We start from the raw sequence: 71,916 nt of genomic DNA, 5'->3' as shown, positions 1-71,916 counted from the left end.
TATATAAAGCCTCCTATTTTGGAGATCTAGCCAGAACATTTTTAAGGTAGCTTCCAGATTTAAACTCTGTGACTTGATTCATACTCGGAAGGAGGAAGAAATCATCAGCCAAATAGTAGAGTGGCTAAATGTTGCCTCTAATACCCTTTCACTTCCCTTTTTTACTCCTTTTTTCTGTCTCCAGGCACCTCCATCCCATCCCCAGGAACCTGCCGCTCTCATCACACCTCCTGGATTCCCAGGCAGGTCTGCCTTCTAGACAAAATGTCCCTGCTGCAAAATGAGGCCTCTTCTTTCACAGCAAAATATCCGGGATCTGACAAACAGCCTACTCTTGACAAACAATGCAGATGTAAACTAGCATGAACGTCAGAATTTGAGAAACTGAGCCCTGTTGGAGGAACTACAAATTTAATTGTAACCAGTCTGTATCATACATTCTGAATCATTTTTCATTTATTAGCTTCTGTGTTCTCTCTTAAATATGTTTTGGTTAATCTTGTCTCCTTTAATCAGATTGCTAGAATCTGCAGGCAGGAGTTTTGTGATATAATCTTCTGAACCCTGGACAAAACTTCATATTTCAGTAATAGGAGGTTTGTGGAGTAAAATCAAGGTGAGTAAACTCTAATCATGAACCAGTTTTTTCACTTGCTCACAACGCCTACCGTCCACACCCCAGGCACTGAGATAGCTGAGGGCGTCTTAAGGTGAGTGGGGTTCGCCCCCTGCAAAGTGCCTACTAAGCGCTGGGCGCTGTGCTAGACACACTGCATCCTTGTCGCATTTGACTCGTAGACAACCCCATCATGCAGGGATGGCTATTTTCCTTTTACATGTAAGAAAACAGGCCCAGAAAGGACTGTCCAGAAAATGAGAGCCAAAACTTAAACCCAAGTCACTCTGGCTCAATGTTGTCCATAAACAAATAAACAAAATATGATTACTAAACAAATCGGTTTTCAATTTTCATTTTTCTCTCTGGAGCCCCAGGAACAAAAAGACCATTTTTTAATCTATGATGGGATCCACAGAATAGAGCAAAAACTGCCTAGGTTAGTCCTGGGGGATACTAAAGTGACATTCAGCGATGCAGGGAGGGACAGGAGTGGCTGCGTCTTACCTGGTGGATCTCCGTGAGCGACCGTTTGCAGCCCAGCGATCACTCAACTCCTCAGAGGAGCCTCAGACCAACCCGCTTCTGGCCCCTCTTCCTGAGCGGCGGCGGTGAGCCACAGCTCGGGCGCCATCTAGTGGTGAGTCGGAAGCCTCACTCTAAGACTCCGAAAAGGCTCGGGACCAGCAGAGCTTCAGGATCCCTGTAGAGCTCAGATTCAGAGTTCGCTGTAACAGGTGGGTCCAGAACCACCGTAGCATCCCCAAAGAAATTCATTTGCTGCCCGCTTGCCATCAGATGCATACCCCTGAACTCAGAGCCCTCTCTCAGCTCACACCTTCACCTTCCAGGCTTTCTGGAAGGAATTGGAATGCCCTTCTACACCCCCCCTTGTATTTCCATTCATGTTAGTGACAAATGGAGAAAATAAAGAAGCTCAGCTAAGTGAAAGAGCGGCATGGACATATATACACTACCAAACGTAAGGTAGATAGCTAGTGGGAAGCAGCCGCATAGCACAGGGAGATCAGCTTGGTGCTTTGTGACCGCCTGGAGGGGTGGGATAGGGAGGGTGGGAGGGAGACGCAAAAGGGAGGGAATATGGGAACATATGTATATGTATAACTGATTAAATTTGTTATAAAGCAAAAAAAAAAAAGAAGCTCAGCTAATGTAGTCTTTCAGCTACACACACACACACACACACACACACACACACACACACCCCACCTGTTGGCAGGGTCATTCATCAGAGAGCCTCTCCAGGGGAACTTTTCCTAAACACAAGATCCAGGTGGGGAGAATGCAGCAGCTTGGGAAGGCAAAAGGATGAGGACCACCAAGGAAGAAAATGCTGTTTTTGCGAAAGGAATCCCCATAAACAGAGCTTTGAAAACAGGGGCATCCTCAGCAGGCTCTCAAGGCACTGGGCCACCTTCAGGGTCTCCCTGATGCTCCCCTGCCCTTTCATTTTGACTGGTATCCCACCCCTCAGCCCCAGCACCGCCCGCCCCAACAGGGCAGGCAGTTGTGCAGAGCCTGGATCTGGACAGGAAGGGAGACGGGCAGTTTCAGTGGTCCAGAGATGCAGGCTTAACCTTGGTGTCAGAGGTGAGGGAGAGGCATCCCAGAGGATTTTCTCTGAGTACCACTGGGTGATGAAGAGTTCTCCGAGCTCATACTTTTGTACTTGATTCACCCAATTTAATCATTCATTATACAAGTGAATGAATAATGTATATGAGCATATGTAATGTGTATGTATTCTGAATTCATATTCAGAATAACGAATATGTTCTGTGAATGCATTTTTAAAATTATTTATTTATTTCTTTATTTATGGCTGCGTTGGGTCTTTGTTCCTGTGCGCGGGTTCTCATTGCCGTGGCTTCTGTTGTTGCGGAGCACTGGCTCTAGGCGCGCGGGCTTCAGTAGCTGTGGCTTGAAGGCTCTAGGGCACAGGCTCAGTAGTCGTGGCGCACGGGCTTAGTTGCTCTACGGCATGTGGGATCTTCCCGGACAAGGGCTCGAACCCGTGTCTCCTGCATTGGCAGGTGGATTCTTAACCACTGCGTCACCAGGGAAGCCCCAATGCATATATTTTTAATTTAAAAATATATGTCCATTTTAGATCTCGTGGTCAGCAGAATCATCCCTCCCTCCCAAAATGTCCACCTCTTAATCCCCAAAACCTGTGAATACATTACCTTTCATCCTTGCATGGCCAAAGAGACTTTACAGATGTGTTGAAGGTTAAGGACCTTGGGATGGGGAGATTCTCCTGGATTATCCAGTCAGGCCCAATCTAATCACATTAGCTCTTTAAAAGCAGATGGATAACCTGGAAATAATTTTGCCGGTGACATAAGTGTCACAATGGGGATAAGAGTCAAATTTACAGAAAGTGGCTTGTAGCAGAATAAAATCACTATCAACTCTTAAAAGAAAAATAAAAAGCAGAGAACCTTTCCAGCCTACGGTCAGAGAGAGAGAGAGATGAAAATGGGAGAAGGACCTGAGAGAGATGTGATGTTGCTGGCTTTGGAGATGGAGAAAGGATGCCATGCCCGAACCAAGGAATGTGGGCAACCTGTAGAAGATGACAAAGGTGAGGAAAAGGATTTTCCTGTAGAGTCTCCAGACAAGAAGGCAGCCCTATGGATTTTAGCCCAGCAAGGACCATGTCAGACTTCTGCTGAGCTGTAAGATAATTTGCAATGTTTTAAGCCACTAAATTTATGGGGACTTGTTAGAGGAGAAAGAAAAGCTCACACAGGCCTTTTTTGGGTTTTGAGATCTCAATGTCTCACTCCGCGTCAAAGCAAGGGCCACCCGGAGCTCTGTTGCCTTTAGAGACTTTGCTCTGATCAGAGCCATATTTTTTGGATTTTTGTTTCAGGACCTGTGGGAAAAGCACCATGCCTATTAATAATCTATTTTATTACTCAGAAACCGAAAGATCTACTCTATCCCACCACGTGAGCCTCCAATGAATGTCTTCAGACTCCTCAGCAGAGTTCTGAATTCAGGGGCTCTTGGGGGTGGCTTCTGTGCCTCTCATCACTGACTAGGACACACTCTGGAAATGGATACATGAGTACATACTGTTGAGAGGGCACAAATGGATTGTCTCTACCAGGAAGCATGGTCCCCTTAAGAAATTACTCATTGAATCATGAAGTTATCCAGACCTCCGTAATGCAATCATATTCTTCTTGGGAATTTTTTATTTGAAACTAATTCCAAAGAAGTTAAATAAAATACGCATGAAATGTTTTACAATACAATTATAACAGTAAAAACAACAACAATGACAAAGCAAAGAGTCAAAATTCCAATGGAAGGAAGCCTTGAATACATTACTATTCCATGCCATTAGGCAACCATTAAAAATTACAATGATTCATACTATGGAAAATAGGGAAATATTCTTATTATGCTAACTGGAAGCAGCATATTATAGAATGGTGTTCATTCAATAATCCTTTATTGACCTCATGCTATGTGTACCAAGCACCAAGTAATTAATGGGAGTCACAGTAGATGTACACTCATTGCTCTTATGGACCGAGGTGTGCCATGACTGCAAAAATGTAAAATGATCTATGCACGTGGAAGGAGATGTACCCAAAAATGAAGGAATGGTAGGGTGTGGTAAATATTCTCCTTAACCTTCTTAAATTATGCCCTCAATTATAATCATTATATTAAAGGATAGGCCAGGAAGAAACATAAACCTCTAGACCTAAGTCCCAAAGCAGAGTAAGAATTGCAGCAGGCTCCTGGTTGAGGAAGCAGGGTTGGAATATACTGTTTAGAAACATAACAAGCAACAGCCTGGCAGGTCAGGAGGCCAGGCTCTTCCCCAGCAGGGGAGCAGGAATCCAGCTGTACACACAGGTCCTTTCCAGTGAGGTTGGTTCCCGGGGGGCCACATTTGAGCCTGACCTGACACCCTCTGTGTATCTGGGAAATTTTCCCTGCACTAGGCTGGGCCCTGAGGGTTGGCGACACCTGTCTCTACCTGTCTCCCCAGTCTCTGAGAGGTTAACTGGGGAAGCAGATGCCGCATTACTCATCATTTTTATGCCACCATCTGTGCCGGGCAAGCCACATCCCCTGGGCCTGCCTCGGTTTCCCTGTGTGAATGAGGAATATCAGGGCTTGTTAATTTCTAAAGCGCCTCCTAAAGGCTGCAGCCGTGGGAGCTGTGCTGGGCTCTAGGCCGAGCGAGCTAAGTCCTAAGAAGGCACAGCCCCGACCACTAGTTTCCTATCCAAAGACACTTTGATGATGGTACCGATATGAAGAAAATTATGACGACTGAACAACTACTGAGTGCATGACAAAAGTGAAGGTGAGACTAATTATCAATGAACATTAATTGTCCAACATGTATGTGTAGGATAGGGTGTGGTTAGGAAAGGCACTTATAGAGATCTTACTTCTCTCTCGATTTACCTTCTCCTACCAAACAAGAAGTTACTTTATAAAGCATTAACAGCTTACTTTTTATCAACTCTTATTACATGCCAGGCCCATGCTTAGCCCTTCATCTGGATTATTTCATTTAATCCTCACAACGACCCAAATTAAGTGGGAATATGATCTCCATTTTGCCTTTGAGAAAAGAGGAGCTTAAGCAAGTGAATGACTTGTCCAAGGTCTCATAACCTGTAAGTGGTCCAGGACTTGGAAATCCTGGGTGAGCCTTCTCACCTGTGGATTATCACTGCCGTTGGAATCTTGTGTCTGACTAATTCTACTCATTCTTCCAAATCCAGCCAATAAAACAGCCTTTTCTGGTCTCCCCACTCTGCCACCTCCAACCAATCTCCCAACCTCCTGGGCTCTGTGGCTCTACGGGCTGTAGTTGCTGCCCACCTGATGTCCCTGACTTCTGTTTCCTCCCCTCAAGCCCTCAGTTTGAATGCACTTCTGTTCTACTCCTTCTCTTCTTCACTTTACCCTGTCTGACCCTCTACTAGGATATTATACCACAGCCTTGGGATGGAGACAGAAAGTGGGCTGGGGGATGTCCCCTGGGTCCTCAGTTCCTTCCTGTCCACTCCCTGCCCCAGCCCAGAGGTAGTAGCTGCTTTTCTGCACCTGCTTCTTCTGCATCCCTTCATGAAACCTCTTTTTACATCTTTTAGTGATTAACCACCTTCTACTAGTTAACAGCTTTTTATGTTAAATTTTTCCTTTAAATAGCTTATATTCTTTCTACCTCTTGACTGATATAGGGAGACAAAGAGTAAACTAACAAAATAAGAAAATCTGTAGTACGTCAGATAGATAGGAGCTACAGAGAAAAAGTAAAGCAGGGGCTGTGTGTAGAGGGTGTGGGGTCCAAGGGGGACAGTTTGCCATTGTAAATGGGGGTCAGAGGAGGCATCCCAGAGAAGGATGCCAGGCTGAAAATACACATCTGACTCCTCATCCCCAATTCCAACTAAAATGATGAGAAACTGTAAAACTAGGGCTCAACCTGCATCATACAAGTGGAAAAGTCACCATCCAAGTCCAGAAATTCTCCAGAATTTCCTGCTAGGCACACAAGGCAAGTAGGATCAGAATATTGTAAGGAAAGATAAAGCTCGTCTCTGGATCACCCCCTGCTTTTTCTCCCCTTTCTGTCCCCTCTCTTCAGTGAATTTGAAAGGTGGTGAGCAGAGAAGAGACCTCTTTTGCCAGGCTCTAACTTCATCAATGTCTCCCTTTGATCAAGAAGGAAAGTAATATCATTCATTCATTCACTAATTACTTAGCAGACATGTTTTGAGCACCTCCTAAGTGCCTCTCTCTGTACTAAGACAGGCCCTGTCTTCAAAGAGATCACAGTTTAATGGGAGAGGATATGGGAGACAGGATGTGTCTAGGCAAATAAGTATTATTCAATGCTAAGAAGGACAAGGACTTCCCTGGAGGTCCAGTGGTTAGGACTCCGCACTTCCACTGCAGGGGGCCTGGGTTTGATCCCTGGTTGAGCCCAAAAGCTGTGCAGCATGGCCAAATAAATAAGTAAATTAATTAATTAAAATAAAATTTAAAAAGACATTCCTTAGGGAGGTGTCGGGAATGAACGGAAAAAAAAAAGCTAAGAAGTACAATGAGTGGGTTGGATAACAATATAGGAATTCCAAAGTTTCTGGCAGATGAAGCTTAGCCTGACTTGAACAAGATGAAATCTTCAATTCAGTTCCAGTAGACATTACTGAGCACCTCCCCTAAAAAAATACAGCATGGATTTCAAACAGGGATGAACTTGGAGCTGGGACAAAAGTCCATTGCAGTAGGAGGGGGGTGAAATCTATTTCTTTCTACCGAAGGCAAGGTAGCTAGAACCTTCTCAGTTCTGCAGGGAACGGGAGAGACACATGTGGGCACACAGCATGTGTTTTTGAATGGAATTCATGTTTGCTCCAGGCTAGGAATGCCCAGAGGAATAAGATGGCAGCAAAGACCAACAACAGTTACACCAAACAACGGTGCTGAGCGATAAAGGAGAAAGACTTTCTTGCCTGGGGAGGTCACATGACAACACACAACTTCAAGGGGCAAATTGAAGGATGAGAAGGAGGGTTTTTTTCCAGGCGGTCAAGGAAGAGGAAAGCATTCCAGCCGTAGGAAATGTGTGTAAAGACCCAGAGGCATGAAAATAGGGAACAATTTAGGAGCAAGCAAGTAGTTAAGCATGTTAGAACACAGGGCATATATGACATGAGGCTTAAAAAGCTGACAGCCTTGGGGTGTCATGCTAAGGGGATGGGTATTAGACCAACCTGTCAATAAAAATCGAATCACCCCACTGATTCCCAGAGTTGATTTGCTAGGAATTTCAACTGTAACCTAGAGGGGATGAGGAATTAACAAAGGATGCTGGGAAGGAGAATGATATGTTAGCTGGGGTGAGGAAGGAACACAGAAATGTTGAGATTCAAGGGAGCCAATAAATAACCTGCTGCTTCCTGACCAAGTCTGAAATATTTGAGAAATGAAACAAAAACTGTACAAAAATCAAACTATCATCTTTTTTGCAGATGAAGCTGATATTGAAGAACGTAGCTTATATCTGATCAGAACAGCGTGACTCATGTGCCAATCACAGGGTCAGGGAATGAAATTGCTCTGCTTAACCAGGCCAGGGTGATATGTCCTGACCCAAATGGACTGAGTGCGAGACAGGCATACTGCTTCAGAGATTCAAGGTACTGTTACCAAAAAGAGAAGGATGGTTGTAGGCAGCAAAAGCAACCATGTCCACTCCCTATTTTGTGTGTGTGTATGTTTATGTGTGTGTAATGATCCACATCCCACTAGACCCCTTTATGGTCCAGTTGGTCACATGCTGTGATGAGAAAAGTTTGAAGGAAACCCTGTGAATTTTGATGCTGCTTTGACCAAGTCCCTTCCTCTTTCTGAATCTCAAGTGCTTTCACTCCATGACAAAACACCATAAAATAAGAATTCTCCTGGCCCATTCCCTGCCTTAGGAATGCTGGGCTCATAAATGAGGTCATGTCTGTAAAGTGTTATGATCTTCTTGAAGACAAATGCTGTATAAATATATAGGATTATTAGCCAAGTCGCTCAAAAACCAGTCTGTGCATGCGTGCATTGGAAGGCAAACAGGAACGGAGGAGGGCAATAGGACTCATTGTTTCCAAGGGTCACTTGATTCCTTTGTTTCCATGACATCCAGTGCCTCACAGTCACCTCCTCCCAACACTTACAGACTGCCAGGAGGGCCCGTTTGCCAATTTAGTCTCCCTGGAATGATGGGTAAAAACATTTGGAGAGCAAAGCCAACAGAATGCCAAGCTATGGCCATGTTGGAGGTTTTTCCAGAAAGATAACTAAAGGAAATGCTGTTTGGGTTCTAAATATTGATGGTTTTCACTGGCCCTAATCCATTCATTAAGATTCCCACATGCACAGTTTTAAAAGTATCTGGAGTTCAATTTAAAAAGGAAAGAGTTCTTCTATCTTATGTTAGATTTTATAATGAGGAAGCAGAGGTGGAGAAGGAGGGAGAGAGGGGAAGGAGGAAGGGAGGACCTTGTTTCTGGTCTCTTTTGCCTCTTAGAAATCGTGGATTTCAGACCTTAGAGGTCAACCTAGCCACCTCTCCACTCCCTTTTTAAAGTTACATATGGATGGTGAGAACCAGTGAGGCAAACTAAATTTTTCTAAGCTTATGCAGTCAATGAATAGCATAGCAGGGACTGGGATCCAGGTTTCCACCTTCCAGTTTAGTTAGCTTCACATTCAATCATCCTGCATCCCTTCCTGTTTTAGGAACTTGAACAAGTCATGTTGCCTCTGAGACCTAATGGCAAGTAATGGAATATCCAGCCAGAAGTAATTTAAACAAACAAAGGCTTTATTCTCCTCTCATAACAAGGAGTAAGATGTACATCAGTGGCTAGTATTATTTTAGTGATTTAGTGATGCCATGATGGACCTAGGCAACTCTCTCTTTCTGTTTCAACATATTTAGTATTGGCTTCTTATCTGCATCACTGTTGCCTCATGGTTACAGGATGGCTTCTGCAGTCCAGACATCACATCCCTTTTTGAAACTCTGATTTAATACTTTCTTTTTTTTTTAACATCTTTATTGGAGTATAATTGCTTTACAATGGTGTGTTCGTTTCTGTAGTTTCTGCTTTATAACAAAGTGAATCAGCTATACATATACATATATCCCCATATCTCCTCCCTCTTGCATCTCCCTCCCACCCTCCCTATCCCACCCCTCTAGGTGGTCACAAAGCCCCGAGCTGATCTCCCTGTGCTATGCGGCTGCTTCCCACTAGCTATCTATTTTACATTTGGTAGTGTTTATATGTCCATGCCACTCTATCACTTCGTCCCAGCTTACCCTTCCCCCTCTCTGTGCCCTCAAGTCCTTTCTCTACATCTGCGTCTTTATTCCTGTCCTGTTCCTAGGTTCTTCATAAACTTTTTTTCCCTTTAGATTCCATATATATGTGTTAGCATACGGTATCTGTTTTTCTCTTTCTGACTTACTTCACTGTATAACAGACTCTAGGTCCATCCACCTCACTACAAATAACTCAGTTTTGTTTCTTTTTCTGGCTAAGTAATATTCCATTGTATATATGTGACACATCTTCTTTATCCATTCATCTGTTGATGGACACCTAGGTTGCTTCAATGTCCTGGCTATTGTGAATAGAGTTGCAATGAACTTTGTGGTACATGACTCTTTTTGAATTATGGTTTCCTCAGGGTATATGCCCAGTAGTGGGATTGCTGGGTCGTATGGTAGTTCTATTTTTAGTTTTCTAAGGAACCTCCATACTGTTCTCCATAGTAGCTGTATCGATTTACATTCCCACCAACAGTGCAAGAGGGTTCTCTTTTCTCCACACCCTCTCCAGCATTTGTTGTTTGTAGATTTTTTGATGATGGCCATTCTGACTGGTGTGAGGTGATATCTCATTGTAGTTTTGATCTGCATTTCTCTAATGATTTAATACTTTCAAAACACAGACTTGCAATAACGTACTTTGAACTTGCAACCATGTTAGATGTAGTTCTTTTGTAAATATGCTAACAAACTAAGGAAGATGATTCCCTTTATAGTTGATGAAAGCTTTTTGGTTTAAATCATGAATGAGTGTTGAACTTTGTCAAATGCTTTTTCTACACTGATTGAGATCATATGAATTGTCTCCTTTATTCTGTTTATGTAATGAATAATACGGATTATTTTTAAATGTTGAACCAACCTTGCATTTCTTGAAAAAAATCTCATTTGGTTAAGCTATCTTACTCCCTTTAGATAGATATTGCTGGATTTGAATTGACAATGTTTTGTTAGAATTTTTGTGTTTATGTTCATAAATGATATTGATGTGTATGTAATTTTCCTTCTTTTTTATCTCTTGGAATCAGGATTATTCTGACCTCGTGAGTTAGGAAATATTCCCCCCTTCTCTATTTCTTTGAAAGAGTTTATATAAGATTGGTATGATTTCTTTCTTAAACAGTTGATAAAATTTACTGGTGAAACCATCTGGGCCTGGAATTTTCTTCTGGGGACCATAAAAGATATAGGGCCATTCAGATGATTTTTTCTTCTGTCAATTTTGGGAAATTGTATTTTTCCAAGAATTTTTCCATTTCATCCAAATTGTTGAAACCAGCATATAGTTGTTCATTACGTTTTCTTATTATTTTTTTTAAATTTTTGTAGGATCTGTAAGGATGTTCTTCCTTTAGTCTTGATTTTGATTATTTGTGTTTTCTTTCTTTTTTCCTGATCAATCTCACTACGAATTGATCAATTTTATTAATATTTTCAAAGAACCAACTTGTGGTTTTGTTAATTTTGTCCTACTTATTTTTAAAAATTACCACCTTCCTTCTATTTGCTTTGGTTTTAATTTTCTTTTCTTATCCTAACTTCTTTTTTTTTTTTTTTTTTTTTTTTTTTGCGGTATGCGGGCCTCTCACTGTTGTGGCCTCCCCCGTTGCGGAGCACAGGCTCCGGACGCGCAGGCTCCGGACGCGCAGGCTCAGCGGCCATGGCTCACGGGCCCAGCCGCTCCGCGGCATATGGGATCCTCCCAGACCGGGGCACGAACCCGTATCCCCTGCATCGGCAGGCGGACTCTCAACCACTTGCGCCACCAGGGAGGCCCAGATTTCAAACTTTTTTTTTCTTTACAAAAATAAGCTTTTAAAGCTATAAATTTCTCAGTAATTATCGCTTTGGCTGCATTCCATGAATTTTGACGTATTTTCATTACCATTCTATTGGAAATGTTTTCTAATGCTCTTAGAACTGTGCCTGGCATAAAGTACGCAGTAACTGTTGTCTCATATTAGCTTAGTTTTTAAATTTCTCCTGTTAATAAGGGAGAATAAGTTGATGGCTCACTCTGACAGTTGTGTTTCTACCCACTTCAGAGCCTCTTTGCTGTTTCCACTGCCTGAAGCGCTACTTCATATAGGCCCAGACTTCATCCATCTTCTGGTTAATTCCTATTCATCTTGCCGGTGTGACCTCAAACATCACTTCTTCAGAGAAGCCTTCCCTGATGACCAAAACCGGGCTGGTCCTCTCATGTACTGGGTTGAATAGAGTCCCCCCAAAATTCATGTCCACCCAGAACCTGTGAATGTGACCTTATTAGGAAACAGGATCTTTACAGATATAATCATGTTAAGAAGAAATCGTATTGTATTGGTTGGGAGGGGAGAGGGTGTGGCTAAATCCAATATGCTGCTGTCTTTTTTTTTTTTTTTTTTTTATGCTGCTGTCCTTTTAAGAAGAGGTGAATTTGTACACAGAGACACACAGGAGAACATCATGTGACAGAAAAGGCAGAGATTGGAGTGATGCATCTACAAACCAAGAAATGCCAAAGATTGCCGGCAACAACCAGAAACTGACAGGCAAGGAAGGATCATCTCCTAGACTCTTCGGAGAGAGCATGGCCCTGCCAACACCTTGATTTCAGACTTCGAGCCTCCCATACTATGAAAGAATAAATTTCCGTTGTTTTAAGCTACCCAGTTTGGGGTAATTTGTTATGGCAGTTCTAGGAAACTAATGCAGCATATTCCATGTTTTCATATTTTATACTTTTTTCCTAGCTCTTATCAGAAAATTGTTGTATATGAATTATCAGGAAATACTGATGGTGTGATAATTCTAGTCTGGCATTTTGGTAGAGGCCTCCTCGAGAGAGAGACTACCATAATATGAACCAGTAACACAGATGGTAAGGACTTTGAAACAGACGTAATTTTGAGGGGTCCTGGCCCTAAAATCATAGGTGGCCAACTACTTCAGCTTCTCAAAGCTAACCTTAGGTATAAGTCACAGAGCTTTCTAATGTGTAAGCTATCCAAATGGGTCATTTTTTAAAAATAGCAACAGATTGCCATAAAAGGGCACTCAAGTAGGAGTCAGAGCCAGAGGTTCTGCTTCCCCTCCTGCCTCTAGGGCAGAACCTCTAGGGCAAGACATTCAGTCTCTCTGGGTTCCAGGTTCCTTAACACTAAAAGGAGATGGTTTGGTCTAGATAGTAACTATGGTCTCTTTGTTGGAACATTCTGTGGCTTTATGATTCTAGTATGGAGCAATAGTTAAAAGACAGTATTTACTTCCAAAGCACAAGACTCCTTGGTCACTGCTAGGCTTCTTCCATGAACAGTATCTGAATCCAAGGATGAAATGCTACCACAAGGAGATTTAACCCAAGCTGGTGCTGGACCAAGGATTCTGCTTAAAATTTATAACTACTAGTTTTGTCCAAGCTTGTTTAACTTGACACAAGTAATAGAGTAGACATTTCCAGGACTCTCATTTTTAAAAATATTTTAAACTGGCTAGGCTGGCTGGTCACTTTCTATCTCTGGGAAGCAGTGTATTCACCTGTTTAGAAAAAAAAAAAAAAGAAAAGAAAAAAGGATAAAAAGCTGTGTTTCTCAAGGTCTCTTCCAGCTCTGTGACTTCAAGGCACTTTTTTTTGTCAAGCTAGAGTGGGGCCTTGAGCTAAGTCCAGGTCTTGGGGTTAACTCTCTGGAACTAGTGTTCACCTCACTATTTCTACTCATAACCATCGACTGTGTTGGAGGTGCTCTAACCCAGAGTAGGCTCTGAAACATGCAACTTTTGGTAAGGATGGAATCCTGGCTTTTACTAATTATGTGGACCTTAAGAGAGTCATTGAATGAGTTTGAGCTTCGTTTCCCCGCTTGTAAAATAGGGATAGCTACTGGCAAAGTTGCAAAATGAAATGTCGAGTCGAGCAAAAATGCCGTTCTTCTTAAGTTTTCAAGTGCTGTTTTCCATAATACTGAAGAACACAAATAAAAGATGAACTGCGGGGCTTCCCTGGTGGCACAGTAGTTGAGAATCTGCCTGCCAATGCAGCGAACACGGGTTCGAGCCCTGGTCTGGGAATATCCCACGTGCCGCGGAGCAACTAGGCCCGTGAGCCACAACTACTACGCCTGTGCTCCGCAACAAGAGAGGCCGCGATAGTGAGAGGCCCGCGCACGGCGATGAAGAGTGCCCCCCGCTCGCCGCAACTAGAGAAAGCCCTCGCACAGAAACGAAGGCCCAACACAGCCAATAATTGATTAATTAATTAAGAAAAAATGAACTGCGGTGTCATAAGCACTTTGCGCCTCGCTGTCAGCGGGACAGCCTAGGATCGGCGGTAACCAAGCCACTACTGGTTATTTAAGCCACAGTACTGGTTATTTCATTAATGCCACTTTCACTTTCGCCATTCACTGAGCTCGCCTGCACCCGCGTGGTCCGCGGAACAGCGCTGCGCTCGGATGCCAGTCACGGCGGCGCGGCGCAGGCCCCGCCCCTCGGCGTGCGCGCTCCCGCCGCTGCCGGTGACGCGACGCGGGTGGCTACGGGGTGGTGTTTTGGCGGTACGGCTGCGGGAAAGGAGCGGAGCTACTGGGAAGCTGCTGCCGGGAAGCCGCGACTGCGTTGCTGGCGCCGCCTCGCTGCGGTGGCCGTGATGCGCTCCGCTCGCGGGTCCCCGCTCCCGGGAACCCCGACCGCCGAGTCGGACGCTGCCGAGCAGGTGAGGCGGCCTTTCCGGCGCGGACGAGGGGAGGGTGGGCGGCCGAAGCGGGGCCCGACGGGGCCCGGCGGGGCCCGACGGGGCAGCGAGGCCGCGGACGAGCCACTCTGCCCCGGGGGCCCTTCCCGCGCCGTTGCCTCCCCGCCGCCCGGGCCGCGCGGCCGCATCCGGGCGCCAGCCGTCAGCGTCCGTGACCCCGGGCGGCAGGTGCTGTCCCCCAGCCCCTGGCGGGAGAAAGCTGGCAGTCGTGCTGTCGGCACCCGCTCCGGTGACCGCGCTGGATTTCCCCTCTGACACGTAGTGGGCGCGGGTCTGGGCCGCATGGGGAAGGACCTGGCGGGGGAGAAGGATGCTGCACCGAGGACCCTGCGGGTCTTACCTGCCACCTTGTCATGACATTTACAAGTCAGCATCGTTTTTGCTTTACTCTGCCTTTACCAAGTTTCATGCTTTAGGTTTCTCCAAAATCTAAATCTGATTAGCTCCATTGGAAAAATAGAGCTCGTTGGGCAATAAAGTGATGGTAAGAGCAGTGTTTCACAAACTCGAGTAATGCGTGACACCTCTTAAAGGGACAGTTCGCTCATTCTCTGGAATTTGACTCAGAGCCCGCAGGGGTTCTCAGACCCCAGTTAGACGAACGCTGGTGTAGACTGTTTAGGAAAGAAAAGAGATGCTTCCATGCTGAAAGATAAACTAGGTTATTAAAGAATTCTAAATTAGAGACTCAGATCCCTAGTTTAATTTCACATTACAGCCTTTACTGTGTTCTGCTTTGTGTAATGAAAATAATTTTCCAGCCTTGGAGAGGCCTAAAAGAATTATATTCTTTGTATTATGTTATATTTGATGTTATTGTGTCTTTGTATCAGGTCTGTTCATTCTGTCTGACACATTAGCAGAATTATAAAATGGAGTATTAATTTGTGTACGTAGTTTGTTTATTCCATTGTTAACCTTAACATTGATTTATTTGTTGCATATTGAATCTGTGGTTTACATCCTTCCAGGCCTAATAGGAATGCATGATCTCAACCCTTACCTATATAGTGTAGAAAGAAGAAACAAAATGAAAGTTATCTAGGTATTTATATTCTTTACATATTTATTCAGCATGTTTATCTTAAATCAACTACACATGAATAACGAGAAGATTCAGAGTGTGGATAAACATTGGGAAATATAACAAGTTAAATCTTGGCAAAGAAAAATACTGACCTGTGCCTTGAAAGAAGTGTAATATTGTGAACAGGAAATATTACTTAGTAGGAAGTGACTTAAGTAATGGCCCAAGACAAGAACGAGAACAGCTTGTGTGGGAGAGGAGAGACTCACCTCACTAGAGCAGAGAGATGTTATCTGGGGTTGAGCAGAGACCAGTTTAGTAAAATAAGATGGGACCGTTTGATGAATGGAAGGTCTCAGATGCCACACAGGGACGCTGTTGTTGACCCGTAGGCTCTGGAAGGTTCTTTTTTTTTTAAATAGATCTTTTTTTTTTCTTCTAATTTTTTGGCTGTGTTGGGTCTTCGTTGCTGTGCGCGGATTTTCTCTAGTTGTGGCGAGTGGAGGCTACTCTTCGTTGCGGTGCGCGGGCTTCTCATTGCGGTGGCTTCTCTTGTTGCGGAGCACGGGCTCTAGGCATGCGGGCTTCAGTAGTTGTGGCACGTGGGCTCAGTAGTTGTGGCTCGCGTGCTCTAGAGCACAGGTTCAGTAGTTGTGGCACACAGGCTTAGTTGCTCCGCGCCATGTGGGATTTTTCCGGACCAGGGCTTGAACCCGTGTCCCCTGCGTTGGCAGGCGGATTCTTAATCACTGTGCCACCAGGAAGTCCCAATAGATCTTTATTGGAGTATAATTGATTCACAGTACTGTGTTAGTTTTTGTTGTACAACAAAATGAATCAGCCATATGCATACATATGTCCCCATATCCCCTCCCTCTAGAGCCTTCCTCCCATCCTCCCTATACCAGCCCTCTAGGTCAACGCAAAGCACCGAGCTGATCTCCCTGTGCTATGCTAACTATTTTACATTCCGTAGTGTATATATGTCGATGCTACTCTCACTTCGACCCAGCTTCCACCTCCCACCCTGTGTCCTCGAGTCCATCCTCTATGTCTACAACTTTATTCCTGTCCTGCAACTAGGTTCGTCAGTACCTTTTTATTTTTTTAGATTCCATATATATGCATTAGCATATGGTATTTGTTTTTCTCTTTCTGACTTACTTCACTCTGTATGACAGACTCTAGGTCCATCCACCTTACTACAAATAACTCAATTTCATTTCTTTTTATGGCTGAGTAATATTCCATTGTATATATGTGCCACATCTTCTTTATCCATTCATCTGTTGATGGACACCTAGATTGCTTCAATGTCCCGGTTATTGTAAAGAGAGCTGCAATGAAAATTTTGGTGCATGACTCTTTTTGAATTATGGTTTTCTCAGGGTATATGCCCAGTAGTGGGATTGCTGGGTCCTATGGTAATTCTATTTTTAGTTTTTTAAGGAACCTCCATACTGTTCTCCATAGTGGCTGTATCAATTTACATTCCCATCAACAGTGCAGGAGGGTTTCCTTTTCTCCACATCCTTTCCAGCATTTATCGTTTCTAGATTTTTTTTCTTGAGCTGGTTGTATTGTGAAGGTAATGTTTTACAGAGAAATGTTTCCAAAGAATTGTGTTCACGGTGAAGGCGGAAGGTCAGTGACCTGCCTAGAGACCTATCCTGAGGTAGGGGTGTCTGCTGTGGTCATTTTAGATGTGTGGACTGTTTGAGGAAGAATTGACAGGACCTGATGAATGACATAAAGTAGCAACACACAGATAATTGGGAATCAAGGTTAAGAACCAGGTGACCCCAGTCCATGATGAGACTCCTCTTAGACCTGGGGAATTTGGAAGGGGGTATTAGTTTGTGTCAAAAGATTTGGGAGCCCAATCTTAGACTAAATGAGTGTGTGGTAACTGAGTAAGCTCAGGATGTGGAACTGAAACTTGAGGGAAGTCAGAGTTGCAGATTTGTGAAACTACAGAGGGGATGCAGGGAAAAGTGTGACCAGAAAAAGATCATTTAAAATGGGGACCAGAAGTTTGCAAATGAACAGTGAGAGGTAGTGAAGAGGTTTGATTAGCACTTGCTATTGAAAAATAAAACTTAGAGACTTCCCTGGTGGCACAGTGGTTAAGAATCTGCCTGCCAATGCAGGAGACACGAGTTCGAGCCCTGGTCCGGGAGGATCCCATGTGCCGCGGAGCATCTAAGCCCGTGTGCCACAACTGCTGAGCCTGTGCTCTAGAGCCCGTGAGCCACAACTACTGAGTCCGCGAGCCATAGCTGCTGAAGCCCACGTGCCTAGAGCCCGTGCTCCGCAACAAGAGAAGCCACTGCAACAAAGAGTAGCCCCCACTCGCCGCAACTAGAGAAAGCCCGCACACAGCAATGAAGACCCAATGCAGCCAAAAAATTAATAAATTTATTAAAATAAATAAATAAAATTAAAAAAATATAAATATTAAGAAAATGTCGATCATAAATGCAACTATGTGCATTCTTCTTTTTTCTCTTATTTAAAAAAATTGAAGCATAATTGACCTACAACACTATGTTAGTTCCAGGTGCCCAACATAGGGATTCGATAATCCTGTACATTACGAAAAAGATCACCACCGTAAGTCTAGTTACCATCTGTCACCATACAAAAGTTATTACAATATTGACTATATTCCATATGTAAATTTCACCCCTGTGACTCATTTATTTTGTAACTGGAATTTTGTACCTCTTAATCTCTCTCACCTGTTTCTCTCCTCCTCCCATTTCCTACCCCTCTGGCAACCACCAGTTTGTTCTCTGTATGTTTGTGTGTGTTTCTGTTTTGTTATGTTTGCTCATTTGTTTTTTAGACTTCACATATAAGTGAAATCATACAGTATTGTCTTTCTCTGTCAGACTTATTCCACTTAGCATAATGCCCTCCAGGCCCATCCATGTTGTCACAAATGGCAAGATTTCATTCTTTTTTTGTGGCTGAGTAATATTTCATTGTATACATACACCACAATTTTTTTATCCATCTGTCGTTGGGCACTTTGGTTGCTTCCATATCTTGGCTATTGCAAATAATCCTGCTATGAACACAGGGGTGCATATATCTCTTCAAATTAATGTTTTTGTTTTCTTCAGAAAAATACCCAGAAATGGAATTGCTGGATCATATGGTAGATCCATTTTTAATTTTTTGAGGAACCTCCATCATGTTTTCCGTAGTGACTGCACCAGTTTACATTCCCACCAACAATGCTCAAGGTTCCTCTTTTTCCACATCCTTGCCAACACGTGTTACTGTGCATTCTTCTTAAAACAACAAACGAATCAAGTTGTTTTGATGTATTTTTCCCACAACTGAGTGCCACACAGCATCCTTCACTTCACTTTGGCCTCTCACTCTCCCCAAGACAGTCATTTCTTACAGAATTCTGCCTATTTGTGGGCTTCTTTTGATTTTTCCAGGTTCTCTTGTAATCTTTTGATATTCATATTGTTCTTTTTTGAAGCACCCTTCGTGGCATCTTACCTGTTCTTACTCAGGTTTAGCTCTTCCAGAGTCTCATTTTTCTGTTATTTTGTTTGCCTGTAATTTCAGAATTTGCTAATGTCTGTATCACTGCATCCTGCATTTTTCACCGTGGGAGCCATTTCACTTTGCAGTTGACTTGTATTGTTTTCACTGTTTTCCTTAGGACTGTCAATGAGAAACTGACTGAAAAGACTTTAACTCAGGACCCAGCGGACCTCACTCCGCTAAAGAATGTTCAGCTAAGGGGGGCCCCATCAGCTGAAAGAATTCGAGTTAATGCATCTCTCTGGTGATGGGCCTCACACAACTTAGGCCTTTTAAAAACATGGCAGGTTTATGTAATATTGCTAAGAGTTTGCCACCCTAAACCCTGGTGCCAAGACTCTTAGCTGCAAATACAGCTGGAGTTTACATTTTAAGATCAAATTACTGTATTGTTGTCTGCTGGGTGATATTCAGCCATACTTTTGTCCTAAGTGAAAGTAATTACTTTAGCAATTTACAAGCTGACCTATTTTCTGTCTGTCTTTAAACACACATTTTGTAACTTACAAAAAATATCTATTTATCCTCATTGTCAAAGTCATCACATATCTCAAAAAAAAAAAAAAAAAGGCCTAAGACAAACACCGGATTAAATAACATTTACTAAGTTTGCCATGGTGCATCCTAACAGGGCCTCTTCTTTGAAAGGTACTCTCCTTTCTCCTCCCCCATCCAAAGCCTACTTCCCACCTGCAGGAATCTTGTAGCCTTCACCGTGCTCTCTGAACTGGTACAGCAGGAGTCCAGATAATTTAACATTGCCTTCTGTTACTCTCTTGATTATTTCTTGGGTGTTGGTATTTTCTCCATTACCAATCGGCAGAAGCCTCGAGATTGGAGTCAGTCTTATTACTCCTCTGTGCCCTTCATAATACAAATCGTTGAATCGTGAAAGGCCTTCCTTCTCCCAAGGACCTTGACTTTAAGCTGTTAATTAAACATTCTTTTCTTTTGTTCTTAGTTCAGCTATCACATAATTATCGATTTTTTTTAAATGTTCAGACTGGAATGAATTCCTGTGCCATGAAGGGTTTTGAAGACGGGCTTTCTTGATATATCCAGAAGAGGATTGGATGCTGGAAACTGGAGATATCAGTCAAAGGTAGCTTGTTAAAGACGGTTCTGTTGTTTCTTCTGATGATAAAATTAGTATATGCCCTTTAAGCAATCTAGGCAAGCCTAGGGAAGAGAACAGAGATGATCCATTATCTCACTACTCAGAAATAACTAACCACTGTTAACATTTTGGTTTTTCTCCTTCCATTTTCTCCTTTCTATGCATGATGTTATTTTTTTTTTTACTTAACCTATCATGAGTATCTTTCCATGTCAATAAATGTAGATCTGTGTGAGCACCTTTAACAGTCACATCGTAGTCCATTGCATACATGGACCATGTTTAATTTAATCCACCCCCCTATAAGGCACATTCGTTTAGAACAGTGTTTTGCTATTATACGTAATACTGTGATGAACATCTTTAATCCCCTACCCCTCACTTGCCCCTCCCTCCTTTCCTCTCCCCACTGGTAGCCACTTAGTTTGGTCTCTATATCTGTGAGTCTGGAGAAACTGAATTTTTAATTTAAATTACTTTAGCCACACGTGGCAATGGCTACCGTATGGAATAGCGCAAGACTAGATCAAGAAGGACCTCTTTTACCATCCTAAGGAGTTGGGACTTTTTCCTGAGTGAGAGAGAAAAATTGGGAAGTGGGGAAGTGTCATGATGACTGTTTGTTTTGGAAAGATTACCCTAGTGTATAAGTTTGTAACCCTTTTGGGTCCCAGAACTCTGAAACTTGACTTCTTGCCAGGCCCTTTCCTAGGGGCTGCCACGCTGGGAATGCAGCCAAGCAGACCTAAATCTGGCCCCTTGTGGGGCTGGCATTCTGGAGGAGGAGACACATGAGCAAGAGAAATGCAAACACACACACACACACACACACACACACACACACAGAGTGTGTTAGAGGACAGGATAGGAGTATGGATTCACATGCTTGAATCCCAGCTCTTTTATTTATAGTCACCTTTTATTAGCTGTGTGACCTCAGGCACATTACTTAGCCTCTCTGCTTCATCTGTAAAATATTATGCAAATAGTAGCTACCTTGGTGGTTGATAGGAGGAATAGATTAGTATTTGTAAAGCATTTGAGCAGGGCCTGGCACATAATAAGCACTATATAAGAAGTTCATAAAGGGACTTCTCTGGTGGTCCAGCGGTTAAGACTCCGAGCTTCCACTGCAGAGGGCATGGGTTCGATCCCTGGTTGGGGAACTGGGAACCTCCATGCATGTGGTGTGGCAAAAAAAAAAAAAAAAAAAAGAAGTAAATAAATACGTAAATGCTAAGGAGGAGAAATAACCCAGGGAAGGGAGCTGGATGGAGGGGAGGGCTTGCAGTTATAGATTGGGTGACCAGGGCATGCCTCCCTGAGAAGGTGACATTGAGTAAAGATCTGAAGGGAGTGAAAAAATAAGCCATATGGATCATTTCCAAGCAGAGGGAGCAGCACATTGAGAGGCTCTGAGACCAGACAGTGCCTGGCGTGTGTGAAGACAGTGTGGACACCAGCGTGGCTGGAGTGAAGTGAGAAAGGGAGAGGGACGGTGAGGTCAGAGCAGTAACAGATGTCCGGATCCCGTAGGACGGGGAGTCAGGGTACGGCCTTTGGCCTTTATTTACTTGCGAGGGGAGCCGTTGGAGGATTTCCAGCACAAGATTAACAGGATCCTGGACCTGAGCAGGGATGGGGTGGATGTCAGTTTCCGTCGAAGAATCTGCCTGAAGCTATGGGGTGAGGAACTGGAGAGCCGCTGGGTTGAGACGGCAGGTGGGAGACTGACGAGTCAGGCTGCTGTCCTGATAGGCCAGGTACGAGTAAGATAAGCTCACCTCAGGCAGAAGTGCTAAGAAAAGGGACAGGCTTTAGAGGAATGGAGGTTAAAGAAATGGACGGACTCCGTAAGAAGTTGGCTCTGGAGGACGAAGAGGAGGGAGGGGTCAGGCACGACTCCCTAGTTTCTCCCTGAGCAGCCGATGGGGTTGAGACTGAGAGGAGGAGCGTGGGAGGAGAGGGTGAGGGTTACAGTGGAAGGCTTCAGCTTCAGAAGTGTTTCTCACGGGCCCGTGCGATGTTCAGATGGGGCTGTTGGTAGGTGCTTGAAGATATGTACCTGTAGCTCAGAGGAGAAGCCTGGGGCGGAGAAAGAAAGTGCTGAGCTGTCAGATCACTGAAGCAGTAAGTGAAGTTGACCAGGAACAGAGGTTGGAGCCAAGACAGAGAACCTGGGGAACAGAGCAGACAGGACGTGCAGCAACGCCGAGACGCGGAGGGTCCTGAGAAGGAATCGTTCAAGAGCTAACAAGCAGACTAGGGGAGACAGCTGTCCCGAGAGGCCTGGAAGAGGTACAGCGGTGCCACAAGACCAAGAAGGAGACCCGGGATCACGCGTCCTTCGGATCCGGCGGGTTGGAAGGAGGCCCCGGCCTCCTGTTCTCCTGTGATTTGAGGTCTGGGAGCTGAAGGAGTGGCCGCCACGGTGAAGGTGACAGAGCTCACGAGGAACATGGTGCCTCGCGTGGTACTTTGTACATAAAAGAGCCATCTAGTAGGTATTTATCAGGTGGACGGAGAGTTCAGGCTCCCATTCGGTTATTCATTCCGCCTGCCTCCTATTCCCAGCCCTAATCTTCCGTAACATTCAGCCCCATAAGGTGGTTAAGAGCTATTCGGTGACCTGTATTTTGGCGTCACTGATTGGCATTTAGGTAAAAATGCCAGACTGTTATTATCTCTTTTGATTTAGGCCTATGTCTCTGATAGTACGAAATTAACTCTGAAGCGTGTTGCTCAAAATAAACCGAGCTAAGAGCTCCGCTGCAAGGATCACAGACCAGATTACGTGTGCTTGGATTTAAGCAGGCACTTGATGAAGAACATAGCGTCTCCTTGGCTTGTGCTGTCTTGGTGACTTTTGTCGCTTCCTGGAACAGGAGGGCTCTGGCACCGGGAGGCCTTCTGTAATGGTGTGTGAGGACTGACTCCCAGGGCCTCGCCTGACCTCTGACCTGCCAGCATGGGGAGGTGAGTGATGGTGCCCAATCACCGGCACTGTAAAACCCAAGATTTGGTGCCACAGAAGCAGGTCTGGAGAGCGGGGAGGAACCTAAATCCCAAGTGAAAAGTGTTAAAGTTGTGCTACACTTCTGTTTAACACCTTTGTTCTTCCAGGTCCCCAGGGGGGCGCCTGTCACCGAAGGAAAGTGGGGTTCATGTAGTTTACTGTAAAGGACACACATGTTGGAATCTGGGAGGAGGTGTATTAAGCACAGGATACCGACCTGTAAGCCTCGGAGGTATGGGAGGGGTGATAAACTCCATGGCGTGGCCCAAGAACCCACATGGAGACCAGAAACTACAAATAGAAAATTCCATTGGGTTGACGGGATACCTCCCCCTTCTGTGAGATGTTTTAGTCCATGAAGCACTCTTTAAAGGGAAGAGTGTAGAAATTAACAGTAAACAGTAGAATTTATCCCAAAGGCAGCAAGGTTTGTTTTGTTTTGTTTTTTAAGCCTAATAATAGTCTCTCATTCCTGACAAACTGAGAAGAAAGTTTATTTGCAAAAATGGCTCAGGAATATTTCTAAAAACACAGGATATACAAAACGTATTTATTGACTGTTGCGGGGATGTTGTTAAAGATACTGTTTTTTCCCTTTTTCTCACGCAATCAGCACGGGAGAGATTGGCCTCGGGATTCAGTGTTAGACAATCTTATTCCTCCTGGGCTGTTTATATGTTTCTGCTGTAACAGACAGGGTTTTTGGTCGCTATCATGCTCAGCCACCTTTGCAGGCTTTCCTTATTACATGTGTTTCTGGGCTCTAAATTCAGCATCCTTAAACCTGGTTTCATTATAGATTTACATATTTATCGTATTGAACTTATTCTTTTTTTTTTTTTTTTTTTTTTTTTTTTTGCGGTATGCGGGCCTCTCACTGTTGTGGCCTCCCCCGTTGCGGAGCACAGGCTCCGGACGCGCAGGCTCCGGACGCGCAGGCTCAGCGGCCATGGCTCACGGGCCCAGCCGCTCCGCGGCATATGGGATCCTCCCAGACCGGGGCACGAACCCGTATCCCCTGCATCGGCAGGCGGACTCTCAACCACTTGCGCCACCAGGGAGGCCCTGAACTTATTCTTATAAGCTGTCTATAATTCTATTTTTGGAACAAAGCAGGGCACAAATAAAACTACTTAATACTCTCCAGAAAGGGGGAACATAGAAGTGTCATCAGAGCTTAATTCTCATTCATGTAATTTTATAATAACGAGTTACATATCAATAGCAATGTGGAAGATGCCGGTATACCGATAACCTACCAGCAGGGAAGTAGGGGCAGCTCAAGCTGAATGTTTTAACTTTCCGATCAGTGGAGGTGAGGGGAGGCCTCTCTGGAGCAGACTGCTTTAGCTAAACCTGTCTTTTTGAAATTTCAGGATCGGCTTCTCCTGTCTTTTTCCGGCTTCCTGGCATTTCAGCATCTCTCCAGTGGGGTGTCCCCGAATTCTGAACACCAACTTACGCCAAATTATCGTCATTAGCATTCTGGCTGCTGCTGTTTCACTTTTATACTTTTCTGTTGTCATAATCCGAAATAAGTATGGGCGGCTCTCCAGAGATAAGAAGTTTCAAAGGTAGGAGGGAAAAACATTTGTTTTCTAGATGGGATGCCATACTTTCATGTTATGACTTCCCGACTTTGGGGATTTGGATGGAATTTAAGGAGCAGGTGGCTGGAGGAAACAGATTTTGTACCGAATACAGCATAGCATGAAAAATTAAACTGCTTGAAATGGTTTATTCGTTTACCACCAAATCCACATCATAAGAGGATTTAAGCATAAGCTTCTCCTGTGATATCTTTTAAGCTGATTTTTCAGTTAATGTTGATAGTCTGGAAATAGAGTTTTGCTTTTCAGAGCTTATTTGAACTTACTTAAAGGAATGATGAGTGTGTATCTGCTCTAGATTACTTTTACCACTATCACTTTTTTGTTTTCTTTTGACTTTTTAATCATTTGGCAGTTGTAAAAGTGTTACGGTGGTACTACCACACAGCTTAGAGATCACTGATTTGGTGTTTGTTTATTGCATTATTGATAGCCTCTGTCTCATTAAAAGTATGTGTTTGTTTCTCTAAACAAGGTACTTGGCACGAGTTACTGACATTGAAGCTACAGACACCAATAACCCCAATGTGAACTATGGTATCGTGGTGGACTGTGGTAGCAGCGGGTCTCGGATATTTGTCTATTGCTGGCCAAGGCATAATGGCAATCCTCATGATCTGTTGGATATCAGGCAAATGCGGGATAAAAACCGAAAGCCTGTGGTTATGAAAATAAAACCCGGTATGTAAATGATAAATATCTGACTGGTAACCAGGCTCTGCCTTTTCGTTCTCTGTGCTGGCTTTCACGTCTTTCCCTTTCTCTCCTTGCAGTCATCACCCTCATTCAGAGCTCACACCAGGACCCAGTTGATCTCCTTGTTTCACTCTGTTTCCCCTTTTCTGTTCATCTTGCATAACGTGACTAATACCTTCATAAAATAGCCTAAACCCTTGTCTGTCTTTTTTGTCTCCTGCAGCATTTACCATAGTGCCTTTACTTATGGTGTCTGCTCAAATGTTGGCTAGTTGACGTTAATTATGGAGGGATTGTTTTCTAGTTGGTAGCCGTTGGTCTGTATCCTTAATGACAAGGTGATTTCAGATAACTCATGGACATCTGTACTTGAATACATTGATATGTATTTGTTATTTTTAAAAATTGCTACCCCAGTGCATTTCTAATCATCTAGGTTATTTAAGAAGAGTGACAATAGAACTTAGAAGAGCTGATATCACTATGTCTAGTTTTAAAGATACTGTCATTTCTAAGTCTGTGTTATGTAAAAATTGGGATTTGCCTTCCTCATTAGACAATTTAAATTGGTGGTTCTCAACCTTTTTCTGTATCTGTATCATTTCCACGGGCATTTCCACCCTTCTGTCAAGAGCGTTAGGAATGGAAGATCTCAGGAGTACCTTGAAATAGGCACCTTACGTCTCGATGGTTGATCATCACTGATGTGATTGGACCATAGATCTTAATGGAGTTTCAGCACTTTTATTTCATTTAGTTAATGTGTTGAATAGTAAAATATTAAATAAAAAATTCTGAAGAATTTATCTTTGAATATATTAGAGAATGTTGACAAAAAATAGCTGTTATAGCTTATAGTCTCCCATTTCAAAAATGTAAGTGAAAAAGAGATTAGTTTTAACTGATAAGAAAACCTGTCCTCATAGAACAGTCCACCAGGACTGTAGACCTTTCGCCTCCTACTCATTCTTCAGGGAATAAGTCAGTCCCACTTCTTTCTTCAGTCAACACTCGACAGGTTGACTGTTCTTTGAGGTTTGGGCAGCTTGGCACCAGCATATAGCTCAGAAAATTCAAAATCTCTACCTCATTTTTCAGGTTAAAGAGAGGGAACTTACTCTGAGTCTCTTGTATAAGCATTATTTTGATACCAGAGTACATTTCCATGAACACTTTTTTAAAATTAATTAATTTATTTTTGGCTGAGTTGGGTCTTTGTTGATGCGTGCGGGCTTTCTCTAGTTGCGGTGAGTGGGGGCTTCTCTTCATTGTGGTGCACAGGCTTCTCATCGCGGTGGCTTCTCACCGCGGAGCGTGGGCTCTAGGGTGCGCAGACTTCAGTAGTTGTGGCACGCAGGCTCTAGAGTGCAGGCTCACTAGTTGTGGCGCACAGGCTTAGTTGCTCCGTGGCATGTGGGATCTTCCGGGACCAGGGCTTGAACCTGTGTCCCCTGCGTTGGCAGGCGGATTCTTAACCACTGTGCCACCAGGGAAGCCCCCGTGAACATTTTTTTAAAGTTATTCATAGAAGATCATTTTCTCTGTAAGTCTTAGTGAATGACTTTTAGTTTTCTATTTTCCCATTTCTTACATTTTTATGTGTCTCTAAATCTAGAAACATTTTCAGGGTTAAAGTAATATTGACCAAATAAATTCACCAGAAAATTAAAAAATAAAACTCTGTAAAGCACTTTGCATTTCATCTGGCTTCACATCCGAGGTTCCATCAGTGATTACCTGCTCTCATGGAATAAGGTGAAAACTTTCATGCCTTGGAGTTGTTCCCTGAGAACAAGGGGCAGCTACAACAGCATCCCAGGGTACACACCAGAATCTCATTAAAATCAGGCTGAATATGATTCTCTTTGATGCTACAGGAAATGTTTGAAGTGGAAATTCAGGTACCTTTTTATAGTACTTCTCTGTCCTGAAGCATGGGCTCTTGTGTATAGCATTATAGCAAAACTCTAGAAATTTCCTTACTTAATAGATTCTAGATAGTTTTGGGCTTGGTGTCCATTGAAATGGCATTGTATGTGGAGTCCAAAAAATCTGGCTTTTAGTTTGCTTGATGCTGATTGCTCTGACAGATTGCTTAACCTTTCTGAGTCCACCATTTCCTAATCTGTGAAATAAATCTTGGACTTCTAAAATCCCCCTCAGCTTTAATGTTGTAGGCTAAATGACAGCTGGAAATAGTCATTCACTTATGTACTCATTCAGCAAATATTTGTTGAGCACCTGCTATTTGCCAAGAGACTGTGTCAGGTGCTGAGAATAAATTTGAACAAGACACAGTTTGTGCCCTCCAGAAACTTCCAGCGGAAATGAGACAGGCAAGTAAATAGGTAGTTTCGATGAGGTGGAATGAGTGCTCCACCGAGAGGTAGGGGTAAGCATGGAATGTAACGAGAGCTCGCCTTCAGGGTCCTGTTAGGGAGGACTTCCAGAGAGGGCATAGCTCAGTGGGTGAGCAGGAGTCAGCCAGGTGAAAGGGGCGGGGGGAGGGAGGCAGTCAAAGAGAAGCCTCTTCCTGGTGGAGCTGCAGGGGCCCTAAGGCCAGAGTATGATGCATTACAGAAATTTTATGCAGTCTAGTTGAAGCCAAATGGAAAGAATGTGGCAAGAGATGGGATCGGTGAGTGCTCAGGGCACGTTATGCTGTTCTAGAGCTGAGCTTTATCTGGAGGGCATTGAGGAGCCACCAGAGGATCTCAGACCAGGAAGATCTCAGACCATGGAGAGTGGTTGGGGATTGTCAGGACTTGAGAGTAGGATGTGCTGCAGCAGGCTGCAGAGGTTGGTGGTGTCCAGCAGAGATGAGAAGTGAAATAGTGTGAGCAGAGCCAAGGATAGGCGATCAGTGAAACCCAGAACACACGCTGGGGTGAGGGAGAGGGATTTTACCCAGGACACTGGCTGGGGCTGCTGAGGTAGGTCATGAGCAGTAAGAGCCAGGTTTACAGTGGAAGTTGAGTTTGGGTTTGCATATGTTGCTGTGAGGACAAGCACATGGCTGTGTCCAGTGGACAGTTACTACATACTCATCTGGAGGTTGGGGAAGAGAGCTGGAGGGCTGCGATTAAGATTTGGAGATCTGAGGCATAGATGGTGATGGCCGCCATGGGAGTGAGTAAACTTGCTGAGGACAGTGGGAGCATGTTTCTCAAGGGCAGGGACGAGCTCATGTGCAGCTGATCCCAAGTGTCTGACACACAATAGTTGCTCAGTTAGGTCTGTGATGACTGAGAAGAGAGCATAGGACTGAACAGGTAGCACCACCATCACTTAACAGCCGAGACACTGTGGAAGGAGTTGCCAGAGGGATAGGGAAAAACTAGGAGTGTATGGTGTGTAGTGTGAATTGCTCTCAAATTAGCCTCATTAAAGAAGCAAAACTTTCTTTTCTTTTGTACCTCTTAATCCCCTACCCTTCTCTTGCCCCTCCCCCTCCCCTCTCCCCACTGGTAACCACTAGTTTGTTTTCTATATCTGTGAGTCTGTTTCTTTTTTTTTATATTCACTAGTTTGTTGTATTTTTTAGATTCCACATATAAGTGATAATAAACGGTATTTGTCTTTCTCTGTCTGACTTATTTCACTAAGCATGATACCCTACAGGTGCACCCATGTTGTTGCAAATGGCAAAATTTTATTCTTTTTTTCTGGCTGAGTAGTATTCCATTGCATACACATACCACATCTTTATCTGTTGATGGACACTTAGGTTGCTTCCATATCTTGGCAATTGTAAATAATGCTGCTGCGAAAATTGGGGTGCATGTATCTTTTCTAATAGTGTTTTTGTTTCCTTCAGATATATACCCAGGAGTGGAATTGCTGGATCATATGGTAGTTCTGTTTCTAGTTTTTTGAGGAACCTCCATACTGTTTTCCGCAGTGGCGACACCAATTTACATTCCCACCAGCAGTGTACAAGGGTTCTCTTATCTCTAAATCCTTGCCAATATTTTTTGTTTATGGTCTTTTTGATGATATCCATTCTGACAGATGTGAGGTGATATCTCATTGTGGTTTTGATTTGCATTTCCCTGACGATTAGGGATGTTGATCATCTTTTCATGTGCCTGTTGGCCATCTATCTGTATGTCTTCTTTGGAAAAATGTCTCTTCAGGTCTTCTGACCATTTGTTAATCGGGTTGTTTGCTTTTTTTGATACTGAGTTGTATGAGCTGTTTATATATGTTGGACATTAACTCTTTATTGGTCATGTCACTTGCAAATATTTTCTCCCATTCAGTAGGTTGTCTTTTTTGTTTTGTCGATGGTTTCCTTTTATGTGCAAGAAATTTTATGTTTAATTAGGTTGCATTTGTTTATTTTTGCTTTCCTTTCCTCTGCCTTAGGAGACAGATCCAAAAAAAATATTGCTACTTTTTATGTCAAAGAGTGTTCTGCCTATGTTTTCTCTAGGAGTTTTATGGTTTCTGATCTGACATTTAGGTCTTTAATCAATTTTGAGTTTATTTTTGTATATGGTGTGAGAAAATGTTCTAATTTCATTCTTTTACATGTAGCTGTCCAGTTTTCCCAGCACCATTCACTGACGAGACTGTCTTTTCTCCATTGTATATTCTTGCCTCCTTTGTTGTAGATTAGGTGACTGTAAGTGCGTGGGTTTATTTCTGAGCTCTCTATTCTGGTCCATTGATCTATATGTCTGTTTTTGTGCCGGTACCATGCTGTTTTGATTACTGTAGTTTTGTAATATAGTCTGAAGTCAGGGAGTGTAATACCACCAGTTCTTTTCTTTCTCAGGTTTGTTTCGGCTGTTCGGATTCTTTTGTGTTTCCATACAAGTTTTTAAATTACTAGTTCTAGTTCTGTGAAAAATGATAGGGATTGCATTGAATCTGTAGATTGCCTTAGGTAGTATGGTCATTTTAACAGTATTAATTCTTCCAGTCCAAGAACACAGTATATCTTTCCATCTGTTTGTGTTGTCTTCAGTTTCTTTCATCAGTGTCTTATAGTTTTCAGAATACAGGTCTTTTACCTCCTTAAGTAGGTTTATTCCTAGGCATTTTGTTCTTTTTGATGTGATGGTAAATGGGATTGTTTCCTTAATTTCTCTTCCTGATAGTTTGTTGTTAGTGTATAGAAATGCAACAGAGTTCTGTATGTTTATTTTGTATCCGGCAACTTTATCAAATTCATTGATGAGCTCTAGTAGTTTTTTGGTGGTGTCTTTAGGATTTTCTATGTGTAGTATCATGTCATCTGCAAACAGTGACAGTTTATGAAGAAGCATACCTTATAAGCTAAAGTATCTACTTGTTAACATGAGTGTCCTTTTTCTGTAGGCATTTCAGAGTTTGCTACCTCTCCAGAGAAAGTCAGTGATTACATTTCTCCGCTGTTGAACTTCGCTGCAGAGCATGTACCACGGGCAAAACACAAAGAGACCCCTCTCTACATTCTCTGCACAGCTGGAATGAGAATCCTCCCCGAAAGGTGATCCTTCCCACGAGGGCAGGGCCAGCCAGCCTGGTGGTGGTATTGGCTGTGGTGGGTTTTCTCCCTCTTCATCCCCCTCATCTCCCTCCTCCTTGTCTTCCTCTTCCGTCGTCATCATCAAAAGGAAGACATTAAAAATTCTTTTTTCAAATCTGGAGTAGTACCAGACCTATTCCCTTAGTCAGAACTCACCAGATATCTTTTAATATACTTATTTATGACTATAAATAGTAAACTGTAAAGTTGTCATAAAAAAACTGATTTTCTATTTTATTAGTTAAGGATTGTTTGCAGTTGTAGTTTTACATCTCAGAATCACATAATTTACACAACTTCTGAAAATTCCTTCTCTTTTTTTTTTTAACATCTTTATTGGAGTATAATTGCTTTACAATGGTGTGTTAGTTTCTGCTGTATAACAAAGTGAATCAGCTATGTGTATGCATATATCCCCATATCTCTTCCCTCTTGCTTCTCCCTCCCTCTCACCCTCCCTATCCCACCCCTCTAAGTGGTCACAAAGCACCGAGCTGATCTCCCTGTGCTATGTGGCTGCTTCCCACTAGCTGTCAATTTTACATGAAAATTCCTTCTTAAAATAAACAGTCTTTTCAATGAACTGTGTTGGTTTTAAATTTTATTTTTTTCACATAAGGTGTACCAGAGCCATAGGGGTTTTTTTTTTCTTTCTAAAACAGAAAAATTCAGGATATAATATATTGATATGTAAATTTTTGGATTGTCTTACAGTCAACAGAAAGCCATTCTAGAAGACCTTCTGACTGACATCCCCGTGCACTTCGACTTTCTGTTTTCTGACTCTCATGCAGAAGTAATTTCAGGGAAACAAGAAGGTTGGTATGTTAGTCTTCAACTTGAAATTTGGGAAGCTATTCCTTTAAGTCCTCCCAGTCTTCCTCATTTACACTTTATTAAATTACTCTTAACATCTTAAAATTTGGGAAACCATGCCTTCAAATATTATAATTTTTAAATGGAAAAATCAGTTTCTTATATGACTGGTCTTTATAATCCAAACATTAAGCCATTAAAAAGTAACTTGGTTTGTCTTCATCACATTTAGGAAGTATATTTTGGACTTGTTTTGATAGAAAAGCTTTGTGTTCCTTGCCTAAGTTATACAGCTTTCTGGAATTATGATAATTACTGAACTGTTGGAACCTTCTACTGATTTACTTGTTAGGAAGGGGAAATTATTCTTGACTTTAATACACTGAGGAAATGTTCTGTTTTCAAAGAAATAATTGTACTTCAGAATGAAAGGACAAGTCACTGAAATTATTTGAGGAATAGCTTGCTAGATATGGAGACCAAAAATCATTTATTTCAAAATCATCTATCATTTCGCCAATAACTGGGCAAAATTCACATATTGCCGTTAAGCTGTTTATAGACAAGTAAGGTACACAGTTAGCTGCTTATATAAGGCAGAGTTTTAGATGCCATAAGGAAGATAAGGAAAAACTCATGGAAATTTGAAAGAAGGAGACTTTTTTTTTCCTAACTAGGGGTATCATGGAGAAAGTGACATTTGAACTAGGCCTCAAGGGATAATTATAAACACAGCATGCCAAATCATGGTAAGGCTAGGACTCTAAGAGAGGGATAGGAAGCTCATTCTAGGCAGAAGAAATGATTTGAGTCAACACAGGTCGGAAAAGTTGCACTATGGACAGAGGAATAAACATATTTTAATTTGGTGGGATGATGGCCCTTTCAAAAGGTTGTGGTAATATTAAAAGTTGGACAGGTCTTGGTGATGTCAGCATCATGGTAGTGTGCATGGTTCCTTTTCTCTCTCCTCTTTGATTTACAACTAATTGGACATCCATAACCAAAAAAAAGTGCCTCTGCACAGCACACTAGGACACCCAAGAGATCAACTCATCAGTGCCCAAGAAAGTGGGTGGATTGGACCTCAGAGGAGGCTACAGAGCCAGGCCAGGAGCAGCAGGGGTGGCAGTGGGCCAGCACGACCTCTGGCAGAGGAGGTGGAGGATGAAGGTGGTAAGCTGGGGTGGGGAGTTTACCTGGCTGAGTACTGCAGCTGGAGGGACTCTGAGGAGAGACCACAGCAACTGGGGGCAGAGAAAGAAAAGAGAAGAAGGCAGAGAGAGCTGAAGAAATGAGATTTTTGCTGTCTGCCCTGGGATTCTAGCAAGAGGACAGCCCACAGACCTCTGGGACTCCCCCTCTCCACTCAAGGATCCTCTTCTGGGCTATGGCACACCCAAAGCCCCAGGTGCTAAGCACACATCTCCCAACTCTGTCACCATCCATTTTTTTCCCTTTCCACTGGCTTTTTTTATGTTCATATTCCCAACCTTAGTGATGAGTCAGCTCAGGTAAGAAAAACCAAAAACTTGTGCTGTAGCGCCACCTTCTAGAAAACGAAACAAAGGCTTCTAGTAACCAGTGTGTTGAATTGTTAGAATGATAGTAAACAAAGCTTTACTTAAATAGGAAAGTCATTTGCTACTTCAAATGCAGTGACAGGGCTTCCCTGGTGGCGCAGTGGTTGAGAGTCCGCCTGCCGATGCAGGGGACAAGGGTTCGTGCCCCGGTCTGGGAAGATCCCACATGCCACGGAGCGGCTGGGCCCGTAAGCCATGGCCGCTGAGCCTGCGAGTCCGGAGCGTGTTCTCCGCAACGGGAGAGGCCACAACAGTGAGAGGCCTGCGTACCACACACACACAAAAAAAAAAATGCAGTGACAGAGGCACTTTTCATCAAACACTATGAAAAATCAAAGCAGTGTGATATCACAAAAAGAAGAAAAACACTTTTCTAGCAACAGAACTTAAAGACATGGAATATTGCAATCTAACTGGTAAAGAATTCAAAGTAGCTATTAGGAAGAAATTCAACAAGGTACGAGAAAACTCAGTGATCTCAGGAATAAAATTATCAAACAGATGGGCTTCCCTGGTGGTGCAGTGGTTGAGAGTCCGCCTGCCAATGCAGGGGACACGGGTTCGTGCCCCAGTCCGGGAGGATCCCACATGCTGCGGAGCGGCTGGGCCCGTGAGCCGCTGAGCCTGCGCATCTGGAGCCTGTGCTCCGCAATGGGAGAGGCCACATCAGTGAGAGGCCCACGTACGGAAAAAAAAAAAATATATATATATCAAACAGAATAATTTAGCAAAGAGATTGAAATTCTAAAAAAGAACCAAACAGAGCTGAAGAACTAGAATTCTAGAGCTGAAGAACTCAATAAATGAGATGAAGAATGCATTGAAAAGCATTGAAAGTAGAGCACATCAGATGAAGAGAGAATAAGTGAGCTCAAGGGTAGGAATATAGAAACGTTTCAGGTGGAAGAGGAGAGAGAACTAAGATTTTTAAAAAGTGGAGAAACCCTATGAAAACCATTAGGCTTTATTAGAAAAGCTAACGTAAGATGAATGGATATCCTAGAAGGAGAAGAGAGAGAGAAGGGAGCAGAGAGAATTCAGAGATATAATAGCTGAGAACTTCCCAAACCTGAGAAAGGAACTGGATATACAAGTCCAAAAGCTGATGGAACACTTTGTTATTTCAACACGAAAGACCTTGTCCAAGACACATTATATTAAAACTGTCCAAAGTCAGTGATAAAAAAATTTTAGATGCAGCCAGGGAAAAAAAGACAGTAACCTACAAAAAAAAAAACCCTTTAGGCTATAACCAGAGTTCTCTGGAGAAACGCTATAGGCCAGGAGTGGAATGACACATTCAAAGTATTGAAAAGATAAAAATTGCCAACCAAGAGTACTCTATCTAGTTAAGTTATCCTTCAGATGTGAAGGAGAAGTAAAGGCTTTTCCAGATAAACAAAAGCTGGGGAGTTCACCACCACTAGACTACAAAAAATGTGGAAAGGAGCTCTTCAAGCTGAAGTGAAAAGATGAAAGTACACAAAACTCTGATTAAGGTAATTAGAAAACTAAATCTTTTTTAGAATAGTGTACTAAACAATTACAGCGTAAAAGTTAAATGAAAAGAGCATTAAGAATAGCTATAGCTATAGGTACTACAACTTGGTAACAAAATTGCAGCATAAAAAGAATTTGTGACATGAAAAATATAGAAGGGGAAAAGTAAAAGGATGGGACCTTTACAGGCGAATGAAGATAAATTGTTATCAGCAGGAAAAGGACTATTTGTGAGATATTTTATGTAAACCTCTTGGTAACCACAGAGTAAAAATCCGAACAGGGATAAGTAACATAAAAAGGGGGGAAACTAAGCAAATCACCATGGAAAACCATGAACTTTCAAAGGTAGAAACAGAAGGAAAAAGAAACAGTGGAGAGACAACCAGAAGGCAAAAGATTAAATGGCAGTCGTAAATCCTTACACATAAATAATTAAACGTAAATAGATTGGGCTCACCAATCCAAAGGCACAGAATGACTGGATGGATCAAAAAAAAAAAAATGACCCAACTATACACTGTCTACAGGAGACTCATTTCATCTCCGCAGACACACATAGGCTCAAAGTGGAAGGATAAAAGACGATATTCCAAGCAAATAGAAACCAAAAGAAAGCTGGCATAGTTATATCTGACAAAATAGACTTCTAGACAAAAAGGATAACAAGTTTCAAAGAAGATGCTTAAATAATGACAAAGAGGTCAATACATCAAGGAGATATAACAATTGTAAATGTATATGCTCCCAACACCTGAGCACCAAAATATATTAAGTAAATACTGACAGGCCTTAGGGGAGAAGTTGACAAAAATACAACAATAGTAAGGGCTTCAGTACCTCGCTATCATCAATGGATAGATTGTCCACACAGAAAATCAACAAGGAAACATTGGAATTGAACCAGGACAAGCAAACTTAACAGACATATACAAAACAATTCATCCAAAAGCACCCAAATACACATTGTTCTCAAGTGCACATGGAACATTCTCTAGGATAGATCATGTGATAGGACACAAAACAAATGTTAGCAAACTTAAGAAGATTGAAATCATACCAACTATCTTTTCTGACCACAGTGGTATGAAACAAAAAATAGGCAACATGAAGAAAGCTGGAAAATCTACAAATACGTGACAACTAAACAGCATACTTCTCAACAACCAGTGTGTCAAAGAAGAAATCAAAATCAAAAGAGAAATTTGAAAATTATAGTAAGTCCCCTACTTATGAACGAGTTCCATTCCGAGAGCATGTTCATAAGTCCAGTTTGTTCATAAGTCCAACAGAGTTAGCACAGGTACCCAACTAGCACAATCAGCTATATAGTACTGTACTGTAATAGGTTTATAATACTTTTCACACAAATAATACATAAGAAACAACAAATATGAAAAATAAAGAACATTTTTAATCTTACAATATAGTACCTTGAAAAGCAATAGTGTGGTACAACAGCTGGCATACAGGGGCTGGCATGGAGTGAACAGGCAAGAAGAGTTACTGGAGGAGGGAGAGGAGGTGGGAGATGGTAGAGCTGAAGGATTGTCAGCAATAGAAGATGGAGGGCAAGCTGCAATTTCACTCACACCTGACATTGATGGCACAGGTTCTGGGCTTGGAATAAGGATGCTGTACTACTGTATTCCATACAGTACTGTACAGTAAAGTGCACAAGAGCACAGCTACTTTTAAAGGATGCACACACATGGCAGTGTATGCCAGACATGTGAATTAACTTATGTGATTGCACATGCGAATGCATGCTTGCATCTTTGAAAGTTCGCAACTTGAAGGTTTGTACGTAGGGGACTTACTATATCTCAAAACAAATGAAAATGGAAATACAACATATCAAATATTGTGGGATGCAGCAAAGGCAGTTCTAAGAGGAGAATTTATAGCGATAAATGCATATATTAAGAAATTAGAAAGAGTTCAAACAACCTAACTTTGCACCTTAAGGAACTAGAATATGAAGACCAAATTAAGCCAGAAGTTAGCAGAAGGAAAGAAATAATAAAGGTTAGAGCAGAAATAAATGAAACAGAGACCAGAAAAACAATAGAAAGGATTAACGAAACTAAGAGCTGGTTCTTTGAAAAGACAAACAAAATTGACAAACCTTTAGCCAGACTAAGAAAAAAAAAGACTCCGAGTTAGAAATGAAAGAGGAGACATTACAACTGATATTACGGAAATACATAGAATCATGAGACTACTATGAACAATTAATATGCCAACAAATTACATAAGCCAGAAGAAATGGATACATTTCTAGAAACACACAACCTTCCAAGACTGAATCAGGAAATCGAAAATCTGACCAGACTGGTAATCAGTGAAGAGATTGAATTGATAATCAAAAAACTTCAACACAGAAAATTCCAGGACCAGATGGCTTTACTGGAGAATTCTACCAAGCATTTAAAGAAAACACCAATCCTCCTCAAACTCTTCCAGAAAGGAGCAGGGAACACTCCAAACTCATTCTACAAAGCCAGCATTACCTTGACACCAAAACCACATAAAGATACCACAAGAAGGGCTTCCCTGGTGGCGCAGTGGTTGAGAATCTGCCTGCTAATGCAGGGGACATGGGTTCGATCCCTGGTCTGGGAGGATCCCACATGCCACGGAGCAACTAGGCCCGTGAGCCACAACTACTGAGCCTGCGCATCTGGAGCTTGTGCTCCGCAGTAAGAGAGGCCGCGATAGTGAGAGGCCCGCACACCGCGATGAAGAGTGACCCCCGCTTGCCACAACTAGAGAAAACCCTCACGCAGAAACGAAGACCCAACACAGCAAAAATAAATAAATTAATTAATAAAAAACTCCTACCCACCACCCCTCCCCAAAAAAGAAAAAGACCCTGTCTAATTCTTGAAAAAAAAAAAAAAGATACCACAAGAAAAGAAAACTATAGACGAACATCCTGATAAATATAGCTGCAAAAATTCTCAACAAATCAACAAAATATTAGCAAACTGAATTCAAGAACACCTTAAAAGGATTATACACCATGACCAAGTGGGATTTATCCCTGGGATACAAGAACGATTCAACATATGCAAATCAATAAATGTTAATACATCAATAAAATGAAAGATAAAAATCACTTCATGTCAACAGATGCAGAAAAAGCATTTGACAAAATACAGCATCCTTTCATGGTAAAACAAACAAACAAGCAAAAACCCTTAATAAATTGGGTGTAGAAGGAACATACCTCAACATAATAAGGGCCACATATGACAAACTCACAGCTAACACTATACTCAATGGAGAAAAACCAAAAGTATTTCCTCCAAGATCAGGAATAAGACAAAGATGCCCACTCTCATTACTCCTATTCAATATAATATTGGAAGTCCTAGCTACAGCAGTTAGGCAAAGCAAAGAAATACATCTAAATTAGAAAAGAAGTAAAATCGTCACTATTTGCTGATGATATGTTCATATATAAAGAAAATCCTAAAAACTCAGTCAAAAATATTGATTAATTGTTGCATTAATCAACTATTTCAGTAAAGTGGCAGGATGCAAAATCAACATACAGAAATTAGTTACATTCCTTTATGCTAATGATGAAGCATCTAAAATAGAAATCTAGAAGATGATCGCACTCACAGAAGCACTAAAAATGTAAAATACTTAGGAATAAATTTAACCAAGGAAGTGAAAGATCTGTACAATGAAAACTAAAAGACTTTGCTGAAAGAAATCAAAGCCATAAACAAATGGAAAGATGTCCTGTGTTCATGGATCAGAAGAATTGATATCGTTAAAATGGCCATACTACTCAAAGCCGTCTACAGATTGAGTGCAATCCCCATGAAAATACCAAAGACATTCTTCACAGAAATAGAAGAAACAATCCTAAAATTTGTGTGGAACCACAAAGGACCCCGAATAGCCAAAGCAATCCTGAGAAAAAAGAACAAAGCAATCAGGCATCTGGGTTTCAAACTATACTACAAAGCCATAGTAATAAAAATAGTATGGTGCTGGCACAAAAATAGACATAGCAACCAATGGAACAGTACAGAGCCTGGAATTAAATTCAGGCATATATGGTCAACTAATATTTGACAAGGGAGCCAAGAAAGCTCAATGGATAAAAGACAGTCTCTTCAACAGATGATGCTGGGGAAACTGGAGAAACACATGCAGAGCAATGAAATTGGACCCCTGTCTCACACCATTCACAAAAATTAACTCAAAACGGATCAAAGATTTAAACATAAGGCTCAAAACCGTACAACTTCAATAAGAAAGGAGGAAGCTCATCTATTGGTCATGGCAAGTTTTTTTGGACCTGACACCAAAAGCACGAACAACAAAAGCAAAAATCAGCAAATGGGCTCCATCAAACTCAGAAACTTCTGTACAGCAAAAGAAATAATTAACAAAATGAAAAGACAACCTACCGAATAGGAGAAACTTTTTGCAAACCATCTATCATGTAAGTGGTTAATATCCAAAATATATAGAGAACTTGTACAATTTAATAACAACAACCCAAAAACCCTGATTTAAAAATGGGCAGAAGAACTAAGACATTTTCAAAAGAGGATGTCAAAATGGCCAACAGGCACATGAAAAGATGCTCCACATCACTAATCATCAGGGAAACACAAATCAAAACCACAGTGAGCTATCACCTCACACCTGTTAGAATGGCTATCCTTAAGAAGGTAAGAGACAACAGGTGCCGGTGAGAATGTGATGAAAAGGGAACCCTTATACATTGTTGGTGGGAATGAAAATTTGTCCAACACTATGGAAAACAGTATGGAGGTTCCTCAATAAAATAAGTTCTCAATAAAAATAAGGCTACCTGGGGCCTCCCTGGTGGCGCAGTGGTTGAGAGTCCGCCTGCCGATGCAGGGGATACAGGTTCGTGCCCCGGTCTGGGAGGATCCCATATGCCGTGGAGCGGCTGGGCCCGTGAGCCATGGCCTCTGGGCCTGCGCATCCGGAGCCTGTGCTCCGCAACGGGAGAGGCCACAACAGTGAGAGGCCCGCATACCGCAAAAAGAAAAAAAAAAAAAATAAGGCTACCATACGATCCAGCAATTCCATTTCTGGGTATATGCCCAAAGGGAATGGAAACAGAATTTTGACAAGGTGCATGTACTCCCGTGTTTATTGAAGCATTATTCACAGTAGCCAAGATACGGAAACAACCCAGATGTTCATCAACAGACAGATGGATAAAAAAAGATGTGGTAGATATACACAGTGGAATCTTATTCAACCATGAGAAAGGAGGAAGGATATCCTGCTATTTTTGACAGCATAGATGGACCTTGAGCACATTATGCTGAGCGAGATAAGTCAGAGAAAGACAAGGACTGTATGATATCACTTATTTGTGGAATCTGGAAAAGTCCAACGTGTAAAAAGACAGTAAAATGTTGGTTACTAGGGGATGGGGTCAGGAGATAAGACTGATAGTGTTCAAGGGTAGAAACTTGTAACAGTGGGTAAATAAGCCATAGACAGTTAATGCACAGTGTAGTCAATATAGACAATGATACTGTACTATAATGATGTAATGTGATAATATCACTACAAGGGCAATCATATTACGATATATAAACGTATCAAAGTAACACACTGTACCCCTTAATTTACACAATGTTACATGCCAAATTTATTCAATTAAAAACAAGTTGGACAGGTCTTGAATTGTTGGGCTGTGGAGTTTGGACTTTGTTCTGTAGATCAGCCCAGCAGAGGATAGCATGGGTTGGAGTGGGAGAGTAGGGGCAGGAAAGTCAATTAGGTCTCTGTACCAGCTTAAATCAAGGCAGTAATGAAAATGGGTGAAGGTCCAATGTAGAAAATGTTATAAAAAGAGAATCAGACTTGGAAACTGAGTGAAAGCGTGAGATAAAAGAATGGAACGGTTAAGGGCTTCCCTGGTGGCACAGTGGTTGAGAGTCCGCCTGCTGATGCAGGGGATGTGGGTTCGTGCCCTGGTCCGGGAAGATCCCACATGCCACGGAGTGGCTGGGCCCGTGAGCCATGGCCGCTGAGCCTGCACGTCCGGAGCCTGTGCTCCGCAACGAGAGAGGCCACAACAGTGAGAGGCCCGCGTACCCCCCCAAAAAAAAAAGAATGGAAAGGTTAGAGTTCACTTGTCTTTAAAACCTTGTACTTGATAGGTTTAACCTCATAAAAAGTGAAAACTCCGGTATTTCAAAACAACCTATAAATTTCAAAGAAACAGGAGTGCCTAGGGAATTATATTTTCAACCCACGCAAATGGTATGAAACTACAAAACTAAAAGCCGAGAGTTCTCGGAAAACCACTAGGAAAAGGTAATACATCAATAGAAATGTATTTTTTCAGATAACGTTTTCACAGCTTATCAGGGAATGAAATAAATGTTTGCACTGACTGCAATGATCAGGACTATATAAAATAGTTTTAAACTTTACTCTTCTTATAACGTCTCTAGGTGTGTACGCTTGGATTGGCATTAATTTTGTCCTCGGACGATTCGAGCATATTGAAGATGGTAAGTATCGTGTTTCCAGCCAATGTATCTAACTGGAAGTTATGGCTTTTTCTGTTTCATGCAAAGCATAAAAAAGGAGCTGAGTGTTGTGCCACAGCCGGGTGTGTAGGAGCAGAGTGGGAGGTGCTGCTGTGTCACACAGTAAACTTGGTCTTAGTGGGGAAAAGCAAGCTGGGTCTGCCTAGGTACACTTGAAGCCACCATCAAAGCAGGATGACTCGTCCCAAGATCCCGCTTCTCTGCGTCTGTTCCATTCCAGTGGCTGTTTCTTGTTCTTTCCAGATGATGAGGCCGTTGTGGAAGTTAACATCCCTGGTAGCGAAAGCAGCAAAGCCATTCTCCGTAAAAGAACAGCCGGTATTCTCGACATGGGAGGCGTCTCAACCCAGATAGCGTACGAAGTCCCCAAAACTGTAAGCTTTGCCTCCTCACAGCAGGTTATTATCTGTACAAATTTCCTTCTGTTTGGTTTGATTTTCATTTAACATGTCTCCATCCATTTGTGTTTTGTTTTCTGAGTCTGAACACATCTTTACTGTGCTTGCTGAGGGTACCACCTTCTCAGCCCAGGAGAAAGGAGACGGGAGGAAACCAAGGCAAACCTCCACTAAGCCGTTTGTGTTTGTTCATTGAAGTCAGCTGGTTTGTTTTCTGAACTTACCTAGAATTTTCCTTTGGTGTATATGTCAGCCACACACTTGAGTTTTTGTTTCTATTTCCAGTCACTTCTTTTCTCAAAGGTACTGTAAAACTTAATATAATAGTATCAGATTTCTTAAGTTATGATTGGGAGAAATACTCTTGTGTGTGGCTCAGACAGCTTTTGATTTTTCTGGAAAGGATAGAGGTTTGTATCCACCGCTTCCACGTTTCTGAACTCATGGTTTACTCTGTCATTTCTGCATTATCCCCTTCGGTACTGTAGTTTCCCAGTAGGCTGGGTGGCCTTCTGTAGAGGGTGTCCAGATGCATTCCTGAATTGCTCTATGTCTTTATTACTGTTTCCATTCAGCTCTAGATTAATACCTAGCAGAGTGAGTGGTTAGGAAAGAGTGGAGCTGGACAAGCCTGAGCTGCATTGTCATCCTGTCCTCACTAGTTCTGGAATCTTATGCAAGTCACTTAGCTTTTTTGAGCGAGCCTCTTCAGCTATAAATGTGACGGCAAGTGCCTCTAACAGAGGGTTATCATAAGGCTGATTGAGGTAGTGCATATATCCAATGGCCTGCTAGGCACCTTGTATCAGCTCAGTAAACATTATTGAAGTATTTATTAAGCTCCTTAGAAAATGCTTTGTAAATTCGAGTATTACAATTTGTGTTTCCTGCTTCCCATCCAGACATGCCTCTAGAAGCTATTACACTCTTCGTACAAAATCATGTTTTCCCCTCAAGTAAAGTAAGAAACCCATAGAAAAGTAGTTTGGAAAAATATTTTCCATGGATGCATCATCCAAAAAAATTATTGTTAGCATTTTGGCATATTTCTTTTCATTCTTTTTTATCTGTTTATAGTGTTCAAAAATATGGTTGTTACAGTCTTACTGTTTGTACAATTTTTGTCCTTTATTTAGCACTGCATAAGCATATTCCTCCATAAACTTTATTACCATTATTAACTGACCCTACTTGAAATTGTATATATAGATGACATCCAGTTTTTTCTGTCACAGAATTGCAAAGGACATCTTTGTGTATAGAGACTTTTCAATATTTACGATTATTTTCAAAGCACAGGATTCCATAAATAGATTTACTAGATCAGAGGATATGAAACCACATTGCTAATGTCCCTTTTCAAAAAGTCATATCAGTATCACAAATGTGCAGCCCATCTGAAATTTCTTTAAGTCAGGCTTGTCGTATTGAATTAGGAGGGATGCTTAGAAGGACCCTTGGGAGATGCAGATGCAGAAATTTTTGCTCCTTTTTGACGAGAATTTTTGTAGGTGCCTCTTTTTAACAAGAGGTAATTGTTTTTGTATTGCTTAAAATACTAAAGTTTGTGGTCCTTACGTCTGTAGGAAGAAGTAGCTAAGAACTTATTGGCCGAATTTAACTTGGGATGTGACGTTCACCAAACTGAGCACGTGTACCGCGTCTACGTGGCCACATTTCTTGGGTTTGGTGGCAATGCTGCTCGACAGAGATACGAGGACAGAATATTTGCCAGCACAGTTCAAAAGAACAGGTAAAGCACCTTCCATTGCTCGGCCGTCACCCTGAAACCACGGTTTGTCCTCACAGAAGACATATCCAGGCCAAGCAGGGAGGCCTCAGTCAGCAGAAGCATATGAGCACGGTTAGCTGTTTATTGCCCCGCCCGCTGAGCTGGAGAAGAAATGAAAGGGCAGCAGGGTTCTGCCTTTGGCCCCAGCTCACCCGCCTCCAAAGAAGGCTTTCGTTCTCTCAGACCCATGGCTCCCCTGCTGGATTAGAGGTTTCACTTTCAAGATATTAAAATACTTTCGAACCCTGGGTGTTGCTATTCCAGATTGCAAAATCCTGCGGAAACTCAGCACCTGGGCCACTCAGATGTCCTGGAGGTCCCCAGGAAACGATGATAGCATTGAGTTACGGGATGTCCTGGCGGTGTCATGGGAAACCAGCCTGGCAGTTATTTAGTGAATAAGACCATAGTGAAGGAAGTTATTCACGAGAAAGAAATGATCTAGAAGTCAAAGTTAGTGATTTTAACCCTCTTTAGCAGTGAAATTTTAAAAAATGAGTTCATGAAGAATTCTGGTATAGAAAATATGCAAAAACACTTTAACAGTTTAAATTTATTTTATAAGTTTAAGTGTATACCAATTATTTATTTGAAATTAGTCCATAAGAACAGAAAAGCCATATGGATGAATAAAAAGTCTGAAATCTGGGGTTTTGTAAAATGGTATTAATTACTGTGCTTTGTTTTGTTTTGTTTTTGACTGCTCTGGGTCTTCGTTGCTGCACGTGGGCTTTCTCTAGTTGTGGTGAGCAGGGGCTGCTCTTCATTGCGGTGCATGGTCTTCTCATTGCGGTGGCTTCTCTTGCTTCAGAGCACGGGCTCTAGGCGTGCAGGCTTCAGTAGTTGTGGCTCTCAGGCTCAGTAGTTGTGGCATGTGGGCTCTAGAACGCGGGCTCAGCAGCTGCGGCGCATGGGCCCAGTTGCTCCGCAGCATGTGGGATCCTCCCAGACCAGGGCTCGAACCCCTGTTCCCTGCATTGGCAGGCGGACTCCCAACCACTGCGCCACCAGGGAAGCCCCTTTGTTTTGTTTTGACGAAACAATTTTGAGGAGAAAAATCCTGATTCATAGAAATAAATGATAGTGTATTTCCTTGATCTATTTTAATCTTTTTTGTTGTTGAGGTATAGTTGATGTACAATATTATATAAGTTTCAGGAGTACAACATAGTGATTCACAATTTTTAAAGGTTATATTTCATTTATAGTTATTATAAAATAATGGCTACAATTTAATCTTAATAAACCTGTGGAGGCCTGAACTTTAAGAAAGGCCAAGTCAGAGCCATTCATTACCTCATTTTCCAGAAATTCACATGTGTGAATAGGAGAAGCAGTAAAAACTTGTTCTTTGTCTGCTCCAGATGTTAACTGAATAGCGTTAGTTAAGAAAGATTAACTAGTCCCTGTTTCTTTTTAAAAATAGTATGTTATATAGCATACTTTAGTATAATTATTTTTAGTAATAGTCTTAAAATAGAAATATTTTATAAGTGATGTTTAAATTAGAATTTTGGAGAAACACCTTCTGCAACCCTAATTTTTACTAATTGGTTTTAATGTCAAGAAGGTTATATAATGGACATTGCAGTGGTACTTTTTAATTTAGTTGTAGAGCAACTAAAAACTGTAACATGAAGTATACATTTGACTCATCTTGGACTTTTATAATAATTGTAAATGTTAGTCATCACTTTTTACATATGTCATGAATTGAGCCTTGAAATGCATATTTATCCCTTTGCCATTAGGAGTGATGATTGATTTTTTAAAATTACTTAAACATTTTTAGTGCATTTTGAGTTGCCCTGATCTTAGGAATAAACAACTTGTCAGTTGAGTGGCAGGTAAAAAGTTGACTTAATGTCAGTGACTGAATATCAAATTCAGGTGCCTTCCTAATAGTTAAACACCTTTTAGGCCCATGGGATTTCCTGGTATCAAACAGTAACATAACTCCAGCTGTTGTATGCTCTTTTCTACTTCTCAGTTGCTTAATGGTGAGGACACACAGTAGGATGACAGATCTGGACATTTCATCGGCAGATAGTAAGCATAGGGCATTTCAGTGAACAAGTTAAGATTTCTACAGGACTTCTCAAAGCCTGTAGTACAATAGAAACTGTTATTTGCTGCAGTTGGGATCAATAGTTGGTTAACTTAAAAATTTAGTTAAAACAGAGAATCATAAAAATAGAATCAACCCCAAGCACTTTGTTTTAACTTATATATTCATTTGCCAATCTTTTGCTCTGGACTAAAGGCTTTTCTTAGGCTATTTCTCTGGCAGGTACTGCACCCACTCATCTTGATGTCATTTTGGATACCAGGGCCTTAAAGACATCTGTGAAGCAATTTGATACCAATTTCATCTAGATTTTTATTAATTTTTCCCAAATTTTTTTCTTTTAATCTTGATAACACCTAATTTGACACCGGTTTTCTAGTGATCTGCCTTTATCATATTTTTCTAAGCCATCTAACCTTAGCTTTAACAGCACCAGCGACTTCTTGTCACAGTCACATTTCATCTGTATATAATTAAAATCAAAAGCACTAGTGGCAGAAGCGGGGCTGGGAACAGCACAGTGGTGGGCGTTGGACTGCAGTGAGTGGGACACTGGGAGGTGCTTGTTAACTGCGGACCCGCAGCAGCCGTGGACACCAGCCTATGTCACAGGTCACGGAAAGCGTCAGTAATCTGACCAAGTCACAGTTCCACTGGACCCCGTTCAGCTGTCTGCTGTACACACATGTGTATCATGAATCTCCAGGAGGGGCTTGAGTCCGTGTTTTCCCAACTTAATTTTTCCAGCACCCCCTTTTTTTTTTTAAGAAGATGTTGGGGGTAGGAGTTTATTAATTAATTTATTTATTTTTGCTGTGTTGGGTCTTCGTTTCTGTGCGAGGGCTTTCTCTAGTTGTGGCCAGCAGGGGCCACTCTTCATCGCGGTGCACGGGCCTCTCACTATCGCGGCCTCTCTTGTTGCGGAGCACAGGCTCCAGACGCGCAGGCTCAGTAGTTGTGGCTCACGGGCCTAGTTGCTCCGTGGCATGTGGGATCCTCCCAGACCAGGGCTCGAACCCGGGTCCCCTGCATTAGCAGGCAGATTCTCAACCACTGCACCACCAGGGAAGCCCCCGGAACCCTTTTGTGTTCCACAGGGCAGAGTTTGAGAAACACTGACTTGCAGCCACTTTCTTCTTCACACAGCTTTCTGTTGGTCTCATGATGAAGTTTCTCTTTGTCCTGTAGGCTCCTGGGGAAACAGACAGGGCTGACTCCTGACACTCCGTACCTGGACCCCTGCCTCCCCCTGGACATTAAAGATGAAATCCAGCAGAATGGACAGACACTGTACCTGCGGGGCACGGGAGACTTTGACCTGTGCCGAGAGACCATCCAGCCTTTCATGAACAAAACAAACGAGACGCAGACCTCCCTCAATGGGGTCTACCAGCCCCCGATTCACTTCCAGAACAGTGAATTCTACGGCTTTTCCGAATTCTACTACTGTACTGAGGATGTGCTACGGATGGGGGGAGACTACAGCGCTGCCGCATTCACGAGAGCTGCGAAGGTAACCGCCCAGGAAGCCAGGGTCGATGGCGACGGGCCCAAGTCCAGAGCAGGGCAAGGGGGAGGGCGAAGGCTGTGTGTGCAGCACCTCGGCAGCCCTGCTCCCTTGGTTGGGCCAGAGGAATAGGCACAGCAGAAGCAGAAAGTCCCCTGTGAGACTGCGCTGGCCCTCAGTGGCTCCCAGAGGACCGTCTTTTACGTGTAATAGTGTAATTCTGATCTGACGGTTCCTCGCAGCTTCCGACCCTTTGTCTTCAGGACCCCTTTTCTCCTGTTCTCCCTGCCTTCCTGACCCTTCCCTGGGCTCTCAGCCTCAGCGCCTGCTAGGTTTCACGACTGCAGACAAGCTCCCCTTTCTCCCCATTCTCTTCTGCTATGTTGTCTCGGTCATGGCATCACTCAACCATCTAGTTCCCCTCCCCCAAACCCAGGAGTTACAGACTTCTGCCTGTCACTCATCCATCCCTCACCGTACACCCCATCAGAGCAGTCATCAAGCATGTTACTGTATGTCATACATTTTCTCAGAGCCCTGCTCTCCCTACTTTCTGTCCTACCCTCGCTGTCCTAGTCCTGGCCACTCTCTGTCGCCCGCACTATGCAGGGGCCTCCCCGTGGTCCTCCTGCATCTGGTCCCCCCTCTGGAGTTCATCCTCCACACCACTCCCAAGTGTTCTGTCTGAAACCCAAGTGCAGCCACCTGCTCTCCTAGTGAAAGTCTTCAGTGGCTTTCTCTTGCTTCCAGGATGAATTTCAAATACTTCAGTGTTTCCTTCCCACCCTGTTGCCTCATCTCCCCACCTAGCACTTGATACTCTAATCGTATCAGGCATCTGTTTGTTGCCTTCCCATCTGTTCTCCCTCCCATCTTGTCTTCGTCCGTCGTGTTTCCTCTGCCTGACATGCATCCTCACCCTCTCACCCCAGGCTGAGTGCCATTCTCTGTATCCCCTGTTGTGACTTTCACTGCCCCTGTGAGCCTCAATGTCTTCATCCTTTAAATAGAGGTTGGAATAGCAGCTATGTCAAGGAATTGTCTGAAGCATTACATTTAGAAAAGGTGCCAACACAGGGTTCAGTAAATGTTAGTTGTTAATATAAACATTACAGATAACTTCAGGAAAAGGTGGCACCTCTTTCCCTTCTCTTGAAGACAAAGCCTTTCGTAATCATCTTTGTGTTCCCAGAACCTTGCACCATATAGCCACAGACACAGGTTTTCAGTCTGACCTGGCTGAAGGACTGCTTCACTTTTCCAAAAGTCTGTGCCTGTCACATGCGGTCACTGGGGGGAGAAACTTAGCAGCTTTGAAGAGGTCGGTTGTGGGCAGTGAGATTCTCTTTAACAATAACTTTGGCTGAATTTTAAGACAAAGAACAAGCGTTGTCTCAGCTCATCAGTAAACATTCACAGAGTGTTTGTGTGTCTCGTCCTCGTGGGTCACAGACACAAGCTTGTGTCTCCTAATTGGAAGGATATGTTTGTTATGAATATGAATTTGGTAAAAACTTTTGAAATGAAAAACATTTAATAAACCTTTCCTAGTGATTTATTTGGGGTGAAATTTCTTTCAGGATTATTGTGCAACAAAGTGGTCGATCTTGCGGGAGCGCTTTGACCGAGGACTGTATGCTTCTCACGCCGACCTCCACAGGCTCAAGTAAGTCGTAGACAGCTGGGCCCAGGGTGTGTTGAAGAAACTGTGTGTCCATTCTTGGCCACACCATGGTCCCAGTCTACCTTCTTGTCCTCACCAGTCCCTACTCCTCCTCATCCCCTCCAGGCTCCTTTCAGATGAATGGCAAATACTCGTGCTCAAACGTGTCTTGCAGTTTGGGGCTCAGTTTTGCTTTTCCGTCCACCTGGAACTCCCCTGTGCATCCTCTCCTCGTTGATGTCCTGCCCAGACATCAGAGGTCAGATGCTGTCCCTTCCAAGTCTTCCTCTGTCCACTTAGCTAGGCTCCATCCCTCTCTGCGAGTCTCCAGAGCGCTCGTTATGTCCCTCTTGTGGCGTTTACCATGTTCTGTTTTTATAGTTATTTGTAGCTTTTTAAAAATCTTCTTTCATTATAAGTCATTTAAGCACATTGGCTATCTTATTATTTATTTTGATGTCTTATTACTTGCTTAGCCCAGTGCTTTGCAGAAAGCAACCCTCTGATAAATGTTTAGAATCATAGGGCTTCCCTGTTGGCGCAGTGGTTGAGAGTCCGCCTGCCAATGCAGGGGACACGGTTTCGTGCCCCGGTCTGGGAAGATCCCACATGCCACGGAGCGGCTGGGCCCGTGAGCCATGGCCACTGAGCCTGCACGTCCGGAGCCTGTGCTCCGCGGTGGGAGAGGCCACAGCAGTGAGAGGCCCGCGTACCGCAAAAAATATATATATATATATTTAGAATCATAGATTATCAGAGCTGAAAAGGACCTGCCTATCTTGTCATTTTATAATAAAGAAACTGAGGTCCAGAGAAGGTGGAACTTGCTCAGTATTTATTCAGAACTGAATTGAGTAAGTGATGCAAGGCCTGAGGGGAAAAATCTCCCGCGGCCACGTATTAAATTACACGGAGACCAAGCTTCATGAGCAGGTGAGTGGTGTGGGACAGAGGGCGTAAAGCAAGCACATCAGCTGGAGATGCGTGCGGATGGTTTCGCCCTCAGAGTGCAGGCCTCGTGAAGCCTGTGAAGCCTGTGCACCCCCGCTGATCACAGAGGGTAAGGCCGGCTCCGCGAACGTGCTTCTGGACCCACCCAGTGACTCCGTCCCACTCCCACGTTTGTGCTATTTGTAGGTATCAGTGCTTCAAATCCGCCTGGATGTTTGAGGTGTTCCACAGGGGCTTCTCGTTTCCTGTCAACTACAGAAATTTAAAGACGGCTTTGCAAGTTTACGACAAGGAGGTTCAGTGGACCCTCGGAGCAATACTCTACAGGACCCGCTTTTTACCCTTAAGGTATGGCTGCGAATTTGGTAATGAGAATCCAACAGCAGATGCTTCCCTGCATCCGAGGCGTCGTGGGCAGTGGGTGTGGCCGTTTGGGGCGTTGTTAGCGCTGGCCATGGGCAGAATGGGGGAGTCGGGGAGGTCTGACTTGGTTTCCCCCCCGGAGCCTCCTCCCTTCCCAGCCCACCATCCCAGCAAAGGCGCCACGAAAGTGCTTATTCTCAGCTGTGTGTTCCCTAGCCCCTGCACAGAAGGGTCCATTCCAGGGTCCTTAACCTTTATGACCTTGGACCCCTTCTCAAAATCTTGTTTTTAATGCATAATGTAAATACATAGGCTATAGAGGAAACCATTGTATTGCAGTACATTTATCAGAATATTACAGAAGACAAATATGTGATACAGTGATATACGTTCTTCTTTATTCGCACATTAAATAGCAAGACCTGGCAGCAGAATTCGTACTTCCTGTAAGTTCAGTGTGATGATGCCTGTTGATGATATTTTGAGGCATCTGCAAAACACCACAGTGTGATGTAAAAGATCTGTGAGTTTCTCTAGGAACAGAGTCACTAGTTCTGCTGATACTATAGTAGCAATGGTTTTTTGTCTACATTCACGTTCAGTGAAAATACTGCATTACAACCAGAGATTGGTAAAATAAAGATGCGCCTTTTTTCCCACTCAAGTTCACAGACTTAGCTGTCAGTTGACCCCCCGCCCCATAAGAACCCTGGTTCACTAACAAATGAGATGTTAGCTGTTTTTGTTTTTTCCCTTCATTTAATTAAGCATCTCCCAGCAGCACATTTAGCTGGGTTAATTGCAAAACTTGTGAGTAGTGGGTGTTACTGATCATAAACATGTGATTTGATTCCACATTAGCTTCTGTGTATTAGTGAAACACTCACAGTTGTAACTTTCTCTGATTTTTGTTACCCAAATTATAATGCTGGTAACAGCTACAGGCTTAAGAATACCCTTTCACATGTTATCGTGTTCATACTTACAACTACCCTCTGCTGGGCCACATTATCCTACATTTTAGAGGAGGGGAAACTGAGTCTGGGAGACTGAGGTTACAGCTTCTGTCTGCAGAGCTGAGTCCTAAACCAGGTCCCTCCCACCCACGCTGCGCATCAATACATCACACTTTCCACCTGCCTAGTTCTCACGTTTGTTCTTGTTCCCGTGTGGGCAGAGATATCCAGCAGGAGACCTTCCGGGCCAGCCACGCACACTGGCGGGGCTTCTCCTTTGTGTACAATCACTACCTGTTCTCGGGCTGCTTCCTGGTAGTCCTGCTCGCCATCGTCCTCTACCTGCTGCGGCTGCGGCGCATCCACAGGCGGGCCCCGCGCAGTGGCTCAGCCACCACCGTCTGGCTGGAGGACGGCCTTCCGTCCCAGAAGATCGCCAGTACCTTGTGAGCCGGAGTTCGAGCCCCAGAAAGACTCTAAAGGAAAAGCCATTTTTGCCTCAGGGTTTCTCCTCTTCATTCTCATTTGTTTTGTTTTTCCTTTCCCTTTTTGTTCCTTGAAACAAAACCAAAATCCACCGTTCGTAAACTCTGCTGTCCTAGAAGCATTGCATTTAGCCGTTCAGTGTCCAGCTTTAAGTTGCGGAATAGGGAAAAGGGAACATCACTTCATTTTTGCTGCATAGGATATCTGCCAAAAATTACTAAGATTTTTGGTTGTTCTCTAAGGTATATTTGATTTTAAACAGATGCACTTTATATTGGAGGCAAACGGCAGGCTTTTCTCTGTCAGGGGAGGTGGGACCGAGGGGTGACGCTTTCACAGAACCAGAACACATACCGACTGGACCGATCATCCCCTTTTTCTCTGTCTTGAAAGCGCTAACCTAAAGAGGGAGATGTTTAGTTTTATTTATTGTTCAGGGCTGTTGCTGTTTGTTTTCTTTGCAGGTTAAAAAAATCAAAACTGTTTATATCCAAAATAGAGAGGTACAGGCACCAAGAGGTAACAGTTTTTAAAATTGATAGTGAAGAGACCTGAAAAATATGAAATGATGACCAGAGCGCTGTGTGTGTGTGAGGGTGAGAGTGTGTGTCTGTAAGGGTGAGAGTGGTGTGTGTGAGAGTGAGAGTGTGTGCACGCGCACATGTGTATGAAAACCACTGATGGGAAAAAGTGAGGGAGTGGTGTTCTCACTTTTAAAAGCACACACTTCAGAATGCAGTGTTTCATTTCATTTAGAACAATCATCCCCCGTTACCGTTACTACTTCTGACCACAGGTAGTTACTTTCTTCATGCCACCTTTCAGCGGCCTTAGAACACCACGTTTTTGAGTTGGAAAATTCATAGTTCACTAGTTTCGGTGTTGTTAGAACTGGAGCTGGTGCTTGTCAACAGGCACGTCCGTATTTCTCAGTAGCTCGTTTGTGCTTGTTTAATTGTGCTCCGGTTTCTTCCATCTTCAAGTTGGTATCCCCCTGCCCTCGTATTTCAGAGACCTGGCTTGACTGTCGCGGTTGAGGCTGTGCTGGCCGGGCCACTGTAAATCCAAATGAAGTGAAGAACTGAACACAAGAAACCAACTCACAGTTTGAAGAAAACGCGTTTGACATTTTAAACAAAAACCTAAAAAGGACAACTGGATCGCCGTGTATGAGATTAGTGGGTTTTCACCTATTGGTTTAGTTTAGAAGCTTTGGGAATTCTCATGCATAGTTTTTTAGGCGATGTTCTTTGTGTGTGTGTGTGTGTGTGTGTGTGCACACAAGCTATTTCTTAACTCCAGAACAGCTAAATTCGTCTAGTTGGTAACAAATGTATATTTCCAGAATCATCCACTGCTTTTTAAAAAAATCAATGATGAGAGAAAGAATTCAGGTTCTGAAGCCCTTATTTAATTTAGAAAAAATTTTTAGATTTTCATCTCGTCTATTAATTACTTAAAAACGTGGCATACAAGTATATTGATGACTTAAAGATTATGAACTTATGAAAGAAATGCAAATCCTGTGATTCTGCTCTTCAAAGTGAATATTCTAACAACACACAAATTATTGGTAGAAAGTTTGCCTCTCAAATATAAAGAAGGTTAGAGGAGCTGTATGGTGGTATAACATCTGATGTGTAGAGAGAGTTGTTTCAGAGAGGATGGAGACAGATGTCTCTCGAAAAATCCAGCTTCTGAAATGCTGGTCTCCAGCTATTTAAATGCTTAGTCCCTGGTAAATACTGTTCCTTTTCAAGACGCAGCCACACACGAGCTGTGTCGTGGGTACCCCAGGGGCGTAGTGAGCTGGCATGCTTCTCCTTGACTTCTTAAAGAAGGTTTGCCCTGTGGACTGTGGGTGGCATTAGTGGTGAAGAAGAAGTAAGTTTACGTGTTAGCTTTTCTGCCACCAGCCATTTGGAGTAGTAAGGCCCTAACCTGCAGAATGAAAATTTTCCAATGCCTAGAATATGTGATTTGGCCTTTCAAATCAAGGCAAGGATAAGCTAGCATAGGCACAGATCTAAATAGGCCTAAATTAAGACCTCCTATGATAAATAGCCACTTTGTAAATAAAGGGTGCTAACCTGGCCCAGCTCTGTACCATTTGGGGAGCGCAGTAGAGACCAGCATGGAGGATCCAAGCCTGAGCATCCATCTGCAGGGACCTAACTAACTCTCCAAAGGAAGTCCCCAAATTAGGGTTCCAAGGCCCAGCGGCCTTATACTTTGCACAGTTCGGTGCCGTGTCCCCTGCCAAAGAACTCCCGGAGCAGGCCTGGCAAACTTGCCCACAGAGAAAATCTAGGAGACCCTTGAGCTAAGAATGGTTTTTCAATTTTTAAAGGGTCATTAAAGAAAAAAAAAGTGACAGATACACAACAGAGACTGCATGTGGCCTGTAGAGCCTCAAATATTTACTAAGTGTCCCTTTACAGAAGACATCTGCTGACCCTGCGTGGAGAGTCCCGTTCAAGAACAGATACACAGCCACATCCTCTTCATTCAGGAAGGTAGTTACCACCCATGAGCACAAAAAGAGGGGCAAGAGAAGTGACCAAACTTCAATCCCCAAATAGTTGTTTATGCTCCAGAATTTCACTTATCTTTTCCTCTAGATTCTTTTCAAGATGGGTTTTCTAATAAACCAAGTAGCATACTCCTCCTTCTCCCCGCCCAAATTTAAAACGTGCTGTTCAGGAGGGCTCGCAGTGTTGTGCTGAGATCTCTGCAGTCATGAGAAGGGCTCAGTAGCTTCTCCCCACCCAGCACCAGGGACGAGAAGACGGCCAGGAACTTTCTCTCAGCGATGCAGGCGCAGGCTGGGGTGAGAGGCAAGCACCGGAGGGGGCTTAACTCAGGAAGGAAAGAATATCAGTTAAGGGCTGGCCAAGAAGGCAGTAAACTCTGAACACGTTTAGCAACAGAAAGCAAGAGAAATTGGACCGGTGGGAACTTGCTAAAAGCCTCGCAGAGAACAATGTTATGTGTTAACTCTTGGTGGAAAGACTCCTCCAGTAAACGCTTCTGTTCCATCGTCATATCTGTGCTGCTGCTTTCTGAACCTCCAGAGGATGTTCTCGAAGATTTTACAGTCCACTTAAAAGTACAAACAGACTGATTTGTACCGGTGGTTTCTGCCCATTTTCACCCTAAACTGCTGGCTTTCTGCAGCACTCCCCACCTCGGGGGCTGGGCAGACGCTTGCTCTCCCGGCATCACAGCTGTGCACCCAGGAGGGCAAGCTCTAGATTACCCAGTGTTTAAATTTGAAACTCAGGCCTACATAGGATACTTTTCCTTCTGAGAAGCCTGCACCGCTTAGCAAGAAACTCCAAGAGGCAAATGTGTTTTCCAAGCTTTTAAAAAAAATCAGCTTTAGAATTTTGTGTGGTAACGTGCAATGCAGCAAAACTACCTATGAGTAAATTATTTAGTTATTTATTTCTATTTCAGGGTTTTGTTTTTTATGATTTTTATTGATTTTCCCCTTCCGTAATGAATGATGTGACCAACCAAGGAGAATTCTTTGTTCTGTTACTAAGATTATATTTTACGTTTAGGAATTGTACAAACTAAGGGAGCATCTTTAAATGTTTTTTATTTAAATGATGTTTTCCATTCAAAGAAGAATTATCTTCGGGAGATGGTTGTGGTGTCTATCACTTTCTGTATTTGGCAACCTCACATTGCCACCCTCCACACGGATGAGTGTCGAGAATAAAAAGTTCATTCGGTGGCCCACAGACTGTGTGAGCTTGCTTTCTTGGGATTTAAAGAGATTTTTCTCTGATGTTTGAATCAAGTTATCTGTTAGAATGCTTAGTTGAACTTGAATCTACATTCAGTAAAATAAATGGTCTGAGTCTGACTGCGCACTCCATGCCTTTGCTGTATCTGGCGTGCGTGTAGTGAAGCTCTGCTGTGTGCGGGTTTCCCTGTGTGCAGGGAAACCAAGCATTTCACAAGGAGAAATATATACCATGGTGTAATAGCAACGCCTTCGTCAACAATAAAGGCCATCCTGAGACTAAGGTTTTTAAGGTTATCATTTTAAAGTACCCGTTAACTATATATATACGTACAAGGAAAAGAAATTATCGAAAACCTTATGTATTTTGTCTTATAAATAGTAAAGTCATTGCTGCCAGTTTTGCAATTAGATCCAAGCTTACAGCCGTTGGCTTATTTCTAGAGAAACCTGAATCCCGTTGTTCACGTTGCTAACAACTGTTAGGCGCTGCCCCTCTTCCTCAGCCATTTGAGAAAATATAAATAGAGCTTTTCCTGCAGGAGGAAGGGCCTGAGCCATCACCTGAAAATAGACGATAGAGACAGATGGAAAGGGAAGGGGACTGGCTGTGAAGAGCAACAAAAATAGGGGCTTCCCTGGTGGCGCAGTGGTTGAGAGTCCGCCTGCCGATGCAGGGGACACGGGTTCGTGCCCCGGTCCGGGAAGATCCCACATGCCGCGGAGCGGCTGGGCCCGTGAGCCATGGCCGCTGAGCCTGCGCGTCCGGAGCCTGTGCTCCGCAACGGGAGAGGCCACAGCAGTGAGAGGCCCGCGTACCGCAAAAAAAAAAAAAAAAAAGAATAACAAAAGTAAAAGCAGGGAAGGCTCGGGGGAGGCAGAACCAAATGGGAATGTGGGCGTATGGTGAGCACAGGAGTGCGGAGCCCCAGCCTGTGACCACGGAAAGGAAAGCATAATAATGTTAAAAGAAAACCTGCTTAAATAATTTTTGAGGCAATGCAATAAATATAGGCCTCTGTGTCTAAGGGCAAATACATTAACATATACCAAAGTCATCTAAAGATGTCTACATTTTATTCCATTTCTTAGGGAAGAAGTGAAGTACGTGCTTCCAGTGGTTGCCCCTGTTAACAGATCTGCAAGGCAGCAGTTCTGGGTTTTGGTTTGTTTTTCATCTGTTTCCATTTGCCCCATGAGTCTGGAATGCACAAGTGGATTTTTTTTTTTTTTTTCCTCCTGAGATCCCGAAATGCTAATAGTTTGCACAGAGGTGTTTGCGGTGCTCTCACTGGCCTGGGAGCAGGGAAGTGAACGTCATCTCTGTCCGAGACACACTGTCTTCTTATGGAAAGTCATCAAAGACACAGGAGCACCCTTTGCAAAGCCCAACGTGCAGATTGGGGATTTGCCTGGAGCTGAGCGTCCCACCCGAGGAAACGCTACACCCCGAAGGGTCCTCCCAGCCCCATCTCATCTGGGAGCCTGATGGCCTCAGCCTGTGATCTGCTGCCTTTTAACAAAGGAGCATTGATTGATGTGTTGCGTTTTCCTTTGTCCTCAGCAAGCTTAGCGCCCCCTCCTGCCTTCTGTTAACGCTTCCATTGAGGCTGAAGAGCCTGCTTGGCCTTCCATCTCCGCCATCACCCTTGATCCTGTTTGGCAGGTGGATTGCATCTGGGCTCCAGACTTCACGGCCACTTAACCATTTCTGTCAACAGCCCCGTTGTGTGTCAGAGACCCAAACAAGAAGGCCCAACAAGAAAGGCCGGCCTTAAGATTTCCACCCTGAGAAAACTGCTGAAAGCTGCTCACAGAACGTGGTGGTGATGAGCACAGAAGACGGGCTTCTTGTATAAACACAGAAACTCAAGGGAGGGAAAAGGAGATTTTTTTTTTCTCCTGAAAAAAGGAGAAGGGGGAAAAGTTGGTCTGTGGCCAGGTCACCGGAAGACAGAGTGCATTCCTAATTCCCAGCGTGGGACATACTCTTTCACTGTATTATTTCTGTAAAAGTCCCAGGCTGGTTCTTCTCGCTGTCCCCCCAGGTTTATACTTGGTAATTTTGATACCACCTTCCACCCTTTTCGTGATAATCAGAGTTTGAAGTGGGCCATTTGGGAAGGATTAATCATCCTCTTCTTGCCTGTGATTGCACATGACTTTAAACTCCAGGAACCAGACTCAGCACTTTCTCCTCCTAAAAGTCCATCTTCTCCACCTGGCACAAGCTTGATTTATTACCTAGATTTTAGATTCAAAAAGATTGAGACACTTCAACGTTCAATGGGCTCCACTCAGCCTTGTAAAGTTCTTTATTTGGGTCATGGCAGCAAAACAGAATTTTCTGGAAGTTCCTGGCCGTTCTCCATAACGTTCAAATTACATTTTAAAATCCTCTTCAACCTTCTGTGGCCCTGTTGTCCATCGGTCTGTCTGTTCCATCCCTGAATCCCCTTGAACATGGATCATGACATTTATAACTAATCCAACAAAGAAAACACCACGTAGCACACAGTGTTTCATAAATACCTATAGTCTAATTTAAAAAGCTAGTTGCTTTGTCAAGTCACTAACTCTTTAGGTCCATAGGGTTTGGGAAACACATATTTTACAAATCTTTTATTCTCAATCTTCTCTCTTTCCAGATGGCAGAGTTTTTGTGCAGATTTAAAACCACGTGCAGTGTGGTGTGAAGGGTGGGTGGAATCCCAGGCCTCTCTCTCTCTTCCCTCTCACCATAAAGTTTGTTAAGGGAGTGAAGCATTTTAAAGCTTTATGTAGAAGAACTTAGGAGAACCAAATTTACTTCAAGTGGTTTCCTTACTTCTTAACCATTTAGTCTGGGGAAAAAAAAAGGAAAAAGAACCCCCCAAATTAGGTATTGATGTGTAGAGGCAAAATAAGATGGGGATTTTCTCCAAGCCCAGCTTGGAGGAAATAATCTCTGTATATGATCTTATTCTAAGCATAGCTTCAGAATTTTTTTTTCCTTCTAAATCGTCCTAAATTTAGCCATCTTTTAAACCCCACCCTCAAAAGCACCAAATGCAAGGAGAGGAGAAGGATGGATTTAGCTGCATCAAAAGTAACAATTTCTGTTAACAGCCATCACAGTCAAAGCTAACAGGTGGCAGACCAAGACGGTATTTGCAGTAACTAAAACTGAAAAGGGATTAATACATGTTATGCAAGGTTTCTTGTAAATCAACAAGAAAAATGAAATCCAAAAGAAAAATGGGCTATGGGAGGAGTTCCCTGGCGGTCCAGTGGTTAGGACTAGGCTCTTTCACTGCCGGGGCCCCAGGTTCAATCAATCCCTGGTCAGGGAACTAAGATCCTGCAAGCCAAGCAGTGCAGCCAAAAAAAAAGAAAAATGGTTTATGGGTGATCCACAGAAGGGTGAGCCTGAATGACTAACAAGAAGGAAGAAACTGAAGGAGCCAGAGATGTGCAAATGGAAATAAAGAGCTGCCACCTGGGGCTTCCCTGGTGGCGCAGTGGTTGAGAGTCCGCCTGCCGATGCAGGGGACACGGGTTTGTGCCCCGGTCCGGGAGGATCCCACATGCGACGGAGCGGCTGGGCCCGTGAGCCATGGCCGCGGAGCCTGCGCGTCCGGAGCCTGTGCTCCGCAACGGGAGAGGCCACAACAGTGAGAGGCCCGCGTACCGCAAAAAAAAAAAAAAAAAAAAAAAAAAAAAAAAAAAAAAAGCTGCCACCTTGCGCCCCTGGAATTGACAAACTTCAAGTGTCGGCAGTGACGTGGGGACCGTCGCTTCAGTATTGCTGGTAGTGGTGGAAACTACTTCAGGCACTCTGGGAAGCTGGCAGCACTTTAAATTTAGCTGTGCGCATGTCTAAGACCCAGCGTTCCCCAGAGCCATTTCTACCTGGGTCCATGAGGAAACTCCAGGAGGATGCTCTCAGCAGTGTTATTTAAGTAAAAGGTGGCAGGTGTGTACTGTGAGCACTGTGCAGCCGTTAGAAACAACTCGAGGTAAGTACAGCAGGGTGGATGGATTTTAAAGACAGTGCTGGCTGCTGAAGAAAGATACGAGATTGGTAGCATAATGCCATTTATGGAAAAGGGAGGCCCACAACACTGTCTTACAAGGGTGTGCATGTTTTGACTATTATACTTTGAAGTGGATGTGATGGGGGACACAGATGGGCTATGAAATAAGGACAACAGATAAACCTGGTCTTGTGAGGCAAAACTATACAATGGAGGAAAGACTGTCTCTTCAATAAATGGTGTTGGGAAAACTGGACAGCTACATGTAAAAAAAAATGAAATTAGAACATTCTTTAACACCATACACAAAAATAAAATCAAGATGGATTAAAGACCTAAATGTAAGACCAGATACTATAAAAACTCTTAGAGGAAAACATAGGCAGAACACTCTTTGACATAAGTTTCAGCAATATCTTTTTTCTTCCATCTCCTAGAGTAATGGAAATTAAAACAAAAATACATGGTACCTAATTAAACTCAAAAACTTTTGCACATCAAAGGAAACCATAAACAAAACTAAAAGACAACCCACAGAATGGGAGAAAATATTTGCAAATGATGAGACTGACAAGGGATTAATTCCCCATATGTACAAACAGCTTATGTGGCTCATTATCAAAAATAACCCAATCAAAAACTGGTTACCAGGGGGAAGGGTGGAGAGGAGGGATAGTTAGGCAGTTTGGGATTGACATGTACACACTGCTATATTTAAAATGGATAACCAACAGGGACCTACTGTAGAGCACAGGGAACTCTGCTCAGTATTCTGTAACAACCTAAATGGGAAAAGAATTTGAAAAAGAATAGATACATGTATATGTATAACTGAATCACTTTGCTATGCACCTGAAACTAACACAACATTTTCATCAACAATACTCCAATATAAAATAAAAAGTTAAAAAAAAATAACGGGCAGAAGACCTAAATAGACATTTTTCCAAAGAAGACATACAGATGGCCAAGAGGCACATGAAAAGATTCTCAACATCGCTAATTATTAGACAATTGCAAATCAAAACTACAATGAAGTATCACCTCATACCAGTCAGAATGGCCATCATCAAAAAGTCTACAGATAATAAATGCTGGAGAGGGTGTGGAGAAAAGGGAACCCTCTTGCTCTGTTGGTGGGAATGTAAGTTGGTGCAGCCACTATGGAGAACAGTATGGAGGTCCTTAAAAAACTAAAAATAGAACTACCATATGATCCAGCAATCCCTGTCCTGGGCATATATCTGGAGAAAAACATGGTTTGAAAGGATACATGCACCTCACTGTTCATTGCCCCACTCTTTACAATAGCCAAGACATGGAAGCAACCTAAATGTCCATCGACAGATGAATAGATGAAGAAGATGTGGTATATATACAATGTAATATTACCCAGCCATTAAAAAGAATGAAATAATGGCGTTTACACCAACATGGATGGACCTGGAGATTATCATACTAAGGGAAGTAAGTCAGACAAAGACAAATATCATACGATATTGCTTATATGCATAATCTTAAAAAAAAAGTGATACAAATGAACTTGTTTACAAAACAGAAACAGACTCACGGACCTAGAGAATGAACTTATGGTTAGCAGGGGAGAAGCGGGGGGAGGGATAGATTGTGAGTTTGGGATTGACACATACACACCGCTATATTTATTTTTATTTATTTTTATTTTTTTGCGGTATGCGGGCCTCTCACTGTCGCGGCCTCCCCCGTTGCGGAGCACAGGCTCCGGACGCGCAGGCTCCGGACGCGCAGGCTCAGCGGCCATGGCCCACGGGCCCAGCCGCTCCGCGGCATATGGGATCCTCCCAGACCGGGGCACGAACCCGCATCCCCTGCATCGGCAGGCGGACTCCCAACCACTTGCGCCACCAGGGAGGCCCACACACCGCTATATTTAAAACAAAACCAACGAGGACCTACTGTAGAGCACAGGGACCTCTGCTCAATATTCTGTAACAACCTAAATGGGACAAGAATTTGAAAAAGGATAGATACAGTTATAGGTATAACTGAATCACTTTGCTGTACACCTGAAACTAACACCACACTGCTAATCAGCTGCATTCCAATCGAAAATTAAAATTAAAAAAAGAAAAACTGGTCTTCTGGTTTTAGGCTGACCAACCACACCCACTTGCCCAGGTCTGCCTTGGTTCTCACATCCCAGTGAAGCCTCAGTTCCGGGCCTGCGCGGATCTTTCTTGCCCCATCCCTACCCAGTCTCTCTTCAACATGACAGCTGTGAAAAACGCAATTCATATCATGACATTTGTTTGGCAAAAACCCATCCAGTTGGCTATTTCACTCCAAGGAAGAACCAAAGTGTTTAAAATGGCCTGTAAGGCCCTACGCAATATGCCTCCTCCGACTCCACACCTCTCTAACCACATCTATTTCTCCCCCCACTCACTCTGCTCCAGCCCCACTGGCCTCAGGACCTTCCCTGACTTCCTGTCCCATGGATGCCCACCTGGCCACCTACTTAAAGCTGACACTTCTACCCCTCCTCAGCACTCTCCGTGCCCCTTACCCTGCTCTAATTGCTCCCCAAGGTCCTACCTCCTAGCATATTCTTTATTCATTATGTTCTTTGTGAGGCCTCTACCGGAATGTAATCCACAGGGGCAGGAGGGTCTCATGTGTTTCTTTTGGTGTTGGATCCCCAGTATCCGGCACAGGGTCTAATACACAAAAAAAGGCTCAATAAACATTTGTGGGATGAAGGAAAAGAAGATCCCTGCAGGAAGGGGTAACAGTGGGCTAAGAACTGAGGAGTGTGTATGCTTAACTCTGCCCTCTGTCCCTGGGCCATGGGGAAGGGAAACCAGGCTCAAAGGACTTCCTTTACTGGATGGAAAGTACCTCCTGGACAGAACCATCCTAATAGCAGAAGATTATGATGGGCCAGGCAGGCTGCACTTTATGACCTCACATAATCCTGAAGACAACATCTTGAGGAGATGCATTTATTATTCTCACTTTATAGGGTGGGGAAACACACATGGAGAGGTGATATCACTTGCGCACAGCTACACAGCTAGTCAGTGGTAGGGCTGGGACTTGGCATCGGGCAGCCTGGCTCCAGTCGACTCCAGATCTAGCTGCCCAGTATGGCAGCTGCCGGCCACAGGAAATGTGGCCAGTCCTAAGTGAGATGGGCTGCAAAGAACACACCAGATTTCAAAGACTTTGTATCCCCCGCAAAATAAAGAAAATATCTCAATCTGTATTGGTTACATAAGACATAATATATTGGGGTTATATTGAGTTAAATAAAATAGTAGATTAATGTCATATGTTTCTTTTTACCTCTTTGATGTGGACACTAGAAACTTGCAAATTACTTGCGTGCTCACATTTTATTTCCATTGGACAGCGCGGCTGTAAATCCTTGCTTCTCAAAGCATGGTCCCTGGACCAGCAGCATCAGTAGCACGGGGGCTGGATAGAGGCTCTGAATCTCAGGACTGGTCTCAGACCCTCCTGAAGCAGATTCTTCATCTCACACCATCTCCAGGTCAGTCATAATTCACACTGAAAGTTAAGCAGTGCTGCTCTAGACCAGGAATCAGCAGAATTGTTCTCCAAAGGGCCAGATAGGAAATATTTTAGCTTCACAGCCCATATGACTTCTGTCCAAAACTGACTTCACTCTGCTTTTGTAGTGTGAAATGAGTCATAGACAACATGTAAATGCATAGGTATGGCTTTGTTCCGATAAAACCATTTTTCTTTACAGAAGGTGGGTGGCAGGCCAATTCCATGGGCAGTGTCTGCCAACCCCTCCTCTAGACCACTACACTATGCTGGGCCTCATATTAGGGAGGGTCATCCGGCCTCCAGATACCATCCTCCGCCTTTCATTTCCTTCCGCTCGAGAGTTACCATTATTTCTGCTTCCTAGCAGCTGTTACTTAGATGCCCCATAGCATCCTCCCCCAGACCTCATTCCTCTGAGCACTACCTGGTAACTCAGACCAGAAACCTGCATGTCATTCTAGACTTCTTTCTTATCACCCTCTCTCTCCATATAATAATCACCAATCAAGTATCAGACTCATCATTTTTCTTGGATATAAGTTTCCAGGCGCAGCCTCAGTCATCCTATCTCAATAGCTTCTCCTGAGAGCTCGATCAGGGGCCCCATTGGCAGGTCTGGGGCATTCCACCCCCACTCCACCCCCACCCCCCACCCCCGCGCAGGAGCTGAAGTCCACCTGCTGTCCAGCTGCAGAAAGAGATGTCGCCACCTGGTGGCTGCTCTAACCCTCATTTCTCTCTCTCTCTCTCTCTCTCTCTCTCTCTCTCTCTCTCTCTCTCTCTCAGGACCTGAACTGCCCGTCTGAAGAAGCAATGTATCCTTTGCAACAGAATCACAAGCTAAAAGTAGTCATTTTATCAGCGTAAGTCCAGAAAGGTCACGTGAATTGTACAAAGTGAGAGGGATCTAAGTCCACTGTTAGAGGGAAACCAGAGGTGCTCCCTGGATAACACACCTGTGTCTCCCCGGGCCCCTCCTCTGGAAGTTTCCACTGCTCACTCACCAGAGCAGAGGGTGGCCTGAGGCCTGGAGAGCTGAGGTCTAGCAGGACAGACTCACCCCTCACTCTCACACATGGGTCCTAAGCTGGGGTGGTGAGGCGTGAGTGGCAGATAGTGAGAAATTCAGTTCAAACCAACACACTGGGATCGCAGGTAGATTAGTTTCCTGTGGCTGCCATAGCAAATTACCACACATTTGGGTAGCTTAAAACAACAGACATTTTTTTGTTGGCCTCAGTGTTCTGGAAGCGAGAAATCCAAAGGAGTCGGCAGGGCCAGCCTCCCCACTAAGGCTGTAGAGAAAAGCCTCAGTGAGAAGGAGCCCTGCCTGACCATCTGGGTCCCTGGATCCATCCGGGCTTCAATTCACTCTACCCTTGGACTCCCCCCATTTCATGAGCCATGATGCTTTTGTGCCTAAGAGAGCTCGAGTTGATGAGCTTGCAATTTCCACTTGCAATTAAAAGAGCACTGATGACTATAGAGTTTCCCCCTTACAATGCAATTCTTTTTTTTTTTAATTCTTTTTAATTAAAAAAAAAACCAATTTGTTTTGTTTTCGTTTTTGGCCACGCCACTTGGTATTCGGGATCTTAGTTCCCCGACCAGGGATCAAACCAGTGCCCCCTGCAGTGGAAGTGTGGAGTCCTAACCACTGGACCACCAGGGAAGTCCCTGCAGTGCAATTCTGATTCTACCTCCCCAGAATTAGGCCACACTTCACAGGTTGAGGGCACAGTCCCCCTCACAAGACTACCCTCACTTCAAACACCAGCTGCAAGTTCTGAAGTCCCCAGGCCCTTGCATTTCTGACCAACTGGCTACAAATTCTGGGCTTCTCACAATACCCTCAGGTTCAGTAACTCTCTGGAATGACTCAAAGAACTAAGGAAAGCACAATACTTACAATTACAGTTTTATTATAAAGGATACAAATCAGGACCAGCCAAATGAAGAAACATATAAGGCAATGTCTGGGAAGGTCCTAAACAAGCAGCTTTCCTGTCCTCAGGACACACCACCCTCCAGGCAACTAGATGTGCATCACTAACCAGGAAGTGCCACCAAGTCTTGGTGTCCAGAGTTTTTATCGGGGTTTCATTATATCAGCATGATTGATTGAATCATTGGCTACATAATCGGATTCAATCTCTAGCCCTTTTCTCCAGAGGTTGGGAAGTCAGACTGATATCATGTAGCCCCAAACCCCAATCTTCTAATCACATAACTGGTCCTTCTGGCATGCCCAGCCCCCATCCTGAAACTAGCCAGGGGCAAACCATGAGTCATTTTATTATCATAAACTCACGTGGCCCGAGGGGCCGACTATAAACAACAAAGACACTCCTATCACTGGGGAGATTTCAAGGGTTTAGAGGCTTCCTGTCCAGAACCAGGGACAAAGACCAGACAAATTCTTTATTAAACAACCCCTGACGCACAGACTCTGAAAAAAAAAAAATCTGCAGTTACCGCAATACAGCCAATCCCTGAATAGCATCTGTACTCTCTACTCTCTCTGCTCCTCAACTAAACTGACAGAACTTTCCCTGACTTCGTAGGGAACAAGTGAATGTGTTTGTAAAAATATGAAAACTGAGAGAGGTATGAACTTCTGATTTTCCAAAAGGAGAGAAGTCAGGAACTGACAGTGAGAGAGAATGCTGGGTTGGGGAGCCATGCAGGGCAGCAGGGCCAGCTTTGTGCCTGCTCTCAGGACTCCCTGGCCTCAGAGAAATCCAGCCATTCATTCCACAAATATTTATTAAACAAAGGTATTGAAATAGCAGTGGAAAAAAAACAAGGAAAATAAAAAAGCAAGCTCTGCTGCTTTTTATGTAAGCTGTAAGCTGCAAGCTGCTGTGGAGCTTACATTCCAGTGGAGAAGAAAACAAATGAATAATGTACCACAGTATGCTCCAAGGTTTAAAGGCTAAATGTAGAAATAAAACATGGAGAAGGTGAATAGGAAATGCCAGAGGGGTGGGGGATGGAAGTGAAAATATTACAGTCAAGAAAGTTCTCCCAGAGAAGATGGCATTGGAGCAAAGTCTAAAAGGAGGGAAGGAGACCCAGAGAAAGACGGTTCTAGCACAAGGAAACCTGTGCAAAGGCCCTGGGGCAGGAGCAGGCCTGGGGCATTTGAGGAACAGCAGTGGGACTGGAGCAGAGAGATCAAAGAGGAGACAAGGTCAGAGAGGCATGGGGTTGGTGGGCAGAGGGTCTGTTTTTATGCCAGTACCATACTGTTTTGATTCCTATAGCTTTGTGGTTTGAAATTAGGGAACATGATGACTCCAGCTTTGTTATTCTTTCTCAAGATTACTTTGGCTATTGGGGGTTTGCTGTGGTTCAACACTAATTTTAGGATTGTCCTGTTTCTGTGAAAAATTCCATTGGAATTTTGATAGGGATTGCATTGAATCTGTAGATTGCTTTGGGTACTATGGAAATTTTAACAATATTAATTCTTCAATTCATGACCATGGAATATCTTTCCATTTATTTGTGTCATTTTAAGTTTCTTTCATCAATATCTTAGAGTTTTCACCCTAGTATTTTCTGTTTCATTCTACTAGATTTCTTTTTTTTAATGATAATTATGACACACTAAATTGATTTTATGACCAATTAACATATGGTAACCTAAGAAGGAGCCTTCTCTGCTACTATGTAACGACGACGATAATGATATCATCTCATGTTTCTCAAGTGCTCACCAGAGAGGGGGCAGAGTGGTAAAGACCCCAGGCTCCAGGCTTAAACCACCAGGGTTATTCTGACTCAGCCATTTCTGAGCTATTTGACTTTGAATAGGTTACTTGTATCAGCAATGACCCAATACAGCTACCACTAACAGACACCCCCCAAATCTTTGCTTAAACAAAATCGAAGTGTATTTCTCTCAGATTTAAAAGCAGTTTAGAGGTGAACAGCCTAGGTTGCTTCCTTCAGGTTCTCTCCTCCACCATTCCTAGAGTGTGGCCTTCATCTCTATGATCCAAAATGGTTGCTAGAGCTCCAGCCTTCACATCCAGATCCCAAGCTGCAGAATGGAGAAAATGAAAAGGGACACTCTCCTTTCCTTTTAAGGAGACTTCCAAAGTAAATGCCTTGCAAACTTCTGCTTTCATCTCATTGGCCAGAACTTAGTTGTGTGGCTGTGCTTACCTGCAAAGGAAGGTGGGAAATGTAGTATTTTCACCAGGTAGCATTCTACCACCTAAAAAGGATGGTTTCTGTTAATTTGAGAAAGGGAGTATAGATGTTTAAGACTCTGCCAAATAAGCTCTGTGTGCCTCAGCTCCTGGGCTGTTGTAAGAACTTTGGCTTTCACCCTCGAGGTGACGGGAAGCCAGTGCAAGATGCTGAACAGAGGAGTGACAGGATCTGAATGATATTTTAAAAGCATGACTTGGCCTGTGGGCTCAAAAGTTGACTGTTGGGGCCAAGGCAGAAGCAAAGTGATCAGCTGGGCTATTTCAATCATCTAAATGAGAGGTGACAAGCAGAGGAGGTGAAGAGTGATCAGTTTCTGGAGATCCAGAGAAGGCAGACAACAGGACTTGGAGTGAATTTGGGGGTTAAAAGGAAAAGAGACATGGGTAGATTTGGGGAGATGATCAGGAGCATAGTTTGGGACACAACCCAGTTGAGGTGTCACTTGGATACCCAGTGGTGAGTTGTACAGAGGAGTCTGATGAGTTTTGGAGAGGGCCAGGCTACTGATATACATTCTAGAATGGGCAGCATATGGAAATAGTTAAGGCGAGGAGCCTGGATGGGATCCCCCAAATCTGAGCCCTGGAGCCCTCCAAGGACATTAAGCATTAAGAGATAGGAGAGGGGCCTCCCTGGTGGCGCAGTGGTTAAGAGTCCGCCTGCCGATGCAGGGGATACGGGTTCGTGCCCCGGTCTGGGAGGATCCCATATGCCGCGGAGCGGCTGGGCCCGTGAGCCATGGCCGCTGGGCCTGCGCATCCGGAGCCTGTGCTCCGCAACGGGAGAGGCCACAACAGTGAGAGGCCCGCATACCGCAAAAAGAAAAAAAAAAAAAAAAAAAAAAAAAAAAAAAAGAGATAGGAGAGAGACAGGCAGGCAAGTCATTACCATTAAAAAAGGGGGGGGGGGGCTTCCCTGGTGGCGCAGTGGTTGAGAGTCTGCCTGCCCGTGCAGGGGACATGGGTTCGTGCCCCGGTCCGGGAAGATCCCACATGCCACGGAGCAGCTGGGCCCGTGAGCCATGGCCGCTGAGCCTGCACATCCGGAGCCTGTGCTCCGCAACGGGAGAGGCCACAACAGTGAGAGGACCGCGTACCGCTAAAAAAAAAAAAAAAAAAGGGTGGGGTGGGTAGTGCTTACCTTCAGGGCAGGGAGGCAGTTTGGGGAAGGAGCCTGTGGGTTGTGGGGATGTTTCTGGGATGCCAGTAATATTCCAGTTCTTGAGTTGGATGGTAATTACATGGGTGTTTGCTTTGTATTAGTTATTATGCTCATATTTATATTTTATGTACTTTTGTGTATAACATATAAATTCTTAACTAGGTTATATTCCATAATTTGAAAAGTTTTCAGATGATAGATAGATAGATAAATAGATATATAGGTAGGCAGATAGATATTGGACTAATAAGGAAAAACTAGGAGAATGAGACTGAATGGCCATAAATTATTTATATTGAGCCATAGGGAGCTGCATTTTCTTTTTTATCTTTCTTTTTTTTTTTTCTTTTCTTACAACAGCTCAGGAGCTCGAGGGATCCTTTAAAGGAAAATAATTCCAATTCCCAAGGTAGAAACTGCAAGGAGCGAGGGGCCATGTTCAAAGACTGGTGCTGCGCTGGCTTAAGCATCTCTGCTATGGTCTCTTAGCAACCAAGGCGGACAGTAGCAGGAGATGGGCCTCTGACTGCACTGATTTTCCTTGTGTTGCTCCTCCACCAAGAGTCAGAGAAAAAAGAACAAGTAGCCTTTGTTATCTAATTCAACCCCTCGTTTCCTGGGGAGAAAACCTGGGGCTGGGGTCCACGTTGCCTGATGTTCCTGGGGCTCTCCACCGTACACGTCCATCAGCCTGGAAGAAGTCCTCTGGCTGCTGCTGGCACATTGCCAGCTCCAGAGAATAAGAATAAAAAGGAAAATAAGATCTTCGGGTTTTTTTTTTTTTTTTTTTGCGGTACGCGGGCCTCTCACTGTTGCGGCCTCTCCCGTTGCGGAGCACAGGCTCCGGACGCACAGACTCAGCGGCCATGGCTCACGGGCCCAGCCGCTCCACGGCACGTGGGATCCTCCCGGACCGGGGCACGAACCCGTGTCCCCTGCATCGGCAGGCGGACTCTCAACCACTGCGCCACCAGGGAAGCCCCAGATCTTCGTTTTATTATGAAAATAGTTTGACCTCGTGGACCCCCTGAAAGGGTCTTGGGAACCCCCAGGGGTCCCCAGTCCACACTCTGAGAAACACAGCTAGCCTAGAGCACTAGTGGCCAATTGGGGGATGGGTGTCACCTGGAGGAAAGGCAGGGCAGTGACCTGGGGAAGGTGGTATTGGGGAGACACAACACTCTCCCCACATCTTTAGGGTGCCTCGATTTACTGGGCAGATCCCTTTGGTGGGAGGGCAGCGGGGGCTCAGAGTAACACGTGGAATGTAGCTGTGCGGCAGAGAGAATGGAGACAAAACCCCCAGGGTCACGGCGTTACCGACGCCAGCGGCGGCCAGGAGGCCGTCTTAGTCACCTCAGGCTGCTGTAACAAAATACCACAGACTGGGCTCTTAAACAACAGGTATTTACCTCTCAGAGTTCTGGAGGCTGGAAGTCCAAGCTCAAGGTGCTGGCAGATTCAGTTCCTGGTGAGAACCCCCTTCCTGGCTTGCAGACGGCAGCCTTCTTGCTGTTCTTAACTCGGTGGCAGGAGAAAAAGAGAGGGCTTTGGTCTTCCTTTTCTCATCAAGCCATGAACCCCACCCTGAGGGCTCCGCCCTTGTGACGTCATTGAACCCTCATCACCTCCCAAATACCATCCCACTGGGGGCTAGGCTTCAACATATGAGTTTAGGGGGATGTAGTTCAGTCCGCAGCAGTGTTCCTGCCATTGTGGTGAACAAGGTAGCCCTCGGGGTTTGGGCCTTTTTTCTGAACCATGACTTCCCACCCTCCCCAGATATTTCAAATAAGCAACTGCCCTTGCGGGCTCTTGGGGACCTTCTCCCCAGGGGTGGAGGGGCTGGCGACAGCAGGATTCTCACCTCTCTCCCTCCCCTGGGGTGCTGAACTGGGTCTGGACGTGCAGGAGCCTTATAAATGCCAGTGGCTGGAATGGAACGGAGTCAGGCTGTGTCCTCAGCCAACCCTGAGCAGCCTGGGCAGGACACTCCGAGCTCTCCGGGATCCAGCAGGGCTTTGCTGGGCTGCGGCCGGAGGAGGCGCCCTGCCAGATGCCAGCCCATCATGGGGCAGAAGTGCTCCCATTTCTGTCTGGCCCTTCCCCTCCCTGTTTTAGCTGCATCTTTGAGACAAGGTGGTTTGAGCTGGCAGAAGCCAGGTGTCTGGGAATGAGATTTGGACCGATTATTTTTTAACTTTTTTTCCCTCTAAATGACTGTGTGAGGTGAAAGTCTCCATCTTCTCTCAGTAGGAGACTTTCGGGTGGAGGGGGCGTGTGGGAAGGGAGGGGGGCAGCAAAATTCTAATGTGGGAGAAGCTGGTCTTCAGAACCTGTCACCCCATATTCTGTGGCTTTGCCAAATTCCCAGGGTCCAGTCTATGCCCAGCCCTACCCCACCTGTTCCCAGATGTCCCGAGGCTCGTCCCTGAACAAGGATTAAGCTGGTTTCCCAGGTCTGTGTCTTTCTCTTGCCACTTCCACCTGGACCAGCCTCTTCCCGGCCTGTCTAGTCCTTACCCTCTTCTTCTGCCACTGACCCACCCGTGCAGCCCCTCCAGACTCCATGCTCCCCCCCTGCCCCACCTGGGACTCTCCAGTCTCTCTGATCTCTGCTCACTGCAAAGTGCCAGGCATTTTGACCTGAATCTCATACTGTTTTGCTTGGTTATTTAATGTTTATGTGATTTTCACTCCCAAATCACGACATAAGCTCCAAATCATGATATAAGCCCAGTACAAGAACTGCATCGAATGTTATTTATTCCTAGTAACCATCCCTCTTCCAAATCCTAGCCATTTTATACACACACACACACACACACACACACACACAGATAGGAAGGTATGAAGGAACTCTAGGTGTTTTATGAAAACTGTTCAGAAAATAAAGACAAGCCACAGACTGGGAGAAATATCTTTGCAAAACACATATCTGATAAAGGACTGTTTCCAGAATACACAAAAAACTCAAAATTCAACAATAAGAAAACAAACAACCCAATTAAAAAGTGGAGGAAATACCTGAAAAGACGCCCCACCAAAAAAGATAGGCAGGGGCTTCCCTGGTGGCGCAGTGGTTGAGAGTCCGCCTGCCAATGCAGGGGACACGGGTTCGTGCCCCAGTCTGGGAAGATCCCACATGCCGCGGAGCGGCTGGGCCCGTTTTCCATGGCCGCTGAGCCTGTGCGTCCGGAGCCTGTGCTCTGCAGGGGGAGAGGCCACAACAGTGAGAGGCCCGCGTACCGCAAAAAAAAAAAAAAAAAAAAAAAAAGGCAGATGGAAAATAAGCACATGAAAAGATACTCCACATCATAAGTCATCAGAGAAATAAAAATTAAAACAACAATGAGACACCACTACATACTTATTTAAATGGCCAAGATCTGGAACACTGACAACACCAAATGCTGGTGAGGATGTGGAGCGACAGGAACTCCCATTCGTCATTGCCTAAGGGAATATGAAATAGTACAGCCACTTTGGAAGACAGTTTGGCAGTTTCTTACAAAACTAAATGTACTCTTTTTTTTCCCCACAACGACTGTGCTTTACGTGACTTTTTCCCCCAATTGTGTTTTATTGTGGTAAAACACACATAACACAAAATTTACCATCTAACACAAAATTTACACTTACATTGAAGTGTACGGTCCAGTGATATTAAATACATTCATAATGTTGTACAACCTTCACCACCATCCATCTTCATAACTCCCTTATAAGATCTCATAACTCCATCTCCTTCATCTT

At 43.7% G+C, this 71,916-nt stretch overlaps 1 protein-coding gene across 6 annotated transcripts; it reads left to right on the top strand.

Moving 5' to 3' along the window:
- The first annotated feature begins 14,021 nt into the window (after positions 1-14,021).
- ENTPD4 (ectonucleoside triphosphate diphosphohydrolase 4) lies at positions 14,022-55,199 on the top strand. Of its 6 annotated transcripts, none has more exons than XM_060102551.1 (14): positions 19,853-19,943; positions 22,844-22,934; positions 23,082-23,206; positions 24,351-24,548; positions 25,060-25,265; positions 30,606-30,756; positions 31,510-31,613; positions 41,168-41,227; positions 41,510-41,640; positions 43,251-43,417; positions 46,713-47,037; positions 48,612-48,697; positions 49,832-49,993; positions 51,186-55,199. In XM_060102551.1, exons 3-14 carry the CDS (start codon positions 23,148-23,150, stop codon positions 51,412-51,414), a joined length of 1,878 nt encoding a protein of 625 aa, XP_059958534.1. In that variant the 5' UTR covers positions 19,853-19,943; positions 22,844-22,934; positions 23,082-23,147; the 3' UTR covers positions 51,415-55,199. The 6 variants fall into 6 exon arrangements, with proteins under 6 accessions (XP_059958535.1, XP_059958534.1, XP_059958537.1 ...); XM_060102554.1 differs by having other exon boundaries at positions 41,510-41,664; positions 49,904-49,993; XM_060102550.1 differs by having other exon boundaries at positions 41,510-41,664.
- Positions 55,200-71,916: the final 16,717 nt, after the last annotated feature.

This window comes from Mesoplodon densirostris, chromosome 6 (assembly GCF_025265405.1).
Source record: "Mesoplodon densirostris isolate mMesDen1 chromosome 6, mMesDen1 primary haplotype, whole genome shotgun sequence".
In the NCBI taxonomy this organism is placed as follows: domain Eukaryota; kingdom Metazoa; phylum Chordata; class Mammalia; order Artiodactyla; family Ziphiidae; genus Mesoplodon; species Mesoplodon densirostris.
The sequence above is the reverse complement of the archived record's forward strand: the minus strand, read 5'-3'. Positions and strand labels throughout refer to the sequence as shown.

Coding starts and splice junctions, on each gene's coding strand:
- ENTPD4 (XM_060102550.1), top strand. CDS start 23,148: ATGTTGGAATCTGGGAGGAGGTGTATTAAGCACAGGATACCGACCTGT. Junction 30,757..31,509: donor ATGAGAATCCTCCCCGAAAG/GTGATCCTTCCC, acceptor ATTGTCTTACAG/TCAACAGAAAGCCATTCTAG. Junction 49,994..51,185: donor ACCCGCTTTTTACCCTTAAG/GTATGGCTGCGA, acceptor CCGTGTGGGCAG/AGATATCCAGCAGGAGACCT.